The 72,089-nt window shown below is 31.8% G+C and overlaps 2 protein-coding genes and 1 pseudogene across 2 annotated transcripts; 1 reads left to right on the top strand and 2 right to left on the bottom strand.

Annotated features, from left to right (window-relative positions):
• Positions 1-1,942: 1,942 nt before the first annotated feature.
• LOC142235372 (uncharacterized) lies at positions 1,943-42,489 on the bottom strand. The gene is made up of 11 exons (XM_075306627.1): positions 42,483-42,489; positions 34,185-34,450; positions 33,620-34,124; positions 32,481-33,475; positions 29,880-31,259; positions 29,652-29,819; positions 29,413-29,586; positions 27,014-27,184; positions 26,413-26,922; positions 4,494-7,325; positions 1,943-2,116 (listed from the first exon to the last, which is right to left on the bottom strand). The coding sequence occupies exons 1-11, from the start codon at positions 42,487-42,489 to the stop codon at positions 1,943-1,945; spliced, it is 7,182 nt and encodes a 2,393-aa protein (XP_075162742.1).
• LOC142232952 (uncharacterized) lies at positions 21,811-26,086 on the bottom strand. The gene is made up of 2 exons (XM_075303679.1): positions 25,918-26,086; positions 21,811-22,600 (listed from the first exon to the last, which is right to left on the bottom strand). Exons 1-2 carry the CDS (start codon positions 26,080-26,082, stop codon positions 21,947-21,949), a joined length of 819 nt encoding a protein of 272 aa, XP_075159794.1. The 5' UTR covers positions 26,083-26,086; the 3' UTR covers positions 21,811-21,946.
• Positions 42,490-63,683: 21,194 nt separating the features above from the next.
• LOC142235373 (uncharacterized) lies at positions 63,684-66,829 on the top strand (annotated as a pseudogene).
• The last annotated feature ends 5,260 nt before the right edge of the window (positions 66,830-72,089 follow it).

The following is a 72,089-nucleotide window of genomic DNA, read 5'->3' on the forward strand; positions in this document are numbered from 1 at the left end:
TTCTATAGAAAATTTTGTCAAAATTTTATTTCTATAGAAATTTTTGTCAAAATTTTATTTCTATACAAAATGTTGTCAAAATTTTATTTCTATAGAAAATTTTGTCAAAAGTTTATTTTTATAGAAAGTTTTATTTCCATAGAAAATTTTGTCAAAATTTTATTTCTACAGAAAAATTTGTCAAAAATTTATTTCTAATTTTATCAAAATTTAGATTCTATAGAAAATTTTTGTCAAAATTTAATTTCTACAGAAAATTGTGTCGAAATTTTATTTCTATAGAAAATTTTGTCTAAATTTCTTACTATTAAAAATTTTGACAAAATTTTATTTCTATAGAAAATTTTGTCAAAATTTTATTTCTATAGAAAATTTTATTTCCATAGAAAATTTTGTCAAAATTTTATTTCTATAGAAAATTTTATTTCCATAGAAAATTTTGTCAAAATTTTATTTCTATAGAAATTTTTGTCAAAATTTTATTTCCATAGAAAATTTTGTCAAAATTTTATTTCTATAGAAAATTTTGTCAAAAGTTTATTTTTATAGAAATTTTTGTCAAAATTTTATTTCGTTGTTGTTTTTTTGATTTCAGCTTAAAACCATACATTGACTAAACTACAAGTGTAGCTTAACCAACAGAGGAAAAGAATGTTTGTCACATTTATTTGGGCAAAGCCCTATAGACTGCAAGATGGTTGGATGGACGCACGTTTCGGAAAAAACAACAACAATGATTAAAGAACAAAAATCAACAATAACAAAACAAAACGAATGAAAGAAGGAAGAGGAAGCACGCTCAAAATAAAACCCAGCCAACTTCATTCAAATCGATGATTTGATGGTGGCAAAGGAAAAGAGAGATGGTTGTACGAATTTATTTCGGCATATCATTATTTCGGCTATCAATGTAAAGCCTTTTTTCGGTGGGTTCAAGTGTGGTTTGTTGTTGGGTTTAATGAACTGCCTGAATTTATTCTGATAATTGGTTGATAGTTTTGCTGCAAGTAGAGGATGCTGAAGAGGAATGTGGTAATTCCGAAACGTGCGTCCATCCAACCATCTTGCAGTCTATAGGGCTTTGCCCAAATAAATTTGACAAACATTCTTTTCCTCTGTTGGTTAAGCTACACTTGTAGTTTAGTCAATGTATGGTTTTAAGCTGAAATCAAAAAAACAACAACAATGATTAAAGAACAAAAACCAACAATAACAAAACAAAAAATTTTATTTCTGTAGAAAATTTTGTCAAAAGTTTATTTTTATAGAAATTTTTGTCAAAATTTTATTTCTATAGAAATTTTTGTCAAAATTTTATTTCTATACAAAATGTTGTCAAAATTTTATTTCTATAGAAAATTTTGTCAAAATTTTATTTCTAATTTTATCAAAATTTAATTTTTATAGAAAATTTTGTCAAAATTTTATTTCTATAGAAAATTGTGTCAACATTTTATTTGTATAGAGAATTTTATCAAAATTGGGAATGCACGTGCAAACATTTCCACAATTTCCACAACCTACTTAACCTGGAAGTACGTCAGATTTGTATTCAACTATTGGGCCCATTTACCGCATTGTAGACATGTAGCACAAAACACCGATATGCTTTTAAGAGCCCAATATGTGTACGTCATATGTGAGTGATGAAAAAATCAGGTTCATATTCGTGTAATGGTACTTGTCTACCAGTCAATGTGCGTGTATTTTCAAAAATAGTTGTGTTAGAGTGGGTTTCTATTCTATATTTATCCTTTAAACTATTTATAACCGAAGAAAAAGGGTAATTATCTTTTAATCATAACATATATACATTAAATTAATTAAATTAAGCGTTTGATGTGTGCCTAGAAGGATATTGTTGTTGCTTTTCTCTCTGAATGGGCTATTTGTTTTGTTTTATCAAAACCTTTATTGTTAATTCAATTTCAATCGTATTTTCTTATATACAAATCACTTTATTTTGAGGCATACAATTATTTTGAAGTCGATCATAGGCCATGCCTTGGGGACAAATTTCATGGATGATATCTCCTTGTGAACGGCACATGTAATAGGAACGACATTTATTCTTCACATCCGGATAGAAATGATCCAATTCTTTGCCAATACACAACTATAATGGGAAGAGACGGGGTGAGAGACGGAGGGAGAAGTTCATGTAAATAATTTGATGCAGTTTATTTAATAAAACATAATATTATTAATAAGTATATACAACCGAATCTTACGAACCCTCCACCATGGATTGCGTATAAACTTCTACTAAAGACTGACATCTATAATCTAATTTCTTAAAACTTAAACATTAATATAAAAAATATTGTCTTGAGGCCAAAGATTCTTGTCATAGAAGAAGATTTCTCCGATATAATATTTTTCTATAGAAAATTTTGTCAAAATTTTATATCTATGGAAATGTTTCTCAACATTTTATTTCTATAGAAAATTTTCTTAAAAACTTTTTATTTCTATAAATATTTTGTCAAAATATTATTTCTAAAGAAAATTTTGTTAAAATTTTATTTCTATAGAAAATTTTGTCAAAATTTATTTCTATACAAAATTTTGTCAAAATTGTATTTCTGTAGAAACTTTCCTCATTTCTGATTTCTGTAGAAAATTTTCTCAAAATTTTATTGTTATAGAAAAATTTTCTCAAAATTTTATTTCTATAGCAAATTTTGTTAAAGTTTTATTTCAAAAGAAAAGTTGGTCCAAAATTTATTTCTACAGAATATTTTATCAAAATTTTATTTTTACAGCAATTCTTTCAAAATTTTATGTCTATAGAAAATTTTGTCAAAATTTTATGTCTATAGAAAATTTTATTTTTATAGATTTTTTTTCTGTAGAAAATTTTATCAAAATTTTATTTCTATACAAAATTTTGTCAAAATCTTAAAATCTTATTACTTTAGAGAATTTTATAAAAATTTAATTTCTATAGAAAATTTTCTCAAAGTTTTATTTCTATAGATAATTTTCGCAAAACTTTTATTTTTATAGAACATTTTCTCAAAACTTTTATTTCTATAGAAAATTTTCTCAAAATTTCTATTTCTAGAGAAATTTTTCTTCAAAATTTTATAAAAATTTAATTTCAATAGAAATTCTTTTCAAAATTTAATTCTATAGAAAATTTTTTCAGAAATTTTATTTCTATCGAAAATTTTCTCTAAAATTTTATTTCTATCGAACATTTTCTCAAAAGTTTATTTCTATATAAAATTTTTCTCAAAATTTTATTTCTATAGAAAATTTTATCAAAATTTTATTTTTATAGAAAATTTTCTCAAAAGCTTATTTCTATAGAAAAATTTTATTAAAATTGTATTTCTATAGATAATTTGATCAAAATTTTATTTTTATAGAAAATTTTCTCAGAAGTTTATGTCTATAGAAAATTTTATTTTTATAGAATTTTTTTTTCTATAGAAAATTTTATCAAAATTGTATTTCTATACAAAATTTTGTCAAAATTTTATGTCAATAGCACAATTTTCTTAAAATTATATTACTTTAGAGAATTTTATAAAAATTTAATTTCTATAGAAAATTTTCTCAAAATTTTATTTCTATAGAAAATTTTTTCAAAACTTTTATTTTTATAGAAAATTTTCTCAAAACTTTTATTTCTATAGAAAATTTCCTCAAAAATTCTATTTCTAGAGAAATGTTTCTTCAAAATTTTCTAAAAATTTAATTTCAATAGAAATTCTTTTCAAAATTTAATTCAATAGAAAATTTTCTCAGAAATTTTTCTCTAAAATTTTATTTCTATCGAAAATTTTCTCAAAAGTTTATTTCTTATAAAATTTTTCTCAAAATTTTATTTCTATAGAAAATTTTATCAAAATTTTATTTTTATAGAAAATTTTCTCAAAAGCTTATTTCTATAGAAAAATTTTGTTAAAATTGTATTTCTATAGATAATTTGATCAAAATTTTATTTTTATAGAAAATTTTCTCAGAAGTTTATTTTTTTAGACAATTTTGTCAAAATTTTACTGCTATAGAAAAAATTGTCACAATTTTATTTTTGTAGAAAATTTTCTTTATTTCTAAAAAAATTGTCCAAATTTTATTTTCATAGAACATTTTGACAAAATTTTATTGCTATAGAAAAATTTGTCGGAATTTTATTTCTATAGAAAATTTTGTCAAAATTTAGTTTTCTATAAAAAATTTTGTCAACATTTTATTTCTACAGAAAATTTTGTCAAAACTTTATTTCTATACGTATTTCTATAGAAAATTTTCTTAAATATATATATAAATTTTATCAAAATATTATTTCTATTGACAATTTTTTCAGAATTTTTTTCCTATAGAATATTTTATCGAAATTTTACTTATTTGTTTTGTTAAAATTTTATTCCTATAGAAACTTTTGTTAAAATTTTATTTCAATAGAAAATTTTCTTACTTCTATAGAAATTTGTCTCAAGATTTGATATCTATAGTAGAATTTGTGGCAGTGTTGCTCTTACCTCTTTATATGCTTGCATTTGAAAACTTTGAATCCTTGGGATATCTCGTTTAGGCATTACACATTCCTTGAGATCTTTAACGCATTTGATGGCAAGCGAATCGAAGTATAAATCATCGGCACATCGATTAATTTTAGCCAAGCCCTTGATACATTGAAAATAGGACCGACAATTATCATGGATATTGGGATAGAGGACGCCCTCACTTAGACCGTTACAACTTAGGGTAGATGGTCTCTCGTCGGGTTGTTCCTGGTCAGGATTGCATAGCTTCAATGTATCGTTGAGGCACATATTTGCAGATTTACTAAAATATTCATGTTCGGCACAAGTCTGTGAGATTTTCTGGCCATTTATACAGGTAAAGTAATGACGACAATGATTTGTATCTCGGGCAAATTGACCATGACGATCACTACATTCTCCCACACGTTTTCCATTTTCCAAGAGACAGGTGCCATCGTTTTGCCTACAAAATCCTAATATACTATCGTAGCTTTCACCATTCCGACATTTCTGCAAGAGGGGTTGATCCTCCTGCTGACAGGTGATATAGAAACGACAGTCTGCCTGCTCAGCTATAGTAGAGCCTTCATGGTATTCCGAACATATTTCCTCTATGGAAGTGCTATTAAGTAAACATATCTGCGATTTCGAATATTTCGGATTAATTTCCGTTTCCGGGGGCTGACTAACGGTTTCATTTTGTATGACCCTGGGTTGACACTGATTACTGGTGGTATTGAAGAAATACTGGGGATAACAACGATCATGCCTAAGTTTACTATTAAGACATACATAAAAATTATTGCAGTTCATGGGATCCGGCATGAGGAGGCCATGTTTTCCCTCACAAACAATGGGATCTGGTGGTACTGGATGTTGATTGGGTTCATCATCATCGACAAAGGGGCAGGATCCATCATCGGGTACACACAGTAATTGTTCGTTATCGAAATAGGAATTTGCAGCACATTTTTTGGGTTGGGCTTTACCTTCGGAGCATATGTAATAACGTGTACAATCTCTCCGATCGGGTAAATAGGACCCATCAGTCAGATTTCCACAACTATAGGTAGTCTGATTTGTATCCACCAATTGGCCATCTTGACATTCATTGTGGGTGTCATATAAACATTTGCCCAATAGGGCATTGAATTGATAATGTTCCGGACATTCCACGGGAATGGGTAAACGTTTCACGCAGGCATAGTAAATATTGCAATAACGTTCATGGGGCAAACGAGTACCATGCGAAGCATTCGTCGAACATTTATCCTTGGGACTTTGATCATCATTGGCATTGCCTCCCCTGCATTCTCCATGATCCATACGGCATTGCCGTGTAAAGTTATGATAGTATTGACCCTCTGGACAATATTTCAATTCGCTGCCCGTTAGAGTAGAGCATGAGTAATAGGCTTGACAATCGGTGGGATGAGCCACCACGGAGCCGTTGGTGGCATTTTCACATGGTCCTGTAAGTTGAACCTGGCATGAGCCATCGTTGGGACGACAATAACCCAGAGAGCTATCGAAGAAACTGCCCGTAGGACATTGTAACTCATAAGGCCTCGTTGGAGAAACACATATGAAGTACCGAGTACAATCATTGGGATGGGCCACGGATGCATTATCCATTTGTCCTTCACATACATCGGTTTCGTTTGCCGCTTGCAAATGGCTTTGCCTATGTATCTCTAGATCCTGCAAAGGTGTACACTTATCGGTCATACTGTGCGGAACACATTTTTGGCTTTGCACCAAATACATGTGACCCTTTAGGCAATTAACCACCGTCCAATTATCTTTGGAACAATAAAAGAATTGGCTACAATTCAAGGGCATCCATCTAGTTTCCCCGTCATTACATACACGCTTTAAACCCCGGGAAGAGCATATGCCATAGTCATTGGGAATGCAGCGCTGTAACAATTCATCGAAAAACTCCTCTCCCCAGCAATCTTTTCTTAGCCATTTACCATCATTGGAACATTCTTCATAGGCGGAACAATTCAAAGGGAAGGAACGTTTCTCATTCGGCACACAATCCATTTGTATTTGACCGCATATTCCCTCAATATCGGGGGAGCATTTGCTACGTTCAACATCGTAGAATTCTTGGAAGGCACATTGTTGCTGTTGCCATTTCCCTGCAATGCATATGTAATAACGATTACAGGCCAAAGCCGAAGGTCTCAAAATCCCCTCATTTGGACATGGTTCTTGTACGAAATGTTCTATTTGTACCAAATTTGGCTGGGACTTTATGGCCTTGGGACATTCATCTTCAACATCGGGTACACAATAGTTAAGCGAACGATTGAAAAACATTCCCACCGGACAATATTGATACCACCATTGATCTTCAAGACACATTAGATACATGGCACAATTCTCCTCATATGGTTTCATGGATAAATGTTGACATTGTTTTTTTGGGGTGTTCACACTCAGCATCTGATTCTCATTACGGGGACATTCAAATTTATCTCCCAAATCATGGCGGAGACAGGTATTCAATATTTCATCATAGTATTGAGTTTTACCACATGTCTTCAAACGCCATTTACCTTTTTGACAGCGATAGTATTGTTGGCACACACGACCGGGATACAACTGGTGTTCCTTTTCCTCTGTACATTGGGGTAGAAATGTGAGCCGAGCATATTCACATACAGAATCGTCACGAGGTTCCAAACAATTCTGTTCCTCGGGATTGTAATATGTGAAATTTTCACATGATTGTCTTTGCCATTTGTGGCTAATGCATTTCTCATATTGCGAACAGTTTGAGGGAACTGAACGCATTTCTCCATCTATGCAAAAGAACTGAAAAAAAATGGAAAATGATGTGAACGTAAATCCCGGGTTTTTGAAAATTCCACTCAAGATTTCAAATTTTCTTTGGGGATCCTGAAATAAAAATGAAGAACTCCATTTTCATACCCTCCATAACTTTGTCATTCCGTTTGTAAGATATCGAAATATTGGCCTAAGACCCCATAAAGTATATACAGTGCTGTTCAAAACATTTGCAACTAGCCCTACCATAAACTTAATCTTGGTATATCTCCCATAAATATTAATAACTTTATTGTTTCGCTTCCACTTAAAAAATAATCGTTATGGAGCGGTATTTCAAAATTCTAATTGGGAAAATGAATGGGCTGTTATTAAAAATTTATATTTACCGAAAGGTAAAGAATCGTATCATTTGACCTGTTCAAAACATTTGCAACTACCTAGCACTTCTTTAAGGACATTATTTTTATACCCTGCGCCACACTGTGGAACAGGGTATTATAAGTTAGTGCATATGTTTGCAACACCCAGAAGGGGACGAGATAGACACATATTGTCTTTGGCAATAATGCTCAGGGTGGGTCCCTGAGTCGATCTAGCGATGTCCGTCTGTCCTTCCGTCCGTCTGTATGTCTGTGAACACATTTTTGTAATCAAAGTCTAGGTCGCAGTTTAAGTCCAATCGCCTTCAAATTTGGCACAAGTTCCTGTTTTGGGTCAGAATAGAACCCTATTGATTTCGGAAGAAATCGGTTCAGATTTAGAAATATCTCCCACATATATATCTTTCGCCCGATATGCACTTATATGGACCCAGAAGCCAGAGTTTTACACAAATATAACACTTAGTCGTATAGTCAAGTGTGCAAAATTTGATTGAAATCGGTTCAGATTTAGATATAGCTCCCATATATATCTTTCGCCCGATATGGACTTATATGGCCGCAGAAGCCAGAGTTTTAGCCCAATTTGGTTGAAATTTTGCACTAGGAGTACAATTAGTAGTGTAGTCAAGTGTGCTACATTTTATTGATATCGGTTCAGATTTAGATATAACTTCCATATATATGGTTTTCCGATTTGGGCAAAAATTACCAAAATACCCACATTTTCCTTATAAAATTGCCACTGCTAAGTCGAAAACTTATAAAAGTGACTCAAATTTTCCTTTATTTCTAATACATATCTATTGACCGATAAATCATAAATACACTTTTGCGAAGTTGCCTCAAAATTGGTTTAGATTAAAATTTTTCCCATATTTTTTTTAAATTTTAAGTCTATAGATTATAAATTTTGTTCAGATGGAGTCAGATTTAAATGTATTTGGTACAAAAACCTTTATATATAGCACCCAACACATTTGACGGATTTGATTTAGTATCGAAAATGTGGATTTACAAAATGGTGTATAGTCAAGTGTGCAAAATTTGATTGAAATCGGTTCAGATTTAGATATAGCTCCCATATATATCTTTCGCCCGATATGGACTTATATGGCCCCAGAAGCCAGATTTTTGGACGAATTTGGTTGAAATTTTGCACTAGGAGTACAATTAGTAGTATAGTCAAGTGTGCAAAATTTGATTGAAATCGGTTCAGATTTAGATATAGCTCGCATATATATCTTTCTCCCGATATGGACTAATATGGTCCTAAAAGCCAGAGTTTTGGCCCAATTTGGTTGAAATTTTGCACAGGGAGTAGATTTAGCATTGTAAATATGCGTGCCAAATTTGGTTGAAATCGATTCAGATTTAGATATAGCTCCCATATATATCTTTCGCCTGATATGCACTTATATGGACCCAGAAGCCAGAGTTTTATCCCGAATAGCTTGAAGTTTTGCACAAGGAGTACAATTGGTAGTATGTTAGGTTATGTGGCAGCCCGATGTATCAGGCTCACTTAGACTATTCAGTCCATTGTGATACCACAGTGGTGAACTTCTCTCTTATCACTGAGTGCTGCTCGATTCCATGGTAAGCTCAATGACAAGGGACCTCCTTTTTATAGCCGAGTCCGAACGGCGTTCCACATTCCAGTGAAACCACTTAGAGAAGCTTTGAAACCCTCAGAAATGTCACCAGCATTACTGAGGTGGGATAATCCACCGCTGAAAAACTTTTTGGTGTTCGGTCGTAGCAGGAATCGAACCCACGACCTTGTGTATGCAAGGCGGGCATGCTAACCATTGCACCACGGTGGTAGTATAGTCATGTGTGCCAAATTTGATTGAAATCGGTTCAGATTTAGATATAGCTTCCATATATATTTTTCGCCCGATATGGACTTATATGGCCCTAGAAGCCAGAGTTTTGGCCCAATTTGGCCAAAATTTAGATCTATAAAGTGGTGCAGGGTATAATATAGTCGGCCCCGCCCGACTTTAGATTTTCCTTACTTGTTTTTTTTTTCCTGAAATAGTTATAAGAACCTATAAGAAGATGGAATATCGTTAAATTCATTGCCTAATTTGGTCATAATTTGGTCGTCATAGGCCTTTATGACCTATTTTTTTTTTTTGAATAATTCGACAAAATTACCGGCAATAAGCATAATCAACATAATAAAAAGCAAAATATCGATGATTTTAAAGTTGGGGTATCACAAAAACGAATTTCGGAAGAGTACAATATGCAAAAACCAACTGCGTCTCGAGTTATAACCAGTGGATGCACCAAAACTGTACACTGGGCTAGAAGAAAACCTAAAACTACGCCAAAAGAAGATCATATAATCAAAAGAACTATGCAACAATTCAATGAAATATCATCCAAAGAAGTCAAAAATTAAATTCAAATTGGGTATATTAACCATAACGATCGGATGTAGAGCATTAGAAGTCGTAGTGCAATTATACAAAAATCATTTATTTCAAAGAAAACTATGTTAGCGCGCCTTCAATTTTCACAAAAATACCTTGAATGGCCTCAGGAGCAGTGGATATGTGCTATATTTTCTTACGACTCAAAATTTAACTTGCATTGATCGGATGGTAGAAATTTAGTACGAACGAAAGCCTTAATCCAAGAAATAGAAAAAGTTACGTCAATCATGGTGGGGCCAATATTATGGTCTGGGGGTGTTTTTTCTGGACAAGTTATTGGCCCGATTTATAGAGTCGAGGGTATTATGCTGTCGGAAGTCTACAAAAACAGTTTGTCTAATGTGATATTGCCGTACGCATTCCGGGGAATGCCATCTGCATCGATTATTCATAACCTTTAGGACACGTGTAACGTGGTAAAACAATGGATTTCCGATGAAAAATTGCGGGTGCTTGACTAGCCTGTTCAGTCGCCTAAAGTAAAAGTCATAAAACAAGCTTTGGAAAGCTGTAAAATGAAAAATTGGTACGACAGTTTTGTAAAAGACTTACAAAATCTATTTGAACCTGAACCCTAGGATATCATTGACCGTTTAGTCCTAACCAATGGCAAAAAGTTGCGCAGAAGTAATCAAACGGCATGGCTATAGTATTAACAATAAACATTTATCTTTAAAAGTTACAAATACTTTAATTATTTTTAAATACGAGTATATGTGAAACTTTATATTAGTTGCAAATGTTTTGAACAGGCAAAAACTCTCATTTTTTAAAAAATTTATAAATTATCAAAAAACCTTTATCGTTAGTTCCGTTATTTCCTTGAATCTTTAAAATTGACATAATAAGCAACAACATTGCATTAAAATTTATGTTTTAATATTTTTATTTTCATTATAAAGGGTGATACGGTCAAAATTTGGTCAATATAAACTTGACGTATTTCTTTCAATTTTGCATTTAAAAAACCTGAACACCCCTCATTTTGAAGGTGTGTGTGTGTATAATGTTGCTCCTATTTTGATTTTGGAATTCACTCTTCAGTTGTCAAAATGCCGTCCAAGCAAGAAGAGCAGCGTATCAAAATTTTGCTCGCGTATCGCGAAAATCCGAGCTACTCGCACGCAAAGCTGGCAAAATCGCTAAAAGTTGCCTAATCAACCGTTACAAATGTAATTAAAGTGTTTGGGGGAACATTTGTCGACAGCCAGGAAGTCTGGATCGGGGGGAAATCGAAAACCGGAAGCCGCTGAGACGACAAAGAGAGTTGCCGGTAGTTTCAAGCGAACCTGTACCTGTGGCTTGAAAAGCAGCATTTTCATAGCTTCCGGGACTGTCAACCAAGAAATTTACGTGAAAGAGTGTTTGAATAAACGTCTGCTGCCTTTCCTGAAGAAACACGGTTGTTCCGTACTGTTTTGGCCGGATTTGGCATCTTGCCATTACGGTAAAAAGGCCATGGAGTGGTACGCCGCCAACAACGTGCAGGTGGTTCCCAAGGACAAGAACCCTCCCAACACGCCAGAGCTCCGCCCAATTGAGAAATACTGGGCTATTGTCAAGCGGAACCTAAAGAAGACCAAAAAAACTGCTAAGGACGAGCAGCAGTTCAAGGCAAACTGGCTTTCTGCGGCGAAGAAGGTGGACAAGGTGGCTGTACAAAATCTAATGGCAGGTGTCAAGCGTGAGGCCCGGCAATTCGGATTTGGAAAAGCGAAAGCCTAACTGAATATTTTTCCTGCATTTTATACTAATTGAACTTGAAAAAGAAATTTAATTTGATTTTTTAAATAATCGATTTCACCGATCTACGCGCGTTTTCCCTTGACCAAATTTTGACCGTATCACCCTTTAATTACGGTTTGTTTTCAACAGGGAATGTGGTTGCAAATGTTTTGAACAGCACTGTATTAAAAAGTCGATCTAGATATGTCCGTCCGTCTATTGAAATCACGCTAGCTTCCTAACGAAACAAGCTATAGACTTGGAACTTGGCCATGAATCTTTAAAATTGAAACAATAAGCAATTATTAACCGATTTTGATGAAATTTGGTACAGGGAGTTTTTTGGGCACAAGGACGAACGCTATTGAATTTGGAAGAAATCGGATCAAATTTAGATATAGATCCCATATATATGTATCGCCCGATTTCGACAAATGGGGTCACGTTGCGGATCGTCACCAAATTTGGCAAAAGGTAATCTTTTCCATCGCCCTTCAAGTCTGCAAAATTTCATCCAAATCGGTTCAGATTTAGCTATAGCTCCCATATATATGTACCGCCCGATTTTTCTAAATTTGGCCATAAACCCCTTATTTATCAACCGATCTTACTCAAAGTTGGCTAAATATAATCTTCTATAGCACTAACTATATGTGCAAAAAATCAACGAAATCGGTTCAGATTTAGCTATAGCTCCCATATATATGTACCGCCCGATTTTTCTAAATTTGGCCATAAAACCCTTATTTATCAACCGATCTTACCAAAAGTTGGCTAGATCCAGTCCTCTATAGTACTAACTATATGTGCAAAATTTCATCGAAATCGGTTCAGATGTAGATATAGCTCCCATATATGTATCACCCGATTTTGAAAAATTCGCCCATAATAACCTTATGTTTGACCATACAGGCATCATTTCTTAACTGATCTTACTCAAATCTTGCACAAGGTAACCTTTTGTGGTATTAATCAAATCCGCAAAAACCAATTTGCATAATATTGGTTCGGATTTAGATATAGCTTCCATATATATGCATCGCTCGATTTTCCCAAATTTGGCCATAGTACTCTTATTTATTAACCAATGTTACTCAAATTTCAAATTTTGATGTTCTAGCCGATCGTACTTATACGTACTTGTAGCTCTTACATAAGAATATTGCTCGATTTTTACAAATTTGTATTTATTACCCACACTAATTTAACGATTTTCTCTTTTTTAACCCTTTCACTACCGAAATAAACCTAATGCTAAAAACTTTAATTTTTCTTCTGTTTTTACTTGTACTAACAGCATGTAGAACAAAAATTGCCATTTTTAAAACCTACCTCAATTACTTCAAGAGCTATATGAGCTTGTTCTGAAAACTTGATTCTTGAATTGTGACCAAATGGCCTTACGAAAATAAACGCTATTTGGCCTATAATATCCTTCAAAGTGTGAGAAAAAATACAAAAAAGAATCCGAGAAAGTATCAGCTATAGTTTTTGTATAAATGTCAATTTACTAGAAACATACAGTAGAAAAATTATCTCAAATTTCCGTATTTTTCGTTTATTGCTAAAGAAGTGTATAAAAATGTATTTTAAACCTCAGCAATATGGAAAATATTTATAGCTTATTTAGATTAAAGCCTTTACGCATTGTTGTTGTTTTTTTTTTTTTGTTTTTTTATTTCAGCTTAAAACCATACATTGACTAAACTACAAGAGTAGCTTAACCAACAGAGGAAAAGAAGAAGAGAAAAAGAATGTTTGTCAAATTTATTTGGGCAAAGCCCTATAGACTGCAAGATGGTTGGATGGACGCACGTTTCGGAATTACCACATTCCTCATCAGCATCCTCTACTTGCAGCAAAACTATCAACCAATTATCAGAATAAATTCAGGCAGTTTATTAAACCCAACAAAAACCACACTTGAACCCTCCGAAAAAAGGTTTTACATTGATAGCCGGCTTATGCCGAAATAAACTCGAAACAAACATATCTCTTTTCCTATGCCACTGTCAAATCATCGATTTGAATTCACATGGCTGGGTTTATTTTGAGCGTGCCTCCTCTTCTTTTTCCTGCAAGTAGAGGATGCTGATGAGGAATGTGGTAATTCCGAAACGTGCGTCCATCCAACCATCTTGCAGTCTATAGGGCTTTGCCCAAATAAATTTGACAAACATTCTTTTCCTCTGTTGGTTAAGCTACTCTTGTAGTTTAGTCAATGTATGGTTTTAAGCTGAAATAAAAAAACAACAACAATGCTTAAAGAACAAAACCAACAATAACAAAGCCTTTACTTTAAAATAACATCGAGAAATAAATCGAAACTAAATGGGAAAATAGAATTTGGTGTCTTTTTCGATTGTCCTTCTAAGTGGACATCGGTAGTGAAAGGGTTAATAATGGGCTCAATATTAGTGGCATAATAACTCCGTAGGTGCTATATCAACACAGCCAGTGTTGCTAGAAGTAGGGGAAATTCCCTATATGTAGGGTTTTTCTAATATTTAGCGTCTTGTAGGGACGTAGGGCCACAATGTAGGACATTTTCACTCAACACAATTTGTAATAATTTTTACATTTTGGTGGCTCTAGAGGAGGAAATTAGAAGCCGGCAAGGCTTGATCTTTAACAATGTGTGGTAAACTTTATTCCTGTAGAAAATTTTGTCAACATTTTATTTCTATAGAACATTTTGTCAAAATTGTATTTCTATAGAATTTTTTTTTTCAAAATATTATTTCTATAAAAATTTTTCTCAAAATTTTATTTCTGTGGAATTTTTTCTCAAAATTTTATTTCTATAGAATTTATTGTCAAAATTTTATTTCTATAGAAAAATTTCTCACAAAAACTTGTTTATAGAAACTTTTTCCAAAATTTTATTTTTATAGAGATTTAACGAAAAATATAGTAGGGAAAATTGTTTGGGAATGTATAGGAAAGTAGGGAACTTTTTTTGTCCTTGTAGGGTAAACCGAACATTTTCCCTAGCAACATTGACTATGAGCTATAGTCAGATTGACACAAAGCACTCATAGACATGTACCCCTTAATTTTCATAAATATGCAACTGCGGTTTACCTCCCAGACCTATATGTTACCCCACAAATGCTTATTTACTACTATTACTAATTCTGTAATGGTGGTTTAGGGTATGATATAGTCGGCCCCGCCCGACTTTCTACTTTACTTACTTGTTTTATTTTCATTATAATTACGGTTTGTTTTCAACAGGGAATGTGGTTGCAAATGTTTTGAACAGCACTGTATATTCTGGGTTACGGTGAAATTCTAAGTCGATCTGGGTTTGTCCGTCCGTCCGTCTGTTGAAATCACGCTAACTTCCGAACGAAACAAGCTATAGACTTGGAACTTGGCCATAAGTAGTTTTTATTGATGTAGGTCGTATGGTATTGCAAATGGGCCATGTCATATAAACCGACCACCAGATTTGGCTTGCGGAACCTCTTAGAGAAACAAATTTCATCTGATCCGGTTGAAATTTGGTGCGTAGTGTTAATATATGGCATCTAACACCACACAAAAATTGGTCGATATCGGCCCATAATTATATATATGTAGTCCAAATATATCCCCAGATTTTACCTCTGGAGCATCTTGGAGGAGCAAATTTCATCCGATCAAGTTGAAATTGTGTACGTTATGTTAGTATATGGTATCTAACATCCATGCAAAAAATTGTCGACATTGTATATAGCCTCCATATAAACCGATCCCCAGATTTGGCTTTTGGAGCTCTTGGAGAAGAAAATTTCATCCGATTCAGTTGAAATGTTGTATATTGTGTTAGCATATGGACACTAACAACCGTTAAGAAAATAGTCCATATCGGTCCATAATTATATATAGCCGCTATAAAAACCGATTCCCAGATTTGACTCCGGAACCTCTTGAAAGAGCAAATTTCATTCGATTCGGCTATAAATAGCTCCCAGATAAACCGATCCCCGATCACACAAAAATTGGTCCATATCGGTAGCCTCCACACCGAAAGAATTCTCTTCGTTAATTTTAAGAAGATTTCTTCATTAACTATTCTTCGTGAATTCTTCATTAAAATAACGAAATTTTCATTCATTTTCGTAAATTTTACGATGAACATTTTACGAATATACGAAACTTCTACGAAATATTCTACATTAACTTTTCTTCGTAAAAAGTTCGTACTTTTAGCGAAACTTTCTTCAAATTTCATGAATTTTGTGAAGAAGTTTTTACGAATATTTTACGAAACATTCTGCGTTAAAATGTCTTCATAAAGAGTACGAAACATTTTCTTAGAAATAACGAAGAAGTTTCATTGAAGTTGTAAAATTTCCGTTCGCGGCATTAAATTGTCTTTTATAATGTGCTTGAGTGTATTCCTTTATTCTATTTTTTTATGCAAGTCTATGGTACTTCTCATTTGGGTGATAGCGCGCTATGAATAAAAGTGAAGCAATAAAACTAAAAATTATTCAAAAACTTAAAGATGTAAAGTAGTGATGTCATTTTTCACACTTGTAACTATAACCAAATGCACTTTCGACTATAATTTTTTTTTAAAAGTTCAAACATTTTTGAAAAAAAATTACGAAAATTTTTCATAAAAACTACGAAAATTTTTCATAAAAAGTACGAAACATTTTCATAAAAAGAACGAAATTGTTTCATAAAAAGTACGAAGATTTTTCATAAAAATTACGAAGATTCTTCATAAAAAGTACGAATTTTTTTCGTACAAACTACGAAAATTTTGGAAGAACTTTTTTCGTAAAAAGTACGAAATATTTCGTACTTTTAATGAAAACTTTCTTTGGTTGTAAAACAATGACAAATTTCGTACTTTTAACGAAATTTTTCGTTCTTTTTACGAAGAAAATTCTTTCGGTGCATATAAAGCGACCCCCATATTTCACTTCTGGGTTTCTAATTACCGCGCATAAGTTCATATCGTTTCGTAATTATTTATAGACTCCCCTATATATACCGGTTAAAAAGTGAATTATACACGCCCAGAAATGACATGTTTGAACATGGTTGCCGCATCCATTTGATGCTTATCTAGAGTAGGTAATTGTGGCGAAAACCATGTATTTTGTCTTTGTAAAAATAATTTTGTGGAGAAAGAAAGTGGATAAAAATATATGTTGGCAATAAGTATTTAAATGCTTCTTAAATGCCGTAAACATGTTCTGTTATAGATAGAATTTAAGACCATTACATGGTCGGGAAAATCATGTACGTGACCATTCATTTTTTTTACTTTTTTGCAGAGAAAAAAGTATTTTTATAGGTTACGTATAGATATGTCTAGAACCATTACATGGCCATAAAGACCATGTACATTGTTTTCGTGACCTTTTAATTTTTTTGCAGCGAAAAGAATTTTATAAAAACATTGAGCAGGTACACACGATTTTCATTTTGCGCGTCAGTCGTGTGTTCATTGTTTCTTGGAATGGACGGAGAATACGGAATTACTGTGTTTTCTGTTTATTTATTCAGAAGTGGCACGTGGTTTAATATGAACTCAAAAAAAGGAAAGTGTAATTGAAAAAAATGTACCTGTTTTTTGGTCTGCATTTTGATATATGGTATAATTTATTTTTATTTGCAGTTACATGATATATGCGTTTGTTCATTTGCACGACGCAAATATAGAATGATTACTTATTATTGAAATAGAGCCAAAATAGAGTGTACAAATAAATGTGATGTTTGTTTGCACAACATTATAAATGCAAAAAAAAAACAATGAATTAGTTTATAAATAAATAAAGTCAATTTTGTGTTTTCTTTTCTCAAGTGACGTCCTTTTTTCGACGACGACAAAAGTTTTTTCATAAAGATTAAAACATTTTAGGTTGTGAGCATGTTATTTTAACTGGGAGAAAAACATTTTTGACTAATACCATAACATTTTAGACCGTGACCATTGTCTTTTAATGGTAACAAAATTCTTTTTATCAATATTATAACATTTTAGATGAGGGCAATTTTATTTTTCTTAGAACCATGTTCACTGAGCCAACAGGTTGCAGGTGAAAATGTTACATGGTTGCCGCAAAAAAAGCTCCTATCATATTATTTTGCTCTTCGAATATGATTGTGACAATCATGTTTCTTCTCTGCGTGTATACGTATTCAATCTAAGAAGTTCAATTCTAAGAAGTATTACCACAACACAAGTAATTCGATTGTGTATGACAATCTTTAGTATAAGTTTCTACGCAATCCATGGTGGAGGGTGCATAAGATTCGGAACTGCCGAACCTACGTTCGGGAGGTTTGTCCTTTTTGCCCGCCTTACTTTCAAGAGTGCTTCTCTCATGAACTTTAAATTTACCAGTTATGTAGTCCAGTCTGGGGAGGGAGATGTCTTCTTGCTTATCACTTTTAAACTTCATTGATTCTTATATTTTCGGTCTTATCAGGTGGACCGCTTGAGATCTAGCGCTACAAAAGATAGCCTCTAGATCAAGCAGCATACAAGGCAAGTCTGAACGGGATTCATGAGGATACTGTAGCTGAAGCTGTGAGAAGCTGCAAAGTTAATCCTGTTCTCGGTGTCAGACCTCCGCCCATAGCACAGGAGGAAGGAGACCTCCCACGGAAGACTGTAGTAGTTTTGGTCCAACTAGTTAAAAATTTTCTATAGAAATAAAATTTTGACAAAATTTTCTTATACATACAATTTTAACAAAATTTTCTTATAAATAAAATTTTTACAAAATTTTCTATAGAATTAAAATTTTGAAAACATTTTCCATAGAAATAAAAATTTGACAAAATTTTCTATAGAAATAACATTTTGACAAAATTTACTATAGAAATATAATGTTGTTGTTGTTTTTGATTTGAGCTTAAAACCATACATTGACTAAACTACAAGTGTAGCTTAACCAACAGAGGAAAAGAATGTTTGTCAAATTTATTTGGGCAAAGCCCTATAGATTGCAAGATGGTTGGATGGAATTACCACATTCCTCATCAGCATCCTCTACTTGCAGCAAAACAAAAAAAAAAAAAATTATCAAAATTACACTTGAACCTTCCGAAAAAAGGTTTAGCCGGCTTATTCCGAAATAAATTCATACAAACATTTCTCTTTTCATTTGCCACCATCAAATCATCGATTTGAGTGCAGTTGGCTGAGCGTGCTTCCCCTTTTTATACCCTCTACCATAGGATGGGGGGTATATTAACTTTGTCATTCCGTTTGTAACACATCGAAATATTGCTCTAAGACCCCATAAAGTATATATATTCTGGGTCGTGGTGAAATTCTGAGTCGATCTGAGCATGTCCGTCCATCCGTCCGTCCGTCTGTTGAAATCACGCTAACTTCCGAACGAAACAAGCTATCGACTTGAAACTTGGCACAAATAGTTGTTATTGATGTAGGTCGGTATGGTATTGCAAATGGGCCATATCGGTCCACTTTTACGTATAGCCCCCATATAAACGGACCCCCAAATTTGGCTTGCGTGGCCTCTAAGAGAAGCAAATTTCATCCGATCCGGGTGAAATTTGGTGCATGGTGTTAGTATATGGTCTCTAACAACCATGCAAAAATTGGTCCACATCGGTCCATAATTATATATAGCCCCCATATAAACCGATCACCAGATTTGTCCTCCGGAGCCTCTTGGAAGACCAAAATTCATCTGATTCAGTTGAAATTTGGTACGTGGTGTTAATATATGGCCTCAAACTCCCATGCAAAAATTGGTCGGTATCGGCCCATAATGATATATAGGTCCCATATAAACCGATCCCCAGATTTGACCTCCAGAGCCCGTTGGAAGAGCAAAATTCTTCCCATTCGGTTGAAATTTGGTACGTGGTGTTAATATATGGCCTCAAACTCCCATGCAAAAATTGGTCGGTATCGGCCCATAATGATATATAGGTCCCATATAAACCGATCCCCAGATTTGACCTCCAGAGCCCGTTGGAAGAGCAAAATTCTTCCCATTCGGTTGAAATTTGGTACGTGATGTTAGTATAGGGTATCCAACAACCATGCAGGAATTGGTTCCTATCAGTCCATAATTATATATAGTTCCCATATAAACCGATCCCCAGATTTGACCTCCGGTGCCTTTTGGAGAAGCAAAATTCATCCGATCTTCTTGAAATTTGGTACGTGGTGATAGTATGTGATATATAACAACCATGCCAAAAGTGGTCCATATCAGTCCATAATCATATATAGCCCCATATAAACCGATCCCGAGATTTGGTTTTGGAGTCTCTTGGAGGAGCCAATGTACCAAGCCAAATCATCCGATTGAGTTGAAATTTGGTACATTGTGCTAATATATGGTCGTTAACAACCATGCCTAACTAGGTCCATATCGGTCTATAGTTATATATATGCCTCAGATAAATCGATTTCCAATCACACAAAAATTGGTCCATATCAAGTTCATAATTGTATATAGCCCCCATATAAGCGACCCCCATATTTCAATTCTGGCTCTCTACGTACCGTGCAAAAATCCATATCGATTCGTAATTATTTGTAGACTTAACTATACATAACTTTTTTGTCTAATATATACCACGTATGGACTAACTCACAATTTAGAAAACGATGTTAAGAAGTTTTAAGATACCACAACCCAAGTAATCCGATTGTGAATGACAGTCTTTCGTAGAAGTTTCTACGCAATACATGGTAGAGGGTACATAAGATTCGGCCTGGCCAAACTTACGGCCGTATATACTTGTTTTCATTCGTTTTGTTTTGTTATTGTTGGTTTCTTTCTTTAATCATTGTTGTTGTTTTTGATTTCAGCTTAAAACCATGCATTGACTAAACTACAAGTGTAGCTTAACCAACAGAGGAAAAGAATAAATAATGTTTGACAACATTTTCTATACAAATAAAATTTTGACAAAATTCTCTATAGAAATAAAATGTTGAGAACATTTTCTATAGAAATAAAATTTTAACAAAATTTTCTATAGAAATAAAATTTGGCAACATTTTCTAAAATAAGATTTTTTTGGTAGTCTGTTTGGTAAAATTTTCTCCAAATTTTGGTAGATTATTTTAAGCTAGAGTGGCAACCGTGGTCGGAACTCCTATTCTCATTTCTCGAGCATTTGGGCATGACAATTGTTTTTAAATTTTAAATTATTACTGATATTCTACTGCAGAACCTAATTCCTTATTTTTTTTTATAAAAACGTGTTAAATTTTTTTCGAGAATTTTTGTGAGGAATTTTAATTTAATTTAAGGATTTTTGGGAACGAAAGTGACCAATTTGGGGAATAATACTGGGAACCCTGCTCCGGACACATCTCATCTTAGTCAACTCTGCGACCTTGATCTGGGCGCAAGCTGGTGTATAAAAATTTATGAAATCAAAAAAAAAACTGTTACAACAATATGCTAAATAATTCTTTATCTAAAAACACCAATTTTCCACAAAGTATTATTCTTTTGTTTTGCAGCTATCAAAGCATTTCCAATATGACAACATTATTTTGCAACAAATTTTGTACAAACAAAAAAACGTTATTTCTGGCGAAATTCGTTAATTTTTTGTTTGCATGTTGTCATTCGTTCGTACAAACAATACAAAAAAATGCTTAGCTTCGAACCGAAATATTAGATAAAGAATGATACTAATTTGTCGTTAATGGTTTTCTTGAAGGAAGAATGAAATGTTCATATTTATTGTCTCTAAATTTCACCAACATTATTAGGTTTAGCTAAAATTTTGATTATGAGAAAAGAAATAATATTTTTGCATATATAGCCTTGTTTTTTTTTTTAATTTTAAAGAAAAAAGCGCCTAAAGAATTTCGCCAAAAAGTAAACGTTCTGTTGTTTTCTTTTCAAAATGTTTTGGTTTTATTTTTTGTTTGTTGTATAATAATAATTCATTCATACAATTCAAAATATAAGCACATATTGGAAATGTTCTTCTATTTCGCCACAATATTCAGGAGGACCTTTTTTGTATTAAATTTTGTTTGTGTATGTGTGAGCTAAGGGTGGAATGGAGTTGTCGCTCAGAAAACTTATTTTCAATTTCAATCGAATTCGCTAAATAATTCTCATCTTGTTTTTCACCAAAGATATTTTGTGAAGAAATCTGTAAATTTTTTAAATGTTCTTACTTCGTCAACCTCAGCCGAACGTTTGTGCACTGAATGTTGGAAATTATGATTATGATGATGATGATAGCTGGATACACGTGAAGCCTTCTGACATTGATTATTCAATTGATCGAAAATCCGACCCAATCCACAATCGCGTTCATGTAGCATATTATTCTCACAGACATAATACATTTGCTCATTATAGGGATGTGATATGCGTTCACCCTCGCTATAAGCTCCAATACAGGTCCTTGCCATATTTTTATTGCAACAGGTTCCATCATCTTCAATGCAACACATTACACTGGTGCTGAAATATTTACCACTTGGACAGGCAGTGTGATGCATAGTACCTCCATTACATTCATAATATTTGGTGCAATCGTTAGAGTCGGCAGTGCGATCACCATTTTGTAGGCCATTAGGACATGAGCATCCTTCTTCAACACTGCTAACACACTTCTGTTGTGTGTCGCTGTAATATTTTCCATTGGGACAACTGAGTAGCATTACATTGTTTGGACCCGAACAGAAACAGAAGTAAGAATTGTTACTCTTGGCTGGTGTGGTGTATGTATTATCCACGGTAGCATTAGCGCATAGGGATATATCGCACTGACTCTGAAAGTAGAAAGAATTTTGGAGAGAAAAAAAAACGATAACATTTATATGGGAGAATTTGCAAAAAAAGGAAATGTAAAATTATGTGTAATTGGTGTGGTTTGTACATTGTATTTATATTATTTCTTTAGAATATTTTGTCAAAATTTTATTTCTATAGAAAATTTTGTACAAAATTTTATTTCTATAAAGAATTTGTCAAAATTTTATTTCTATAGAAAATTTTGTACAAAATTTTATTACTAATGACAATTTTGTTAAAATTTTAAATTCTATATTTATTTCTACAGAAAATGTTATCAAAATTTTGTTTCTATAGAAAATTTTGTAAATTTTTTTTACAGAAATTGTTCTCAAAATTTTATTCTTATAGAAAATTTTGTACAACATTTTATTTCTATAGAAAATTTTTCAAAATTTTATTTCTGTAGAAAATTTTTCAAAATTTTATTTCTGTAGAAAATTTTATCAAAAGCTTATTTTATCGATTTTTTTTAAATTTTATTTTTCTATAGAAAATTTTGTTAAATTTTTTATAGAACATTTAGTTAAAATTTATTTCCTATAGAAAATTTTATTTCTATCGAAATTTTTGTCAAAATTTTATTTCTATAGAAAATTTTGTCAAAGTTATTTCTTTATATAAAAAATTTTGTCAAAATTTGATTTCTATAGAAAATGATGTTAAAATTCTATTTCTATAAAAATTTTGTCAAGAATTTTTATTCTCTAGAAATTTTGTCAAACTTTTTTCAATAGAAAATTTGTACAAAATTTTATTTCAATGGAAAATTAAGTCAATATTTTTTTTGTTAAAATTTTAAATTCTATAGAAAACTTGAAAAACAAAAATATTTCTATTACAAATTTTGTCAAAATTTTAAATTCTATAGAAAATGTTGCCAAAATTTTATTTCTATAGAAAATGTTGTCAAAATTTTATTTCTATAGAAAATTTTGTAATTTTTTTTAAAGAAAATGTTCTCAAAATTTTATTCTTATAGAAAATTTTGTACAACATTTTATTTCTATAGAAAATTTTTCAAAATTTTATTTCTATAGAAAATTTTTCAAAATTTTATTTCTGTAGAATATTTTATCAAAAGCTTATTTTATCGAATTTTTTTTTAATTTTATTTTTCTATAGAAAATTTTGTTAAATTTTTTTATAGAACATTTAGTTAAAATTTATTTCCTATAGAAAATTTTATTTCTATTGAAATTTTTGTCAAAATTTTATTTCTATAGAAAATTTTGTCAAAGTTATTTTTTTATATAAAAAATTTTGTCAAAATTTTATTTCTATAGAAAATGTTGTTAAAATTCTATTTCTATAAAAATTTTGTCAAGAATTTTTATTCTCTAGAAATTTTGTCAAAATTTTTTCAATAGAAAATTTGTACAAAATTTTATTTCAATGGAAAATTAAGTCAATATTTTTTTTGTTAAAATTTTAAATTCTATAGAAAACTTGAAAAACAAAAATATTTCTATTGCAAATTTTGTCAAAATTTTAAATTCTATAGAAAATGTTGTCAAAATTGTATTTCTACAGAAAATGTTATCAAATTTTTATTTCTATAGAAAATTTTGTCAAAATTTTATTTCTATAGACAATTTTGTCAAAATTTTATTTCTATAGAAAATTTTGTCAAAATTTTATTTCTATAGAAAAGTTTGTACATTTTTTTACAGAAAATGTTCTCAAAATTTTATTCTTATAGAAAATTTTGTACAACATTTTATTTCTATAGAAAATTTTATCAAAAGCTTATTTTATCGAATTTTTTTTTTTAATTTTATTTTCTATAGAAAATTTTGTTAAATTTTTTTATAGAACATTTAATTAAAAGTTTTTTCTATAGAAAATTTTGTCAAAAATTTATTTCTATCGAAATTTTTGTCAAAATTATATTTCTATAGAAAATTTTGTCAAAGTTATTTTTTTATATAAACAATTTTGTCAGAATTTTATTTCTATAGAAAATGTTGTTAAAATTTTATTTCTATAAAAAATTTTGTCAAGAGTTTTTATTCTCTAGAAATTTTGTCAAAATTTTTTCAATAGAAAATTTGTACAAAATTTTATTTCAATGGAAAATTAAGTCAATATTTTTTTTTTGTTAAAATTTTAAATTCTATAGAAAACTTGAAAAACAAAAATATTTCTATTGCAAATTTTGTCAAAATTTTAAATTCTATAGAAAATGTTGTCAAAATTGTATTTCTACAGAAAATGTTATCAAATTTTTATTTCTACAGAAAATTTTATCAAAATTTTATTTCTATAGAAAATTTTGTAATTTTTTTTTACAGAAAATGTTCTCAAAATTTTATTCTTATAGAAAATTTTGTACAACATTTTATTTCTATAGAAAATTTTTCAAAATTTTATTTCTGTAGAAAATTTTATCAAAAGCTTATTTTTATTGATTTTTTTTTTAATTTTATTTTTCTATAGAAAATTTTGTTAATTTTTTTTTTATAGAACATTTAGTTAAAATTTATTTTCTATAGAAAATTTTGTCAATATTTTATTTCTATCGAAATTTTTGCCAAAATTTTATTTCTATAGAAAATTTTGTCAAAGTTATTTTTTTATATAAAAAATTTTGTCAAAATTTTATTTCTATAGAAGATGTTGTTAAAATTTTATTTCTATAAAAAATTTTGTCAAGAGTTTTTATTCTCTACAAATGTTGTCAAAATTTTTTCAATAGAAACTTTGTACAAAAGTTTATTTCTATGGAAAATTAAGTCAATATTTTTTTCTATAGAAAATTTTGTCAAAGGTTAGATTAGATTAGGTGGCGGCCCGATGTATCAGGCTCACTTAGATTATTCAGTCCATTGCGATACCACATTGGTGAACTTCTCTCTTATCACTGAGTGCTACGCGATTCCATGTTAAGCTCAATGACAAGGGACCTCCTTTTTATAGCCGAGTCCGAACGGCGTTCCACATTGTAGTGAAACCACTTAGAGAAGCTTTGAAACCCTCAGAAATGTCACCAGCATTACTGAGGTGGGATAATCCACCGCTGAAAAACTTTTTGGTGTTCGGTCGAAGCAGGAATCGAACCCACGACCTTGTGTATGCAAGGCGGGCATGCTAACCATTGCACCACGGTGGCTCCCTCCCTCATGGTGGAGGGTATAAAAATGATCATTATTTGAAATTAAAAATAAGCTTTTCAAAAATATTAGTCAGATACCAACAGATTTTGCAGAATATAAATTTGTCAAATTTTGTCAAAATTTTATTTCTATAGAAAATTGAAATATATACGCCCGGATTTTCTAAAGAAATTACTTACTTCTGTTGAGGGGGCACATTCCCGTGATGTTATATCGAATATTTCACCCTCACTACAGTACGTAAAAGTGGTGCCATCTTTGGCACACATGCAATAACCATAGGCATTATTTTGGGAGGGGAATTTTTCATTCAAGTAAGCTTCAGCTTCCGAGCAATAATTCATATCACATAAATCCTAGGGAAAATAAAATTTAAATAAAAAATCATTACGTTTATGTACGCAGAGAACCAATATGATCACCTCAAACATGTCTCAATAACATAATGGGAATATTGTAAGGGAGACGTAGAACATTTTTGTCACAAAAATTTATTAGTGAATCATAAATATTGATTGCCGGAATCCTATACATAATTTCCCATAAAAATAATATGATTGTCATAAACATGCTACCGTTCCATGTGCAAAACTAACATTTTGCTCTTGAAACATTGAGATTTCAGATGATCATATTCCTTATATGGCTGTGAGCTTTAACACTATATCGCTTACCTCTACAGGTGTATTCGGTGGACTACAGGTCTGATCGTCCTCCACGAATACCCAATGATTGGGACAATCTTCATAGGTAGCCACATTATTATTGCACAAACAATAACCATTCATGGTACCCCATGCGGTTACTTTGATACCATTCAATTGGCCTGCGCAGCTTTCATTCTTACAGGGTACCATGGGAATTTTACATGTATTCGTTACATCACTGAAGACGCCTCCATCAGGACAATCACGATATTGCACATTACCATTGATACATAAACAAAAACCTGTGGTAGTTCCTTCGGCAGCAAAGGCAGTGCCATCTGCAGCACCAATGCATTGAACTGGATTACAGATTGGTGGCATGCATTCTCCAGAGGTTGCATTAAAATCGCCATTATCGTCACAATTATAATAAGTTGCCTCTCCATCGACACATTCGCAATAGCCTTGAGTTGTGGTAAGTGCTGGAATTTTTACATTATCCTCACCAGCTGGACATTTGGATGAATCACAATTAATCTAAAAGGAATATGCAAAATACCATTATAGAGCGGTTGCAAAACGAATATGGACTGAAATTGCCCCATTTCGTGGATCACATTGGACTTACATTGTTTAATTTGCAAATATTCATGTTGGGATTAAATACAGAGCCCTCAGGGCAGTTTTCGAATACTCCAACTTTAGATAGGCAACGACAGAAGCCATTCAATGTGTCATCATTGGAGGAATAGATGTAGTTGTCACTTTCACTGTGGCATACAAGTTGATCGCATTGTTTCTATTAACACGAAGAAAAAAGAAATTGAAAGAAATTTTATTAAATTCTACATATCTAAATCTGAAGCTATTTTAGTTAAATTTAGCACATTTGACATTGCCACTCTTGTCAAAAATAATCTCCCAAAATTTGAAAAAAAAATCTACCAAATTGAAGTTTTTGTGGTTATTATGAAAAAAACGTTGTTTTCTTCGACGAAATGTTTTATTATTTTATTTTATAAGTTTGCAATATTATATATTTCTATAGAAAAGTGTCTACAAAATTTTATTTCTAAAGAAATTTTTCTACAAAATTTTATTTTTATAGAAAATTTGGTAAAACTTTTTCTGTAGAAAAATGTTGTCAAAACTTTTGACAAAATTTTATTTCTATTGAAAAATTTCTACAAAATTTTATTTCTATAGAAAAATTTTCTAAAATTTTATTTCTACAGAAAACTTTTCAAAATTTTATTTTCATAGAATACTTCGTCGAAATTTTATTTCTACAGAACATTTTTTCAAAATTTTATTTCTATAGAAAATTTTGCTAAAATTTTATTTCTACAGAAAATTTTATTTCTACTAAAAATTTTGATAAAATTTTATTTCTATAAAAAATTTTGACAAAATTTTATTTCTATAGAAAATTTTGACAAAATTTTATTTCTATACAAAATTTTGACAAAAATTTTTATTTCTATAGAAAATTGTGACAAAATTTTATTTCTATAGACAATTTTGACAAAATTTTATTTCTATAGAAAATTGTGACAAAATTTTATTTCTATAGAAAATTTTGACAATTTTTTTTTTCTTTCGAAAAATTTGTTAAAATTTTTTTGTATGTTTTATATATTTAAGAAATTTGTCTAAATTTTATTTCTATAGACATTTTGTCAAAATCTATAAGAAAAATTAAGTAGGTCTTAATTGGACAGGAATATTTTGCAAAATCTACTAAAACATCAAGAATTCTACCTAGCAGTAAAAAATCGACCTTTTTGTGTGAGAATTGTACCAACTGTGGCAACCGTGCACATAAGTTCCTTCCGATATGGTTTTATTCAGACCCAAAATACATATCTGTGCCAAATTTGAATTCGATTCGACTAAAACTTCGACCTAGACTTTGATTCCAAAAATGTATTCACAGACAGACGGACATCGACAAATCAATTCAGGGGTTGACCCTGAACATTATTGCCAAAGGCACAATGTGGATATCTCGGCTCCTTCTGGGTGTGGCAAATATATGCACTAACTTTTCAGCAAAAAAAGCGTCGCCAAAAAAGTAGTGAAAATATTCTTTTTGAATTCGGAAGTGGTGCAAAATTGTCGCAGAAGCGATGAATTTAACATGAGCTTGTCATAGGGCAAAGTCAGTGTTTTGGATGTGAATTAAAAAAAAATGTGATATTTTGTTAAATAAATAATTATATAATTTTTTGTCCATTCTAACGCTTGTCTGAAACGTTTGACTTAAAAGAAATTATAAATTTCGCATTTCTATAGAAATAAAATATTGACAAAATGTTCTATAGAAATAAAATGTTGACAAAATGTTTTATAGAAATAAAATTTTGACAAAATTTTCTATAGAAATAAAATTTTGAAAAAAAAATTCTATCCAAATAAAATTTTGACAAAATTTTCTGTAGAAATAACATTTTGACAACATTTTCTATAAAAATATAATTTTGACAAAAGGCTGGCTGCATGGCAGTTTTAGCAAAACATGGGCCGATTCACATCATATTCGGAACACCTGTTTGAGGATCTAAAATAAAAATTTCGATGTCTAGATACTCAAGACCATGAAACGTGAGGTCGGTTTATAAGGGGGCTATATCAAAACCTAAATCGAAGATGGGCTATATACCGATATACCCAGACAACTGTCCACGTTTGGGAGGTATCCACTTTTCAGAGTGTCCAAGTTTTAGAGGTTTAACAGTACTTTGTATAGTCGAAAATCGATCGTTCGATGTGTTTCAAACTGAATGACAAATTTATTATATGCTCATATCCATTCTATGGTGGTGGGTATAATTAAACACAAAGTTAAAATTTTGAATGAAAAAAGTGTCATTTGAAATGAAAAAAGGTTTCATTTGAAATGAAAAAAGGTTTCATTTGAAATGAAAAAGTGTCATTTGAAATGAAAGAAGGTTTCATTTGAAATGAAAAGCATTTCATTGCAAAAAGTTTTATCTGTGGTTAAAATTGCAACATATTCCGACTTACCGAAATTTGAACATTCGTACAAGATGAAGTATATGGATTATAACTGCCACTGGGACATTCCACAACGACTGGTTCATCATTGAGACACAAACAGAAACTGTTGGTATCATGGTTATTAGCGAAGACAAAGAAATCGGGACTGGTCTTACAGATCATGGGATCACAGGCGGCATTCTGAAATGAAATGGAAAAAAATAAGAAATCGATATTTTCTCAAATTATAACCAATTTTCCCCTACCGAAGTACACATTCCGTAAGTTTCATTGAAATAATATTCCGGGGGACAATCGTATTTCGTAGCAAAACCATCAATGCACATACAGAAAGCATTTGTCTCCGAAGAATTCAGTGTGGGGAAGGCCTCATAATTATCGAGTGTTTCACACATTGTGGAATCACAATCGGCCTAAAATTAAAGAAAAAATTAGTGAACAGAATCTGAAGATCATAGGGGATCCGCACTTACATCCGATTTATGAGCACAGATAAAACCATTGAACGTTTTATTTTCGGGACATGTATGCTCTATGGGTACTCCATCAATACAAACGTAAAATTTAGTATCGTCATCATCATCCCCATAAGTGTAGTAATCTGGTTGATCATCACATAAATTGGTATCACATTTATAATTGGGATTACAGCTGCCAATTTCGGGATCAAAACCACCTGTGTTACAAGTACCCACCAATGTCTGATTGCAATTGCACCAATAGTATTTATTGCAACTTGGATGAGGTAAAACGGTAATCTTGTCCACATGGGCACAGGGATTGTAACATACAGCCTCCAGATCAGGTTGGCAAGCATGATCCTCTACATTGAAATATTCACCTTCGTCACACTCCAATAGTGTGGGCATACCTTTATCACAGGAATAGAATGCATTACATTGCAAAGGGCTTGGCAAAAGTGTTCCCGTTGTCTCATTTGCACACACATTAATCCAGCAGACGAATTTCGTATCTGGAACACAGGTTTGCTGTTCAGCGTCATAGTATTTGTCAATGCCACATTCTTGGGGTGTAAACTCTCCATCACTACACATTAGGTATTTATCACACTCCTCGCCAGGAATAGTTTCACCATCGGAACAGGGCCAACACATATAGTCAGTATCAATTTCACATTGTTGGGTTTCTTTGCTGAAGAAATAACCTTCACCACAGGATTCTTCTCTATATTGGCCACCACAACATACAAAGTAGGTGGAACAGTTGGCAGGATTTTGTAGGGTTGCATTGCCTACACAACTTATTCCCTCCATTACGCAAACGTTGTGAATATCTTCTTCACATTGCATGGTATCGGCATTGAAGTGCTCTCCGGGTGCACAAGATTTTTCTTTCAGTTCTCCCGTACAACAGATTAACCATCTAGAACAATCTCTGGGATGAGGTATAGTATCACCATTTTTATAACCACCAGGACAGGAATCATCTGTGGGCCCATTGATCATATCAAAGGCTACACTACGCTTGCGACGCGATGTAGATCCCTGATCATTGCCATAGGGTACGCAACTTTGCTTTTCTTTACTGAAATAGTTACCAGCTCCACATTTAGTTTCCACAAGTTCTCCATTAAAGCAAATATAGAATTTTTCACGATTTCTCAAATGGGGTATGAATTCGCCCTCAGCATAACCACCGCGGCAGGTGATTTCTTTCAAGGCTGCACTTTCAATCATACAGACTAAGAGATTGCTATCAAATGCAGAATTATCGGGACATTTACGATATTCGACTACACCATTGCTGCAGACACAATAACCGGCATTTGTTCCATTTGCAGGAAATGTGGAATTTCCGCTGGCATTTTCACATTTGGTTGGATCGCAAATGATCTGGAAAAAACATTAATATGGAAAATTAAAAAAATTCTGTCAAAATTTTTATATCTACAGAAAATATTGACAACAAATTTTTATTAAATGTCAAAACTTTTATAAAAATTTTGTTATTTCTATTGAAAATTTTGTCGAAAATTTTCTACCTATATAAAATTTTAACAAAATTTTATTTCTATAGCAAATTTTCTCAACATTTTGATATCTATAGAAAATGTTGTCAAAATTTTATTTCTATAGAAAATTGTGTCAAAATTTTATTTCTAAAGAAAATTTTGTCAAAATTTTTGCAAAATTGTTATGCCTATAGAAAATTCTAACAAAATTTTATTTTTACAGAAATATTTAACAAAATTTTGTTATTTCTATAGAAGATTTTGTAAAAATTTTATTTCTATGGAAAACTTTGACAAAATTTTTATATCTATCGAAAATTTTGTGAACATTTTTATATCTATCAAAAATTTTGTAAAAATTGTATTTGTATAGAAAATTTTATAAAATTTTTCTTTACTATAGAAAATTTTGTCAACATTTTTATATCTATAGAAAATGTTCAACATTTTTTTTCTACAGAAGATTTTGTCAAAATTTTATTTCTATAGAAAATTTTGTCAAAATTTTAATTCTATAGAAAATTTTTGCAAAATTTTATTTCTATAGAAAATTTTGCCAAAATTTTTTTTGTATAGAAACTTTTATCAAATTTTTATATCTATAGAAAATGTCAAAAGTTTTACATCTATAGAGATTTTTGTCAATTTTTTTTTTCTACAGAGAATTTTGTCAAAATTTTATTTGTATAGAAAATTTTCTCAAAATTTTATTTGTATAGAAAATTTTCTCAAAATTTTATTTCTATAGACGATTTTATCAAAATTTTTAAATCTATAGAAAATTTTTAAAAAATTTTTATATCTATACAAAATTTTGTCAAATTGTTTATATCTATAAAAAAAATTGTCAAAATTTTTATATCTATAGAAAATTTTCTCAATGTTTTATTTCTATAGAAAATTTTGCCAAAGTTTTATTTCTATAGAAAAATTTGTCTAAATTTTATTTCTATAGATAATTTTGTTAAAAAATTTATAGAAAATTTTGCTAAAATTTTTATTTCTATAGAAAATTGTTCAAAATTTTTATATCAATTGAAAATTTTGTCAAAATTTTATTTCTATAGAAAATTTTGTGCGAATTTTATTTTTGTCATTTTACCTTGGCAGTAGTAGGAGTACAAGGTGTGGTGGTAGTGCATGTTGTGGTAGTGGTGGTACATGTTGTTGTTGTTGTAGAGCATGGTGTTGTAGTTGGTGTGGTACATGATGATGTAGTTTCTTCGGTACATGTTGTTGTAATTTCTTCGGTTGTAGTTTCTTCGGTACATGTTGTTGTAATTTCTACGGTTGTAGTTTCATCTGGAGTTGTAGTTTCTTCGGTAGTTGTACATGATGTTGTAGTGGTAGTCGAACATGTTGTAGTAGTCGTGCATGGCGTTGTTGTTTCTTCAGTATCTGCTGTTGTAGTCTCCTCAGTTGTAGTTTCTTCGGTTGTAGTTGCTTCAGTTGTTGTGTCTTCGGTTGTGGTTTCTTCGGTTGTAGTTTCATCTATACAAGTAGTTGTAGTTTCTTCGGTTGTTGTACAAGGTGTTGTTGTGGTAGTCGAACATGTTGTAGTAGTCGTACATGTCGTTGTTGTTGTGGTACATGGGGTTGTTGTTTCTTCAGTATCTGCTGTTGTAGTCTCTTCGGTTGTAGTTGCTTCAGTTGTTGTTTCTTCGGTTGTGGTCTCTTCGGTTGTAGTTTCTACGGTTGTAGTTTCATCTGGAGTACAAGTAGTTGTAGTATCTTCGGTTGTTGTACAGGGCGTTGTGGTGATAGTCGAACATGTGGTAGTAGTCGTACATGTCGTTGTTGTTGTGGTGCATGGCGTTGTAGTTTCTTCGGTTGTAGTTTCTACGGTTGTAGTTTCATCTGGAGTACAAGTGGTTGTTGTCTCATCGGCAGTTGTACAAGGTGTTGTGGTGGTAGTCGAACATGTTGTAGTAGTCGTACATGTGGTTGTAGTTTCTTCTGTTGTAGTTTCTTCGGTACATGTGGTTGTAGTTTCTTCTGTTGTAGTTTCTTCGGTTGTAGTTTCTTCAGTTGTAGTTTCTTCGGTTGTAGTTTCTTCGGTTGTAGTTTCATCTGGAGTACAAGTGGTTGTTGTCTCATCTGTACAAGTAGTTGTAGTTTCCTCGATAGTTGTACAAGGTGTTGTAGTACTAGTTGTACATGTTGTTGATGTCGTGGTAGTAGTGCATGTCGTTGTTGTCGTACTACAAGTTGTTGTTGTAGTACAAGTTGTTGTTGTAGTACAAGTTGTTGTTGTAGTACAAGATGTTGTCGTTGTACAAGGAGTTGCCGAGCTTGTTGTAGGTGTTGCCATGGTCGTTGGACATTCTGTTGTTGTATCTGTGGGTTCATCCGTTTCCGAAGATACTGTTGTTGTGTCCGATGGTTTAACAGTTGTTGTCATATCTGAGGGACACACACCGGGAATACAATTCAAAGTTTCTTTATTGAAATAGCTCTCCTTGGGGCAATTTTGAGTTACAACTGTTTTATCGGAACACACATAGAAACTGTAGCAATCATTATCATTTGCCAAGAAAGCTCCATTTGCCTGGTCCATACAAAGATTTTCCCAACATGCGGTCTTCACATCGGGTACACATGCGCTAAGGGTTTCATTGTAAAAGCTTCCAGCATCGCATGTTTGGGGATAGGCTAAATCATTATTACAAATACTGAAACTGCGGCAGCTCTTGCTATCGGCCACAAATGTTCCCGAAATAGCACCGGCACAGGGATTATCCTCAGTCTAATTATGAAAGAAAACCTTGATAAAAAAAACCGAAATAAACTTAAGAAGATGCTTTACCTCAGCCAATGGGGCCTTTAAACTTAATTTACAAAAATTTCTGCCCTGGGGTCCACATCTGCCTGTTTTCGGGTTATACTCTTTGCCCTCGGAACATTTAAATTCACGTTTCACATTTTTATTTGTGCATCGATAGAAACTAGTGCATGATGTAGGATTTGGCCAATGCATGCGAAGACCCTGTAGTTTACGTTCTACGCATTCTTTATCAACTGCCATTGATGGGATGGCTATAGCAGCTAGAACTGCTAGTGCTAAAAGAGAACCTAAAATGTGGAAAAGTTTTCATATGAAAGATGGGAACAATACATAAAATTGGGTAAGTACACAAAATTTAATTCTAATCATATATTTTACTTACAGAGCCGAAAACCTAATAAAAATTACTGCAGCTAGATACTCTACTCTATTTACCTTACACTGATAGAAAAATATGCTTTTTATGAATTCCGTTTCTTTAATACAATTTGACGTCAGATCAATAGAATTTTCTTTAATGTAAAGATGAATCCTACGAGATATTTAAGCCAATTTAACAATATTTTAGTTCATGGGATTTATAATGTTTTAGTAAAAATTTCCCACGGTTCCCACTGGTGCCAATAATAATCTACCATAATTGGAAGAAACTTTTACAAAAAATTTACCAAATTAAAAAAAAAAAACAAAAACAATATATTAAAGTTTTTCATAAAACTTTTGTCAAAATTTTATTTCTATAGAAAATGTTGTCAAAATTTTTATATCTGTAGAAAATTTTAACAAAATTTTATTTATATAGAAAATTTTTCCAAAAGTTTATTTCTATAAAAAATTTTTACAAAATTTTTTTTCTATAGAATATTTTTGCAAAATTTGATTTCTATAGAAAATTTTGTAAAAATTTTATTTCTATAGAAAATTTTGTAAAAATTTTATTTCTATAGAAAATTTTTGCAAAATTTTATTTCATTGTTGTTGTTTTTGATTTCAGCCTAAAACCATGCATTGACTAAAGTACAAGTGTAGCTTAACCAACAGAGGAAAAGAATGTTTGTCAAATTTATTTGGGCAAATCCCTATAGACTGCCCAGATGGTTGGATGGACGCACGTTTCGGAATTACCACATTCCTCATCAGCATCCTCTACTTGCAGCAAAACTATCAACCAATTATCAGAATAAATTCAGGCAGTTCATTAAACCGAACAATGAACCACACTTGAACTTTCCGAAAACGAGTTTACATGATAGCCGGCTTATGCCGAAATAAATTCGTACAAACATATCTATTTTCCTTTGCCACCGTCAAATCATCGATTTGAGTGCAGTTGGCTGGGTTTTTAATAACATAGAACAAAACCAACATGCTAACCATTGCACCACGGGAGCCACCGTGGTGCAATGGTTAGCATGCCCGCCTTGCATACACAAGGTCGTGGGTTCGATTCCTGCTACGACCGAACACCAAAAAGTTTTTCAGCGGTGGATTATCCCACCTCAGTAATGCTGGTGACATTTCTGAGGGTTACAAAGCTTCTCTAAGTGGTTTCACTGGAATGTGCACCGCCGTTCGGACTCGGCTATAAAAAGGAGGTCCCTTGTCATTGAGCTTAACATGGAATCGGGCAGCACTCTGTGATAAGAGAGAAGTTCACCACTGTGGTATCACAATGGACTGAATAGTCCAAGTGAGCCTGATACATCGGGCTGCCACATAACCTAACCTAACCTAACCTAACCTAACAATAACAAAACAAAACGAATGAAAATTTTATTTCTATAGAAATTTTTTTGCAAAATTTTATTTCTATAGAAAATTTTGTCAAGATTTTATTTCTATAGAAAATTTTTGCAAATGTAATTTCTATAGAAAATTTTGACGAAATTTAATTTCTATAGAAAATTTTGTCAAAATTTTATTTCTATAGAAAATGTTGTCGAAGAAAACTATGCCAAAATTTAAATTTGTATGTTTTAGAACTAAGAAAATATCGCCAAACCAAAATTTTGTGATTTGCGATACTAGGTGGTGGTGAAATTCGTAGTCGATCTAGCGATATAGGCCCCATATAAACCGATCTCCAGATTTGGCTACCGGAGCCTCCTCTCCTCTCAAATTTCATCAGATCTGGTTGAAATTTGGTACGTGGTGTTAGTCTACGGCCTCTAACACCCATGCACAAATTGGTCCATATCGGACCATAATTATAAATGGCCCCCATATAAACCGATACCTTGATTTGTCTTGCTGAACCTCTTGTAGGTGCAAATTTCATTACATCCGATTGAGTCGGTGAGTGCACTGAAAAAAATATTGTCGTGAGGTCAAAGATTTCATGTCTTTAAAATACGAATGCAAATTTTGCTTAGCATAAAAACGCATTTCTTTAGTATAAAGTTTTTTTCCTTGACCAAAAGTCGATAAACTTTTCAATGAAGTCGTATTGTCCTTATAATTAAGTGATTTGATTTAAAAATGGATATCATAACATGAAAGAAAAAATGTTTGGGCTAAGGTCAACTTGACTTTAATAATTCAGAAAAAATCTTTAAATTTAATGAAATTGTCTTTAAATTTGTTGTCTTTTTGCATCTTGACTACAAAGCAAAAAATCGTTCAAATGTAGGACATGTTTTTCAACACTTTATTTTAAAGACGTTTTTTACTTGAAACACAGCATAATTTCTACTGGAAGTCGTGTCTTATTTTGGAAAATAAAGTTGTCGTTATTTCGTTTCTAAAGGACTTTGGTAGCATATGAAGAAAAAAAGTTGAAAAAACGAAGAATTAAAATGTTCTTCCTAGAAGCAAGTACACAAAACCCGAATTTAAAAGAGAATTGTGTCTTAAAAGTATCCTTACTTGTATTCTCCGCTTCTTTGGCTCGGAATCAATACCAAAATTTTTAAAGTAAAGACAAAATCTTTGGAACCGGATATGCTTTTTTTTCAGTGTGGTGTTAGTATATGGCCTCTGGCCTCTAAGAACCATGCAAAACTGGGTCCATATCAGTCAATAATTATAAACGATCGGTTTATTTGATATGCGGAACTTCCTGCATATACACGGACGAAAAAGACTGTTTTCCATATGTTTGGGTGTAAAAATTATATGTTTGGAACTCAAATTTTTAAACACAATATTTTTAAGTGCAAGCATATAATGCTCATAAACTAGTATAACATGTTTGGGACATATATGTTAATATGTTAGAACATATTATGTTTGGGACATAAAATGTTTGTAAATATAATATGTTTGGATGCAAACATATATTAGTTTAGAAATAGACTATAAACATATATGTGTTTAGAAACAGAGACATAAAGTGTATGCTGGATGTAAAATAATGAAAGTAACCAATTGGCGCCTTAAAAATATATATACACAAAGAAAATTTCATTAAAGATTGGAAAAATACTATGTGTAAATATAAACAAGTATAAATTTACAAATTTGGAGTAAAACATATATATGTTGTGATATAAGACTTCGCCAAAAATTGTATATGCTTCAGTAAAAATATTAAAATGAGTATTTAGAGAGAAAATTCATTCGGAACCAAGAGAAAAGACATTTGAAACAAGTAAGTAAAGTAGAAAGTAGGGCGGGGCCGACTATATCATACCCTAAACCTCCATTACAGAATTAGTAATCATAAGCATTTGTGGGGTAACATATAGGTCTGGGAGATAAACCGCAGTTGCATATTTAAGAAAATTAAGGGGTACATGTCTATGGGTGCTTTGTGTCAATCTGACTATAGCTCATAGTCAATGTTGCCAGGGAAAATGTTCGGTTTACCCTACAAGGACAAAAAAAAGTTCCCTACTTTCCTATACATTCCCAAACAATTTTCCCTACTATATTTTTCGTTAAATTTAAAAAATTTTACAAAACAAAAATGGTTCTAAGTACTTTATTATCTTAAAACATGAATATGCAACGTATATAACTTAGAATATAAATTTGTATTACGACCACGGTTGCCACAGTTGGTAGAATTCTACCCAAATTAGTAATCTTTTTTGTTAAATCTTTATAAAAATAAAATTTTGGAAAAAGTTTCTATAAACAAATTTTTGTGAAAAATTTTTCTATAGAAATAAAATTTTGACAATAAATTCTACAGAAATAAAATTTTGAGACAAAATTCCACAGAAATAAAATTTTGAGAAATTTTTTTTTAGAAATAATATTTTGAAAAATAAAAATTCTATAGAAATACAATTTTGACAAAATGTTCTATAGAAATAAAATGTTGACAAAATTTTCTTCAGGAATAAAGTTTACCACACATTGTTAAAGATCAAGCCTTGCCTTACCAATTGTGTTGAGTGAAAATGTCCTACATTGTGGCCCTACGTCCCTACAAGACGCTAAATATTAGAAAAACCCTACATATAGGGAATTTCCCCTACTTCTAGCAACACTGGCTGTGTTGATATTGCACCTACAGAGTTAGGTTAGGTTAGGTTAGGTTAGGTGGCAGCCCGATGTATCAGGCTCACTTAGACTATTCAGTCCATTGTGATACCACATTGGTGAACTTGGTATGCCACTAATATTGAGCCCATTATTAAAAAAGAGAAAATCGTTAAATGAATGTGGGTAATAAATACAAATTTGTAAAAATCGAGCAATATTCTTATGTAAGAGCTACAAGTACGTATAAGTACGATCGACTAGTACATCAAAATTTGCAATTTGAGTAACATTGGTTAATAAATAAGAGTACTATGGCCAAATTTGTGAAAATCGAGCGATGCATATATATGGAAGCTATATCTAAATCTGAACCAATTTGTATAATATTTTGCTGGTTTGATTAATACCACAAAAGGTTACCTTGTGCAAGATTTGAGTAAGATCAGTTAAGAAATGAGGCCTTTATGGTCAAACATAAGGTTATTAGGGGCGAATTTTTCAAAATCGGGTGATACATATATGGGAGCTATATCTACATCTGAACCGATTTCGATGAAATTTTGCACATATAGTTAGTACTATAGAGGACTGGATCTAGCCAACTTTTAGTAAGATCGGTTAATAAATAAGGGTTCTATGGCCAAATTTGGGAAAATCGGGCTTTACATATATATGGGAGCTACATCTAAATCTGAACCGATTTCGATGATTTTTTGCACATATAGTTAGTGCTATAGAAGACTACCTTTAGCCAAATTTGAGTAAGATCGGTTGATAGATAAGGGTTTTATGGACAAATTTAGAAAAATCGGGTGGTACATATATATGGGAGCTATAGCTAAATCGGAACCGATTTCGATGATTTTTTGCACATATAGTTAGTGCTATAGAAGATTAAATTTAGCCAAATTTGAGTAAGATCGGTTGATAGATAAGGGTTTTATGGACAAATTTAGAAAAATCGGGTGGTACATATATATGGGAGCTATATCTAAATCAGAACCGATTTGGATGAAATTTTGCAGACTTGAAGGGCGATGGAAAAGATAACCTTTTGCCAAATTTGGTGACGATCCGTTTGAAAAAAAGCGCAACGTGACCCCATTTGTCGAAATCGGGCGATACATATATATGGGAGGACGGACACCAAGCGCTAGATCGACTCAGGAGGTGATTCTGAGTCGATCGGTATATATTTTATGGGGTCTAAAATCAATATTTCTGGTAGGCACCTTTTTTGGCCGATCAAACTTATTATACCCTGACCACTATGTGGTTTAGGGTATAAAAATAGCATGAGTTTTGTTTATCATTTTCACATTACGGGCACAATTTTTTTTGTTTCGTCAAAACAAATCGGAACGTAGGACGAGTAAGTCAAAATATTCAAACAAAGGTAATTAAAGGGATCTTCATAAAAACTAACGAAAGGGCACTATACACTGAAAAAAAAAACCATGCCCGGTTCCAAAGATTGTGTCTCTATTTTAACAATTTTGGTATTGATTCCGAGCCAATGAAGCCGAGAATTCAAGTAAGGATACTTTTAAGACACAATTCTCCTTTAAATGTGGGTTTTGTGTATTTGACTCTATGAAGCAAATTTTAATTTTTCGCTTTTTCAGTTTTTTTCATATGTTATAAAAAGTCCGTTAAAAACAAGACGGTAGAAATTATGCTATGTTTCAAGTAAAAACGTCTTTGAAATAAAGTGTTGAAAAACATTTTCCTATTTTTTACCGATTTTTGCTTCGTTGTCACGATGCAAAAATGCAACTAATTTAAAGACAATTTCATTAAATTTAAAAAAATTTTATGAATTATTAAAGTAAAGTTGACCTTAGTCCAAAAATTTTTTCTTTCATGTTATAATACTCATTTTCAATTCAAATCACTTAATTATAAGGACAACACGACTTCATTGAAAAGTTCATCGACTTTTGAACATAGAAAAAAAAACTTTATATTAGAGAAATGCGTCTTCTAAGCTAAGCAAAATTTGTATTCTTATTTTAAGGACATGAAATCTTTGGTCTCACGACAATATTTTTTTCAGTGTACTCTTTTTAGAGTTGTGACAGTAAACATTGGGAAACAGTAAAAAATTAAACAGTAAGATCTATAAAAACAAAGTTTAGTTCCTCTTTATTATTAAGTAGTCCAAGAGGAGTTGACGGAACTTTCGAAAATAAAAGCGGACATTGAGTTCCGCGGTAAAACCAGAATAACATTATAACTTTTTTCGGCAAATTGTATTATAACTTGGTGGGGAATGATCCAAAGCAACAATTGAATAAGTTTATTTTCTTTAAAATAAATTATTAAAGAAAACTAACAATTGTTCGAACCTAAAAAAAATTTATGTGTTGGTTGTAAAATTATTGTTTGGAATTTAAATATAATATGCTTTTGAATGGTTATCGTTAACTTTAGGATTCGATGGAAAAATATTTCAAAAATTTTAAACTTTATACAAAAACCTTTTTTTGTTACAAAAATTTTATTTTTGCAATAAAAAAAAATAATATATGATTTGAACTCAGTCCATTTCGTTTATATCAAGCACTGTTCTTTTCTGACTTTAAGTCTTTTATAAGACACACTTTACAGTTTCGTAGTAAAAATTTAATGTAATAGTATGTAATGTTGAACACCTTTTCGGGATATTCCGAACGTATCTGGAATATATGTAAAAAAATAAAAAATAAAAAAAAAAATTGGTATCGGTCGAAGCAGGGATCGAACCCAGGACCCTTGGCATGCAAGACGGACGTGCCAACCACTGATCCACTTCGCCAACAAATGTATGTTTAACAATGTTATGTTGTTAAACAATGTTATGTTTGCATCGGCTCGTGGGCGCAGCAAGCTATGCTATATAAATATAACTTATAACGATAATTATCTCTTGATGACCATAACAGCTACGTAGCCCAGTGGTTAGTGTGCTGGCTTACAAACTGTGTGGTCCGCTGTTCGAATCCCCGTCCGGCAAAAGGTAAAATTTAAAAAAAATTATACAATTGAATAATTTCTTCTATAATGTTTGTATTACAGAAAAAGGTGCTAAGAACTAAAAAAACTCGGGGAAGTGAGAAAAATGTGAGGGAATATACAATTAGGCAGAAATTGAGCACAATCTTCTTTGGGAGAATATTCTTCTAAGCATATAATATTTTTGGGTTCAAAATGTTTCCAAACATATTATATGTTCACATAATAACATATAGTTTTTTGGAAGACAACATTATTGAATTTGGATGGACAAATACGTAATGTTTGTAACTTAGACTACCCAAACATATTATATTGTTTAGACCAATATGCTTTCAAACATATTATATATTGGAAGAAATCAAATATATAAATGTTTGGGCAATACCCAAAAATTTATATGCTTGAAGCAAAATGTGTTTGGGAGTATATGTTACAGAAGCGATTTTTTTGAGGGAGTGGTTTCAAAATTATTTATAGACTCGTCTATTATAAAAAATTGAATTATAGGAACTTTCTATTTAGTTAAATTAAAGAACATCTTTGGGAGAACATTTTTGGAAGTACTTTTAAAGTTGTGCCGTTAGGCCAACTTCGAAATATTTTTGCTAGGTAATTAAGTAATAATTTTAATTAATCGTTATTTTTTTCCAAAAACAAAAGATGTTTAATTGGAACATTCGTAATAAAAATATTTTCGGCAATTCCTGCATTTAAAACCAAAAAATCAAATATGTAATATCCTTGTATCTTTGAAATTCCTTAATTCAAAACAAAATATTCCACTTTAATCCTTATGTCCTCGTGCAGCAAATTTCATGTATCCTTTGTGTTTTCTTTCAGATCGATGACGTGTTACTCTTTCACAATTATCCTTAGGTTTGCTAAACTCACCTCTCATTCTGAAATATCTCTTATACTTTGCACTTTAAATTTCACTTTTATCACTTGACAATTATTATTAATTTCTATAAAAAAACCGCACACTTGTAGAGTTCTAAAGCAACTCTGTACCTATTGCCAAAACTTTATTACCCTTATATATGGAGATAGGAAAAAACAAAACAAAAATCTTAAATTGATAAGGATGCTTTTAACAGACTTTATCATAATACATAAAAAATATCATGTTTTTCCCAATTTTTTGTTTTTCGATACAATTAAATAATAAATATTTTCAAGAATTTTTGATAATATCGCTAATGGAAAATAATGTAGAAATACCAAAAATGAAATATTTTCTTAGAAGTAATGTTAGAGAATATAAAATTTGTTATCGCCCCACATTAAGACCAGTAGCTCTAACTATCGATTCCTAAATGATACGATCTACGACCAGGGACTGTAATTATTCTGATTAATCTGATTAAATCAAATTTTAAGGTTTCTTTTCTTCTCAAAAATTGCATTTTACAATTTTTAAAATATACTTTTGACACACATGACAGACATTCATGACATGACAGACATTCTAAAGAAATAAAATTTTGACAAAATTTTCTATAGAAATAAAATGTTGACAAAATTTTCTATAGAAATAAAATTTTCAAAAAATTTTCTATGGAAATAATATTTTGACATAATTTTATACAGAAATAACATTTTCACAAAATTTTCTATAGAAATAAAATTTTCACAAAATTTTCTATAGAAATAATATTTTGACATAATTTTATATAGAAATAAAATTTTGAAAAAATTTTCAATAGAAATAAAATTTTGACAAATTTTCAATAGAAATAAAATTTTGACAAAATTTCAATAGAAATAAAATTTTGACAATATTTCTATAGAAATGAAATTTTGACAAAATTTCTATAGAAATAAGATTTTTACAAAATTTTATATAGAAATAAAATTTTGACAAAATTTGTATAGACATAAAATTTTGACAAAATTTCTATAGAAATAAAATTTTGACAAAATTTTCTAAAGAAATAAAATTTTGACAAAATTTCTACAGAAATAAAATTTTGACAAAATTTTCTATAGAAATAACATTTTCACAAAATTTTCTATAGAAAAAAAAATTCACAAAATTTTCTATAGAAATAATATTTTGACATAATTTTATATAAAATAAAATTTTGAAAAAATTTTTTATAGAAATAAAATTTTGACAAAATTTTCTATAGAAATAAAATTTTGAAAAAATTTTCTATAGAAATAAAATTTTGACAAAATTTCTATAGAAATAAAATTTTTGCAAAATTTCTATAGAAATAACATTTTGAGAAAATTTTCTATAGAAATAACATTTTGAGAAATTTTTCTATAGAAATAACATTTTGAGAAAATTTTTTATAGAAATAAAATTTTGACAAAATTTTCTATAGAAATAAAATTTTGACAAAATTTCTATAAAATAAAATTTTGACAAAATTTCTATAGAAATAAAATTTTGACGAAATTTTCTATAGAAATAAAATTTTGACAAAATTTTCTAAAGAAATAAAATATTGACAAAATTTTCTATAGAAATAAAATTTTGACATAATTTTATATAGAAATAACATTTTCACTAAATTTTCTATAGAAAAAAAATTTTCACAAAATTTTCTATAGAAATAAAATTTTGACAAAATTTTCTAAAGAAATAAAATTTTGACAAAATTTTCTAAAGAAATAAAATTTTGACAAAATTTTCTATACAAATAAAATGTTGACAAAATGTTCTAGAGAAATACAATTTTGACAAAATTTGTATAGAAATAAAATTTAGACAAATTTTCTATAGAAAAAAAATTTGACAAAATTTTCTATAGAAATAAAATTTTGAAAAAATTTTCTATAGAAATAAAATTTTGACAAAATTTCTATAGAAATAAAATTTTTACAAAATTTCTATAGAAATAACATTTTGGGAAAATTTTCTATAGAAATAACATTTTGAGAAAATTTTTTATAGAAATAAAATTTTTACAAAATTTCTATAGAAATAACATTTTGAGAAAATTTTCTATAGAAATAACATTTTGAGAAAATTTTTTATAGAAATAAAATTTTGACAAAATTTTCTATAGAAAAAAAATTTTGACAAAATTTCTATAAAATAAAATTTTGACAAAATTTCTATAGAAATAAAATTTTGACAAAATTTTTTATAGAAATAAAATTTTGACAAAATTTTCTAAAGAAATAAAATTTTGACAAAATTTTCCAAAGAAATAAAATTTTGACATAATTTTATATAGAAATAACATTTTCACAAAATTTTCTATAGAAATAATATTTTGACATAATTTTATATAGAAATAAAATTTTGAAAAAAATTGTTATAGAAATAAAATTTTGACAAAATTTTCTATAGAAATAAAATTTTGACAAAATTTGTATAGAAATAAAATTTAGACAAAATTTCTATAGAAATAAAATTTTGACAAAATTTTCTATAGAAATAAAATCTCGACAAAATTTCTATAGAAATAAAATTTTTACAAAATTTCTATAGAAATAACATTTTGAGAAATTTTTCTATAGAAATAACATTTTGAGAAAATTTTTTATAGAAATAAAATTTTGACAAAATTTTCTATAGAAATAAAATTTTGACAAAATTTCTATAAAATAAAATTTTGACAAAATTTCTATAGAAATAAAATTTTGACAAAATTTTCTATAGAAATAAAATTTTGACAAAATTTTCTAAAGAAATAAAATTTTGACAAAATTTTCTAAAGAAATAAAATTTTTACAAAATTTTCTAAAGAAATAAAATTTTGACATAATTTTCTATAGAAATAACATTTTGAGAAAATTTTTTATAGAAATAAAATTTTGACAAAATTTTCTATCGAAATAAAATTTTGACAAAATTTTCTATAGAAATAAAATTTTGACAAAATTTCTATAGAAATAAAATTTTGACAAAATTTCTATAGAAATAAAATTTTTACAAAATTTCTATAGAAATAACATTTTGAGAAAATTTTCTATAGAAATAACATTTTGAGAAAATTTTTTATAGAAATAAAATTTTGACAAAATTTTCTATAGAAATAAAATTTTGACAAAATTTCTATAGAAATAAAATTTTGACAAAATTTTCTATAGAAATAAAATTTTGACAAAATTTTCTAAAGAAATAAAATATTGACAAAATTTTCTATATAAATAACATTTTGACATAATTTTATATAGAAATAACATTTTTACAAAATTTTCTATAGAAAAAAAAAATTTCACAAAATTTTCTATAGAAATACTATTTTGACATAATTTTATATAGAAATAAAATTTTGAAAAAATTTGTTATAGAAATAAAATTTTGACAAAATTTGTTATAGAAATAAAATTTTGACAAAATTTTCTAGAGAAATACAATTTTGACAAAATTTGTATAGAAATAAAATTTAGACAAATTTTCTATAGAAATAAAATTTTGACAAAATTTTCTATAGAAATAAAATTTTGAAAAAATTTTGTATAGAAATAAAATTTTGACAAAATTTCTATAGAAATAAAATTTTTACAAAATTTCTATAGAAATAACGTTTTGAGAAAATTTTCTATAGAAATAACATTTTGAGAAAATTTTTATAGAAATAAAATTTTGACAAAATTTTCTATAGAAATAAAATTTTGACAAAATTTCTATAAAATAAAATTAAATTTTGACAAAATTTCTATAAAATAAAATTTTGACAAAATTTCTATAGAAATAAAATTTTGACAAAATTTTCTATAGAAATAAAATTTTGACAAAATTTTCTAAAGACATAAAATGTTGACAAATTTTTCTAAAGAAATAAAATTTTGACATAATTTTCTATAGAAATAACATTTTGAGAAAATTTTTTATAGAAATAAAATTATGACAAAATTTTCTATCGAAATAAAATTTTGACAAAATTTTCTATCGAAATAAAATTTTGACAAAATTTTCTATATAAATAAAATTTTGACAAAATTTTCTATATAAATAAAATTTTGAAAAAATTTTCTATAGAAATAAAATTTTGACAAAATTTGTATAGACATAAAATTTTGACAAAATTTCTATAGAAATAAAATTTTGACAAAATTTTCTACAGAAATAAAATTTGAACAAAATTTCTATAGAAATAAAAGTTTTACAAATTTTTCTATAGAAATATAATTTACACAAAATTTTCTATAGAAATACAATTTTGATAAAATCTTCTATATAAATAAAATTTTGACAAAACTTTCTATATAAATAAAATTTTGACAAAATTTTCTATATATATATAAAATTTTCTATAGAAATAAAATTTTGACAAAATTTTCTATAGAAATAAAATTTTGACAAAATTTCTATAAAATAAAATTTTGACAAAATTTCTATAGAAATAAAATTTTGACAAAATTTTCTATAGAAATAAAATTTAGACAAAATTGTCTATAGGAAAAAATGACGAAATTTTCTGGAATTATCTATAGATTTTCTGCATTAGTTAAGTCTCGTTAGCAAACATCAGAGTATTATGATTAAAATTAAAATCCATGGAGCAGGGTATATGAATTTCGTTCCAGTTGATCTCCACACCGTTATTACTTGTTTTTGTGTAAATTTATATTTGATTTTAGAGTACACCGCCATTCCACTTCTTATCGGAGATGAACAATCAATGATCATGAACTTTCGATAAGAATGTGATATTTTTGTTTTTGGACTCTGTTTTTTTGTTGGTTATCAGCAAACAAGACGAAACCCTATTCTCCTTATAAATTTCATTTTAAGAGATATAATAGAAACATAGGTTTGGTGTAATTGATATGTTGGTATCTACCAACAATGAAGGTGATATCAATTGAATTGGGCTTAACTTTGACCTTGGGTAACCTCTGTAAATGTAGTCCTTCAAGGAACAATATCGATTTGTGTTACATATAAAACTAACAAACCTAACAATTTAAACATGAATTGATAACATCGCCGTCTCAGTTATAGGAATGGAAAATTCAATTATGGACTTTTGAATAACTGTATTTTAGTTTATTAAGTTAAAGTTCATTTTTATACCCTTCACCACTACTGTGGTACGGGGTATAATAAGTTTAGGCATTTGTATGTAACGCCAAGAAATAGTGGTCATAGACCCATCTTTTAGTATACCGATCGGCTTAGAATTAAATTCTGAGTCGATTTAGCGATGTCCGTCCGTCTGTCTGTCTGTCTGTCCGTCCGTCTGTCTGTATATGTAATTTTGTGCACAAAGTACAGCTCGCAATTTAAGTCCGATCGTCCTCAAATTTGGCATAGGGTCGTTTCTTGGGACAGAGACAATCGCTATTGGTTTTGGAAAAAATCGGTTCAGATTTAGATATAGCTGCCATATATATTTATCCCCGATGTGGTCATAGTTAGCGTGTTTATCAACCGATGTTCTTCAAATTCAGTATATCCAAATATTTTATGAGTCTCGAAAAACTTGCAAACTATCAACCAAATCGGTTCAGATTTAAATATAGCTCCCATATATATCTTTCGTCCGATTTAGACTCATATGACCACAGAGGCCAAAGATTACTACCGATCTTCGTGAAATTTTGCACAGAGGATAGTATTGACATTCTACCAATGCTTGGTGAATTTGATTGAAATCGGTTCAAATGTAGATATAGCTCCCATATATATCTTTCGTCCGATTTGAACTTATATGGCCACAAAAGCCAGAGTTTTGCCGTGATTTGCTTCAAAATTTGCACAAGGGGTACGTTTAATAGTATCCTTAAGTGTGTCAAATTTTTTTAAAATCGGTTCAGATTTAGATATAGCTCATATGTATATCTTTCGCCCGATTTGGACTTATATGGTCTCAAAAGCCAGAGTTTTGCCCTGACTTACTTCAAATTTTGCACAAGCGGTACTTTTAACGGTTCTATTGTATGTGCCAAATATGGTCAAAATCGATTCAGATTTAGATATAGCTCCCATATATATCTTTCGTCCGATTTGAACTTATATGGCCTCAAAATCCAGGGCTTTGCCGTGATTTGGTTCAAATTTCGCACAAGGAGTACGTTTAGTAGTATAGGCAATTGTGGCAAATTTGGTTGAAATCGGTTCAGATTTAGATATGGCTCCCATATAAATCTCCTGTCCGATTTGCACTCATATGACCAGGGGGGCCAAAGTTATACACCCATTTACGTGAAATTTCGCATAGATAGCAGAATTATTATACTAACTATGCATGTCAAATTTAGTCAAAATTGGTTCAGATTGTATATAGCTCCCATATATACGTACACCAGAGTTGGGGAAATATGGTAGACTGTTTCATATTTTAGACCCATTTTCAATGGGATTTTCCTCCAATTGACTGGATAGTTTCCTCAGAGAATACAAATATGGCCAAAATTCTCACACTTTACACAAAATTCTGTGATTATTTCCCCATATCTTAGCCATATCCTACACACTGCAATGCCAAAATTTCCACAGAACGGATGAGTTTTAAATAAGGCTCCAAGTCGCCCGACTAGACCAAATAATATATCACAACCCACACTTGACCAATATCTTGGCGAGATCTAACCAATATCCTTGTAAAATCGCTACTGCTGAGTAGCAAAAATTGTAAATATTACTCTAATTGTCCTATATCTCGAATACATATGTATCGCCTGAAAAATCATAAATCTCTTTTGTACAATTGCATTCAAATTTCTCTCGCTTCATATTTCCCACACGCAGAGAAGGAATATGATCACCTCAAACATGTTTCAAGAGCAAAATGTTATTTTTGTATGGTGAACATGTAACATGTTTGTCACTAAAATGTTATTTTCTCGTAAAATATAACCTGCTTGCCGAAATCAGATACATGATTTCCGAGAAAATAACATGGTTGCGAAAACCATGTTACATGGTCACCACCCAAAAATAACATTTTGCTCTTAAAACATGTTTGAGGTGATCATATTCCTTCTCTGGGTGCATATTTTTTACTAACATTGTGTTTCATCCCAGGGCTTTAGCCGATTTAAATTTTAATTCTAGAGTTTTTGTAGAAGTACAAAAAATTGTTTCCAAGTATTTGTATCTGAAAATGCAAACATTTATATAGCTCCCAGCAAATTTTAAGTAGTTGAGATGGTAACACAAATGTTTGTCTACATAGTGGTGAAGGGAATAATATAGTCGGCTCCGCCCGACTTTAGACTTTACATACTTGTTAATTTTGAATATTACACGGAAACAATATAATCACATAATATGAAAGGTTATGTAACCTAAAAATAAATAAAATTTTATAGCGTCATAGAATGAAAAGAAGGTTAATTTGTGATCACCTCTAAAAAAATTCAAGTATTTCAAAAATCAGATTTTTTTACTGACAAGCTCTAAAATAAAAACAAACCATTGACTGATACTTGAATTCAAATCGTTTTCAACGTTTTGATTCCCATAAACTAGCCTAAAAATATGTTAAAGTTTATACATGGTGAATAGTGGGAAGTCATAGATTAGCTTGTTTATATATATACTTAAAACAAATTTCATTTTTGTTTGTTTATCTTTGAAATTATTAAAATTATAAAATAAAATATAATAACATATAAAATATATTATATATTAAAATATATTAAACAGAAGTAAAAATAGGAAATAAATAAACACATAAAGGTGAAGTAGAACACACACACACAAAATCAGCGAACCCACCAAGGAAAGGAAAATTTTGGTAATTTTAGAAAATTTTAACTAAATTTTATAACAAACATATATGTCACGCTCATTTCACAAAAATGAGTAAATATTTTTCAACAAATTTAAGCAATTTTTAATATAATTATTTCATTTCACTTGTTAACGAAAATTTCGTAGTTTGAAAAAAAAACAAAATTGGAGATAAAAATTGCAAAATTGTCTTTAGTGCAATATGAAGTTCACAATTTTCTATAGAAATAAAATTTAGACAAAATTTTCTATAGAAATAAAATTTGGACAAAATTTTCTATAGAAATAAAATTTTGACAAAATTTTATTTCTATAGAATTTCTATTTTATTTCTATAGAAATTTTCTATAGAAATAAAATTTTGACAACATTTTCTATAGAAATAAAATTTAGACAAAATTTTCTACAAAAATAAAATTTGGACAAAATTTTCTATATAAATAAAATGGCACAACATTTTCTATAGAAATAAAATTTTGAGAAAATTTTTTATAGAAATAAAATGTTGACAAAATTTTCTTTAGAAATAAAATTTTGACAAAATTTACTATAGAAATAAAATGGCACAAAATTTTCTATAGAAATAAAAGTTTGAGAAAATTTTCTATAGAAATAAAATTTTGACAAAATTTTGTATAGGAGTAAAATGGCCCAACATTTTCTATAGAAATAAAATGTTGACCATATTTTCTATAGAAATAAAATTTTTACAAAATTTTTAATAAAAATAAAATTTTGACATTTTCAAAAATTTTCTATAGCAATAAAAATTTTCCTTAGAAATAAAATTTGGACAAAATTTTCTTTAGACAAAAAAATTTGACAAAAATTTTCTATAGAAATAAAATTTTGCCAACATTTTCTATAGAAATAAAATTTTGACAATATTTTCTTTAACAAGTATATACAGCACTAAGTTCGGCCGGGCCGAATCTTAAATACCCACCACCATGAACCAAATATTAGGGTTTCCTGTGAAAGTTCAGGAAGGCTTGACGACTTGAGGACACTTCCCGAAGATAAATTTAAAGATTTCACCTATGAGGACTATATCAGATTCTGGATTTATAAGAACCATTTTTGTTTGAGTTTTAGAGGAATCATTAACATCTCTTGTAAGTGTGCAAGAAAATTATAAAATAACGTCTTGATTTGAAATCTTAAATTTGTAGAAGTAAAATCTGGAAATTTTACATTGAGTTTCAAGCAATTTTCATGAATTGAAGTCGGTCTATATGGAGGCATTACCAAATGGACCGATAAAAACTTAATCCGATACACGTTTTTGTGAGCCTAAAGTAGCAGAATATTTACAATTTCAGGCAAATCAGATAAAAACTACGGTTTCTAGAAACCCAAGGAGTTAAATCGGGAGATCGTTCTTATGGGGGTTATACTAAAATATGGACCGATACTCACCGTTTTCGGCACACCTCTTTATGACCCTAAAATACCTCTAGATTTCCAATTTCAGGCAAATAGGATAAAAACTTCGGATTCTAGAAGCCCAAGAAGTAAAATCGGGAAATCGGTCTATATGGGGGTTATACCAAAATATGGACCAGTACTCACCATTTTCGGCACACCTCTTTATGGTCCTAAAATACCTATAGATTTCAAATTTCAGACAAATTGGATAAAAAATTCGGATTCTAGCAGTCCAAGAAGTAAAATCGGGAAATCGGTCTATATGGGGGCTATACCAAAATATGGACCGATACTCACCATTTTCGGCACACCTCTTTGTGGTCCTAAAATACCTCTAGATTTCCAATTTCAGACAAATTGGGTAAAAACTACGGTTTCTATAAGCCCAAGACCCCAAATCGGGAGGTCGTTTTATATGGGGACCATACCAAAACATGGACCTATACTCACAATTTTTGGCACACGTATTTGTGGTCGTACAATACCTCTAGATTTCCAATTTCAGGTAAATTGAATAAAAACTGCGGTTTCTATAAGCCCATGAATTAAAATCGGGAGATCGGTCTATATGGGGGCTATACCAAAATATGGACCGATACTCACAATTTTCGGCACACGTATTTGTGGTCCTACAATACCTCTAGATTTCCAATTTCAGGTAAATTGAATAAAAACTGCGGTTTCTATAAGCGCAAGAAGTAAAATCGGGAGATCGGTCTGTATGGGGCTATACCAAAACATGGACCGATACTAACTATTTTTGGCACACCTCTTAATGGTCATAAAATACCTCTAGATTTCAAATTTCAGACAAATCGGATAAAAACTACGATTTCTATAAGCCCAAGACCCCAAATCGGGAGGTCGGTTTATATGGGGACTATATCAAAACCTGGACCGATATAGCCCATCTTCGAACTTGACCTGCCTGCAGACAAAAGACGAGTTTGTGCAAAATTTCAGCACGATTGCTTCATTATTGAAGACTGTAGCGTGATTACAACAGACAGACAGACAGACAGACAGACAGACAGACAGACGGACAGACGGACATCATTATATCGCCTTAGAATTTCTCCCTGATCAAGAATATATATACTTTATATAGTCGGAAATCGATATTTCGATGTGTTACAAACGGAATGACAAACTTATTATACCCCCGTCACCATTCTATGGTGGTGGGTATAAAAATAAAATTTTGACAAAATTTTCTATAGAAATAAAATTTTGTCAAAATTCTATAGAAATAAAATTTGGACAAAATTTTCTATAAAATAAAATTTTGTCAAAGTATTTTTAATGAAGTGCACAATTTTTGTTAAAAAAAATTGAGTGTCCTTAATTATATGAACTGTGGAAAGTATTAATTCAATCAAAGGAACTTGTTTTTTTTTAGTTTATTCTAGGTTTTTGGTATATTTTAAAGTTCACTTCTTCCGTATGCAACAAAACCATACCAAGTCTTTTAAAAGTGTAAGAAAAAAACACACGCACTCCTATACATCGCAATGCATAGCTGGCTTTCTAGGTTATTATCTCTTTAATTATTTATTGTTATTGTTTTATAATGTATTTTTGTTTGCTTATATTATTGCCAAAAAAATTTACATTGACGTCACTCAAATCAAAACAAGATAAATGCAAAAATATTTTGGGTTTTTTGTCTGTTTTGAATTTATATACATTTTTTCTCGTATTTTGAGTTTATTTCTTAAATTTTGGAATTTTGTTTGTTTTTAACTTTAGCCAATTTGAATAAATTAAATACCAAACTATAATATTCAAAAAATACTTAATGCAAAAAAAAAAACATCCAAATAAAAGAGAAGGCTCTGTTAGTTAAAATTTACGAAAAAAAAACTAAAGCATAATAATTTACACTAGAAATATTATTTTGCCATTTTGGAATTTGACTTTGGATAAACAAATAAATTGTCTTAAATATCTGTTTTGTTTAATTCTGCGTGGTTTAATCTGGACGATTTCTTTTTTGTGAATAACAATGTCATTCAATTACCTTGTATTTTTAAGACAAACACCCACAAATACAATGATAAACGTATGATATTAAATTGATTTTTGCTATTGCATTTCTATACTAGGGAATTCTTAGGCACTATTATTTATTTATTTATAAATATGAGTTGTCCTAGCACAACAAAATTTTTAATCTTATAAGTTACAGTACTTAGTAAAAATTATGTTATTATAGTATCATAGTACGATAATTTAAATTGAAAAAAAAAAAAAATAATTGTAAAATATGATTGTTAAAAAGTTAAAAAAAATAAGAATAGAAAAGAGTAAATAAATTAAAAAAAAAAAAACAAGTATATACGGCCGTAAGTTCGGCCAGGCGCAGCACGTGGAGAGCCAGAATTGAAATATGGAGGCTACATAGAATTATGAACTTGATATGGACCAATTTTTGTGTGATTGGGGATCGATTTATCTGAGGGCTATATAACTATAGACCGATATGGACCTAGTTAGGCATGGTTGTTAACGGCAATATACTAGCATAATGTACCAAATTTCTGCGGACTCGGATGAAATTTGCTCCTCTAAAGGCTCCAAAACCAAATCTCGGGATCGGTTTATATGGGGGCTATATATAATTATGGACTGATATGAACCAATACCTGCATGGTGGTTGGAGACCATATACTAACACCACGTACTAAATTTCTATCAGATCAGATGAATTTTGCTTATCCGCCAGAGGTCAAATCTGGGGATGGGTTTATAGGGTGGCTATATGGACTGATATGAACCAATTCCTGCATGGTTGTTGGATACCACATACTAACATCACGTACCAAATTTCAACCGAATCGGATGAATTTTGCTCTTCCAAGTGGCTCCGGAGGTCAAATCTAGGGATCGGTTTATATGGGGCAATATATAATTATGGACCGATTTCGACCAATTTTTGCATGGGTGTTTGAGGCCATATATTAACACCACGTACCAAATTTCAACTGAATCAGACGAATTTTGGTCTTCCGGATCGGATGAAATTTGCGATCCCCCGAAAGCCAAATCGGGGGATCGGTTTATATGGTGGCTATATATAATTATTGACTGATGTGGACCAATTTTTGCATAGTGGTTAGAGACCATATACTAACACCATGTACCAAATTTCAGCCGGATCGGATGAAATTTTCTTCTCTTAGAGGCTCCGCAAGCCAAATCAGGGGATCGGTTTATATGGGGGCTATATATAATTATGGACCGATGTGGACCAATTTGTGCATGGTTGTTAAAGACCATATACTAACACCATGTACCAAATTTGAGCCGGATCGGATGAAATTTGCTTCTCTTAGAGGGTCCGAAAACCAAATCGGGGGATCGGTTTATATGGGGGCTATATATAATTATGGACCGATGTGGACCAATTTTTGCATGGTTGTTAAATACCATATACTAACACCATGTACCAAATTTCAGCCGGATCGGATGAAATTTGCTTCTCTTAGAGGGTCTGCAAGCCAAATTTGGGGGTCCGTTTATATGGGGGCTATACGTAAAAGTGGACCGATATGGCCCATTTGCAACACCATCCGACCTACATCAATAACAACTACTTGTGCCAAGTTTCAAGCCGATAGCTTGTTTCGTTCGGAAGTTAGCGTGATTTCAACAGACGGACGGACGGACATGCTCAGATCGACTCAGAATTTCACCACGACCCAGAATATATATACTTTATGGGGTCTTAGAGCAATATTTCGATGTGTTACAAACGGAATGACAAAGTTAATATACCCCCATCCTATGGTGGAGGGTATAAAAATTATCATTATTTTAAATTAAAAATAAGCTTTTCAAAAATATTAGTCAGATACCAACAGATTTTGCAGAATATACCTCTACAAATAAGAGGTGCATCAATTTTCTATAGAAATACAATTTTGACCAGGGATACGGAGCGGTCCATTTTTTTCGCTCCGCTCCGCTCCCGCTCCGGAGAAAAAAAAACCGCTCCGCTCCGAGAAAAAAAAAAATCGCTCCGCTCCGCTCCACGCTCCGCTCCTCTTCGAGAAAATTATAGTACAAACATTGTATTATTTGTTCAATTGAGTTTTATTTTATTTAGAAAAATCGGGCGGTACATATATGGGAGCTATAGCTAAATCTGAACCGATTTCGATGATTTTTTGCACATATAGTTAGTGCTATAGAAGATTACATTTCGCCAACTTTGAGTAAGATCGGTTGATAAATAAGGGTTTTATGACCTAATTTGACAAAATCGGGCGATACATATATATGGGACCTATATCTAAATCTGCACCGATTTCGATGAAATTTTCAGACCTAAAGGGTGATACAGAAGATTATTTTTTGCTAAATTTGACGACGATCGGTTAGTAAAAAAAGTGCAACGTGACCCCATTTGTCGAAATCGGGCAATACATATATATGGGAGCTATATCTAAATTTGATCCGATTTCTTCCAAATTCAGTAACGTTCGTCCTTGTGCCCAAAAAAACTCCCTGTACCAAATTTCATCAAAATCGGTTAATAATTGCGACCGAAATCCTGTGAACAACAAATACATGGACAGACGGACGGATGGACGGACGGACGCCAAGCGCTAGATCGACTCAGGAGGTGATTCTGAGTCGATCGGTATATATTTTATGGGGTCTAAAATCAATATTTCTTGTAGGCACATTTTTTGGCAGATCAAACTTGTTATACACTGAAAAAAAGCATACTCGGTTCCAAAGATTTTGTCTTTACTTTAAAAACTTTGGTATTGATTCCGAGCCAAAGAAGCGGAGAATACAAGTAAGGATACTTTTAAGACACAATTCTCTTTTATATTTAGGTTTTGTGTACTTGCTTCTAGGAAGCAAATTTTAATTTTTCGCTTTCTCAGCTTTTTTTCTTCATATGCTATCAAAGTCCTTTAAAAACGAGTTAACGGCAATTTTATTTTCCAAATTAGGACTCGACTTCCAGTAGAAATTATGCTATGTTTGAAGTAAAAAACTTCTTTAAAATAAAGTTTTGAAAAGCATGTCCTATATTTGAACGATTTTTTGCTTTGTAGTCAAGATGCAAAAAGACAACAAATTTAAAGACAATTTCATTAAATTTAAAGAATTTTTCTGAATTATTAAAGTCAAGTTGACCTTAGCCTATAAATTTTTTCTTTCATGTTAAGATACCTATTTTTAAGTCAAATCACTTAATTATAAGGACAATACGACTTCATTGAAAAGTTTATCGACTTTTGGACAAGGAAAATAACTTTATTTTAGAGCAATGCGTCTTCTATGCTAAGCAAAATTTGTATTCGTATTTTAAAGACATGAAATCTTTGACCTCACGACAATATTTTTTTCAGTGTACCCTAACCACTATGTGGTTTAGGGTATAATGACTTTAAAACAATGTGTTGAAATATTTTATTAATTTTGAAGATTTTTTCAGAAATATTAAATCCATTTTGTCTTCATTAAAGGAAGCATTCTAGGAAGCAAATGTTAATTTTTCATTTTTTTAGATTTTTTTCGTCAGTTGTTATCAAAATCCTTTAAAAACGAGTTAACGAGTTATTTTTTTCCATATTAAGACTCGACTTCCAGTAGAAATTATGCTATGTTTCAAGTAAAAAGCGTCTTTAAAATAAAGTGTTGAAAAACATGTCTTATTTTTTAACGATTTTTTGCTTTGTAGGCAAGATGCAAAAAGGAAACAAATTTAAAGACAATTTTATTAATTTTAAAGAATTTTTCTTTATTATTAAAGCCAAAAATTTTATCTTTCATGTTATGATACACATTTTTAAGTAAAATCACTTAATTATAAGGACATTACAACTTCATTCAAAAGTTTATTGTCTTTTGGACAAGAAAACAAGTATATACAGCACTAAGTTCGGCCGGGCCGAACCTTAAATACCCACCACCATGAACCAAATATTAGGGTTTCCTTTGAAATTTTAGGAGGGCTTGAGGACTTGAGGACACTTCCCGAAGATAAATTTAAAGATTTCACCTATGAGGACTATATCAGATTCTGGATTTATAAGAACCATTTTTGTTTGAGTTTTAGAGGAATCATTAACATCTCTTGTAAGTGTGCAAGAAAATTATAAAATAACGTCTTGATTTGAAATCTTAAATATGTAGAAGTAAAATCTGGAAATTTTACATTGAGCTTCAAGCAATTCAAGTGAAGTCGGTCTATATGGAGGCATTACCAAATGGACCGAGCCTAAAATATCAGAATATTTACAATTTCAGGCAAATCAGATAAAAATTACGGTTTCTAGAAACCCAAGGAGTTAAATCGGGAGATCGTTCTTATGGGGGCTATACTAAAACATGGACCGCTACTCACCGTTTTCGGCACACCTCTTTATGACCCGAAAATACCTCTAGATTTCCAATTTCAGGCAAATAGGATAAAAACTTCGGATTCTAGAAGCCCAAGAAGTAAAATCGGGAAATCGGTCTATATGGGGGCTATACCAAAATAAGGACCGATACTCACCATTTTCAGCACACCTCTTTATGGTCCGAAAATACCCCTAGATTTCCAATTTCAGACAAATTGGATAAAAAATACGCTTTCTATAAGCCCAAGACCCCAAATCGGGAGGTCGTTTTATATGGGGACCATACCAAAACATAGACCGATACTCACCATTTTTGGCACACGTATTTGTGGTCCTACAATACCTCTAGATTTCCAATTTCAGGTAAATTGAATAAAAACTGCGGTTTCTATAAGCCCAAGAAGTAAAATCGGGAGATCGGTCTATATGGGGGCTATACCAAAATATGGACCGATACTTACAATTTTTGGCACACGTATTTGTGGTCCTACAATACCTCTAGATTTCCAATTTCAGGTAAATTGAATAAAAACTGCGGTTTCTATAAGCCCAAGAAGTAAAATCGGGAGATCGGTCTATATGGGGGCTATACCAAAACATGGACCGATACTCACCATTTTTGGCACACCTCTTTACGGTCATAAAATACCTCCAGATTTCAAATTTCAGGCAAATTGGATAAAAAATACGATTTCTATAAGCCCAAGACCCCAAATCGGGAGGTCGGTTTATATGGGGACTATATCAAAACCTGGACCGATATAACCCATCTTCGAACTTGACCTGCCTGCAGACAAAAGACGAGGTTGTGCAAAGCACGATTGCTTCATTATTGAAGACTGTAGCGTGATTACAACAGACAGACAGACAGACAGACAGACAGACGGACATCGTTATATCGTCTTAGAATTTCTCCCTGATCAAGAATATATATACTTTATATAGTCGGAAATCGATATTTCGATGTGTTACAAACGGAATGACAAACTTATTATACCCCCGTCACCATTCTATGGTGATGGGTATAAAAAACTTTATTTTAGAGAAATGCGTCTTCCATGTTAAGCAAAATTTGCATTCTTATTCTAAGGACATGGAATCTTTGACTTCACGACAATATTTTTTTCAGTGTAGAAAACTAAAAAATTAAATATAAATAAGATCGTTTAATTGCATTTATTTGACGTTCATTACAAACATCTTTGTAGTAATACGGGATGAAATTGATCGAAAGTACTATTGTTACTTTTACAACACATACTAGATATATATTTTGACATTTGCCGTTTTTGAAAACAATTACTAAAAACACGTTGTGTTTTCCCCAATGTACGTACGTACAAAAATACATATCGTACATTTTAAACGTTTACTCACACTACGCTAAGTACTAGCTAAATTTGAAATTACCTACACAGTGTAATTTCAAAGTTACACATTTCATTCAAGTAATATTTTATTCGGAGCGGAGCGGTTTTTCATTTGGAAACCGCTCCGCTCCCGCTCCGCTCCGGATTTTAGAAATGCCGCTCCCGCTCCGCTCCCGCTCCGGCAAAAAAAGGGCTTGCTCCGCTCCGCTCCACGCTCCGCTCCGCTCCGGATCCCTGATTTTGACCAACTTTTCAATAAAACTAAAATTTTGACAAAATTTGCTATAGAAATAAAAATTTCTATAGAAATAAAACTTTGACAACATTTTCGACAGAAATAAAATTTTGACAAAATTTTCTAGAGAAATAAAAATTTGCCAAGATTTTATATAGAAATAAAATCTTGACAAAATTTTCTATGGAAATAAAATTTTAGCAAACATTTTTATGGAAATAAAATTGTGACAAAATTTTCTATAGAAATAAAATTTTGACAAAATATAGAAATTAACTTTTGACAAAATGTTCTATAGAAATAAAATTTTGACAAAATTTGCTATAGAAATAAAAATTTCATAAAATTTCTATAGAAATAAAATTTTGACAAAATTTTCTACACAAATAAAATTTTGACAAAATTTTCTACAGAAATAAAAATTTGCCAAGATTTTATATAGAAATAAAATGTTGACAAAATTTTCTATAGAAATAAAATTTCGACAAAATTTTCTATGGAAATAAAATTTTTGGAAAATTTTTTATAGAAATAAAATCTTGACAAAATTTTCCATGGAAATAAAATTTTGACAAAATTTTCTATAGAAATTAACTTTTGACAAAATATTCTATAGAAATAAAATTTTGACAAAATTTTCTATAGAAATAAAATTTTGACAAAATCTTTTATAGAAATAAAATTTTGACTAAATTTTTTATAGAATACAAATAGTGGGGTTTTCCTTCCTGACGCAATAACTCCAGAACGCACGAACCTATTGCCATGGTGAGGTTTATAGCGCTCCGTGAGGTTTATAGCAAAGAAAATTAAAGAAAAGTTTCAACGGAAAAGCGTGAAAATCTTTTTTATATACAGCGCCATCTTGGATGCATCTCCGGAACGCACGAAACGGTTTCCAAGGTTTTGCATAACCGACTTCCACGGTTTTGCATTCTTTGGGAAGGTCTCTGGGCTCTGTGAGGTTTATAAAGGGTGATTTGTTAAGAGCTTGATAACTTTTTAAAAAAAAAAAACGCATAAAATTTGCAAAATCTCATCGGTTCTTTATTTGAAACGTTAGATTGGTCCATGACATTTACTTTTTGAAGATAATTTCATTTAAATGTTGACCGCGGCTGCGTCTTAGGTGGTCCATTCGGAAAGTCCAATTTTGGGCAACTTTTTCGAGCATTTCGGCCGGAATAGCCCGAATTTCGTCGGAAATGTTGTCTTCCAAAGCTGGAATAGTTGCTGGCTTATTTCTGTAGACTTTAGACTTGACGTAGCCCCACAAAAAATAGTCTAAAGGCGTCAAATCGCATGATCTTGGTGGCCAACTTACCGGTCCATTTCTTGAGATGAATTGTTCTCCGAAGTTTTCCCTCAAAATGGCCATAGAATCGCGAGCTGTGTGGCATGTAGCGCCATCTTGTTGAAACCACATGTCAACCAAGTTCAGTTCTTCCATTTTTGGCAACAAAAAGTTTGTTAGCATCGAACGATAGCGATCGCCATTCACCGTAACGTTGCGTCCAACAGCATCTTTGAAAAAATACGGTCCAATGATTCCACCAGCGTACAAACCACACCAAACAGTGCATTTTTCGGGATGCATGGGCAGTTCTTGAACGGCTTCTGGTTGCTCTTCACTCCAAATGCGGCAATTTTGCTTATTTACGTAGCCATTCAACCAGAAATGAGCCTCATCGCTGAACAAAATTTGTCGATAAAAAAGCGGATTTTCTGCCAACTTTTCTAGGGCCCATTCACTGAAAATTCGACGTTGTGGCAGATCGTAAGTCTATTCATGATGAAATGTCAAAGCATACTGAGCATCTTTCTCTTTGACACCATGTCTGAAATCCCACGTGATCTGTCAAATACTAATGCATGAAAATCCTTACCTCAAAAGAATCACCCTTTAGAAGAGGTTTTTCAACATTTTATTTTAAAAACGTATACACAGAATAATTTCTACTTAAAGTCGAGACAGAATTTGGAAATTTAAGTTGTCGTTAGCACGTTTTTAAAGCACTGTGATTGCTCATGAAGAAAAAGCTGAAAAAAAACGAATAAATTCAAATTTGACTCTGAAACAATACTAAAATCATTAGTGTACAAAATCTTTGGAACCTAACATAGAAATAATTAAGGAAATAAAGTTTTGAATGTGGTATTATTTTTTTTAACATCAAAAAAATGCCATAAAAAATTCGTAGTGATAGGATCAAAACAAATCTGCTATTTATTAATGGAATGGATTTACATTTACGAAAATTGGACAATAGGTTTGTATGGGAAATTTTCGAATAAAAGTTATTCAGTATAAACTTGCAAGACAGTTAGAATGGGTTTTAAATATATGACATAGATTTTCTTACAGTCTCACAGAAATGGAAATAAAATGAATACAATTAAAATAATATGCATTTTAAGTGAAATAAAGCCTTTAAGTTTGTTAAATTTCAATCAAAAATGTGACTTTTGATACAAAAAAAATTTAGCTTTTTTTCTAGCTATTTTTTAACATTTTTTAGCTTTTTTTGGCTATTTTTTTGTACAAATCTAGCGGTTTTTGGTGAAACAATTCTGGCAACGCTGAATTGGAACAATCTGTCTCAAAGGGCGATTGCAATTTTTTCTAACTGGGTCCTTATGGGATCCATCATCAATTATTTCCTGCGGTCGTAATACAAACCTTAAACATTTTCATATTTATCCTGATATTTCATGCCACAATAAATTTGGCATATTCAAAGTACGGTTTACCAAATAAGTTGAATCGTAACTGTTCTCGTAATAAGAACTAATGAGCGAAGGCTGTTGATGCACAATATTAAATTTTCTTAATAACACATCTATGGTGATAACTACCCATAATATTTAAACTTTTGAAAAAGTGGCACGAATTATTGGAAAAGTGGCACAAAATCGTAAAAAGTATCACATTTAGTGGTGGTGGCACAAACAAAAAGTGGCGCAAAAGTGGCACCGCCCAAGAAAAGTGGCAAATTTGCCACTAAAGTGGCACAACGGTAACGCTGCTTTAAGGTAGTAAGTTGAACAGTGTAAATTATGTGGATCATGCATTTGAAGTTAACTTCACCACTCTGTCCATAGACCAAAATGCCTTTAGGGCGATGTGCGAACATCGGCTGCCGCACAAGACATACCAGCCAGCAACAAGTGTATTCACAGAATTTAAGGGAAGAAAGACAAAATATAATAAGAGAAAATGCCCGATTGAGACAACGCGTGAGCACACGAAGATCATACAATATGATCCCACTGCGAACTACAGTGATGATGAAAATTTAGATATTGGACCAATGACGACTACATGCCGATATTGCAATGCATTGAAGTTCAAAAGAGAAACGGCTGGATTGTGCTGCGCAAGTGGAAAAGTCAAACTGGATCCATTACTTACACCACCACAGCCACTGAAATCATTGTTCAATGGAAGTGATCCCGATCCAAGCCATTTTCTTCAACACATCCTTGAATACAATATCTGCTTTCGCATGACTTCCTTTGGAGCTAATATCATTCGAGAAGGCGGCTTCATGCCGACTTGCAAGGTAAAAGATACAACACACATAACCAATCTCTCACACCAACACAATGAACTGACAACTACGTATACACCACACGATCAGAATTCTGAGTTACACCCTATTTCTTCAATAAATGACTGTTTGCAAATACAGATATACGGACAAATATATCATTTGCACGGTTCAATGGTGCCAACATTATATGAACCGCATCAATTTCTGCAAATTTATTTCATTTCATCGATTGATCAGCTAAATGTGTGGTGCAATATACAGGGAACACAACAGGTAAAGAGACGAATTATTGAACAATTGCAAGCGTTTTTCCACGCTAATAATGCTGTCGTTAATATGTTTAGAACAGCAGGAACGAATGCCATCGGATACGCACAAATTTGTCATAAGAGCGGATTGTACTCCAACAGGTGAAGATGTACGAAGTTTCAATGCACACACAGTTAATAATCCAGTCACTGATCCCCATCTACACGACATTATGACAACACAGATGGTGCATGGACCGTGCGGTGCATTAAATCTATTATGGCCTTGCATGGCTGATGGAAAGTGCACAAAACGATATCCGCAACCGTTAGTTTCTGAAACAGGTACGGGGAACGATTGATATCCAGTTTATCGTCGGCGTTCAAAAAAAGATAATGGTCGAACTATCAAAGTCAAAACTCAAGATATTGAGATGGGAAATGAATTCATTGTACAATATTGCCCGCTTCTATCAAGAATTTTCGAAACACATACAAACGTTGAGAGTTGTCATTCGGTCAAATAAATCAAATATTTGTGCAGGTATGTCACAAAAGGCAGTGACATGGTTGTGTTTGGTTTTGCGTCGGAAAATACAAATGACGAAATCAGTAACTTCCAAATGAACAGATACGTCAGTACTAATGAAGCATTGTGGCGATTATTATCATTTCAAATTCATGAAAGATATCCCACAGTTGTACACTAAGCAGTGCATTTGGAAAATGGCCAAAGAGTTTACTTCACTGAGGCTAATGCGGCACAACGAGCTGAGAGACCACTCCCCAAGGAGGAGTTCTATCACCTCTTCTTTGGAATGTTGCTTTAAATAGCCTTCTGGTTACTCTAGAAAAAGAAAGGATAAAAGTGGTGGCATACGCAGATGATGTAGCTCTGGCAGTCAGGGGAAAATTCCCATCCACAATCAGAGATATTATTCAGAGGGCCCTCCGGATGACTGAACAATGGGCGAAAGACAATGGTCTTGGGGTAAATCCTGCAAAGACAGAATTAGTCATGTACTGCAAAGATCGCAAAACTCCCACGGTTAGGCCTATTTCCTTAGGGGGTATTGAAATTCCCTTTGGTGATTGTGCAAAATACCTTGGCGTTATTTTGGACAGGAAGCTGAACTTTAAGCTTAATATTGAAGAAAGGGCGAGGAAGGCAACTGTAGCTTTGTACTCGTGCAAAAAGGCAATAGGAAAAAAGTGGGGACTAAAACCAAAAATTGTGCATTGGCTATACACGGCAGTGGTTAGACCTATAATGCTATATGGTGTTGTAGTCTGGTGGCCGGCACTTCAGAAACCGACTGGTTTAGATAAAGTTCAGCGTATGGCGTGTTTGTGTATTTCAGGCGCATTCAGCAAGACAGGAACAAATTCCCTTAATGTCATGCTGCATCTATTGCCTTTAGACATTTTGGCCAAACAGTCAGCTGCAACAACGGCTGTGCGGTTGCGCGAACTATCGCTGTGGTCGGAAAAAGGTTACGGTCACAGTTCTGTCCTCAAAATAATGTCAGATGTGCCTAACGTAGTGGATTACACTTTGGCGAGTCCACTTTTCGACAAAAAGTTTGAGACTCTAATCCCCAACAGTGAGGCGTGGTGCACACAGACCCCGGGGAATAAAGAATATATAGATTTCTACACTGATGGCTCCAAATTGGATGGACAAGTGGGTTTTCGGAGTAAATTCTAATGATCTGGAACTTCAAATAGCGAAAAGATTACCTAATCACTGTAGTGTTTTTCAGGCTGATATATTAGCAATAAGAGAGGTGGCGAATTGGCTGAGAAGTAATGTTCCAAAAAATGTGGGCATTAATATATACTCAGACAGTCAACCTGCAATAAAATCCTTGGACTCTGTGTTCCTCAACTCGAAAACGGCCATCGATTGCCGCAAATCTCTCAATGAGATGGCTGAGCAGTACAATATTCACCTAATATGGGTGCCTGGCCATAGGAACATACCGGGGAACTGCGAAGCGGATGAGTTGGCAAGGCTAGGGACTACCTTACATATTCCAGGGGAACTAGAATTTGTTGGTATGCCCCTAGCTACCTGCAAGCTCATGCTGCGTGAGAAGGCTGTTATGATGGCAAATGTTCGATGGGAGAATTGCAAGGGTTGTAACGACACCAAGCAAATATGGCCCCATTTCAACTTAAACCGCACACTAGATACGCTAATGTTCTCGAGACGTCAGATATCACTCCTGATATCTGCTATAACGGGTCGCTGCCTGATAGAAGATTTTGCAAAAACTATTGGCGCGAAGTATAATGACTATTGTATGAGCTGTCATGATGCGGAGGAAAAAGAATCAATTAAACACCTCTTGTGTGAGTGTCCTGCATTTTGTGTAAAGCGCAAGCAACTTTTAGGAGCATATAGCTTCAGATTACTGGCGGATCTGGAAAACGTTAACTTAAGCAGTCTGCTAATATTTTTGGAACAATGTGGTTGGTTCAACAAAGAAAAATAATCAAGAAGGTTCAGCGGTTAAAACTAGAAGTGCCCATATGTAATAGGTACTTTTAGTTAATGTGGTATCACAATGGACTGAATAGTCTAAGTGAGCCTGAATCTTAATCGGGCTGTCACTTTAACCTAACCTAACCTAACCTATCGACAACATTGACTAGCTTCTTCGCAATGTGTGAAGCTGATCCATTCGCAGCGACGCTGATGTACGTTGAAATGCCCAAGTATTACACTTGGAATCAATCAACAAAGAAATTCCAACGACGCAAACAAGGAACCCCAGTTCCAGATTGGCCACAGGTGTTTTCCACTGATGAACTAGGTCGCATGTATACTGTTCATCCTAGAAATGATGAATGTTTTTATTTTCGACTGCTGTTGGTAAATGTTCGTGGAGCAAAATCCTTCGCGCATTTGAAGACTGTGAATGGGCACCAATGTCAAACATATCGAGAAGCATGTCACCTAATGGGTTTGCTGGAGAACGATTCTCATTGGGATTTAACATTTGCGGATTCAGTTATTTCATCAACAGCGTACCAAATACGAACGCTTTTCGCAATTATCATCACCCCATGTTTTCCTTCACAACCAATTCAGTTATAGAACAAATACAAAGACGACATATGTGAAGATATTTTGTATCGCTTGCGCATTCAAACGAATAATCCTGATATCCAAATAACCGATGAAATCTACAATGAAGGATTGATTCTGATTGAGTATCAATGATTGACTATTGCAAACACGCTACTGATTGAAGTAGGAATGATTGCGCCAAATCGATCGATGCACGATGCATTCAATCAAGAATTAAATCGAGAGCTGCAATACAATGTTGATACATTGCAGGAATTCGTTCGAAATAATGTGCCGTTGCTGAATGAACAGTAAAACCAAGTATACGAAACAATAATACAAACGGTAGACAATAATACTGGTGGTCTATTCTTCCTGGACGCACCTGGAGGAACAGGGAAAACATTTGCCATTTCATTGATTTTGGTCACAATTCGATCAAGATGTGACATAGCTTTGGCGTTAGCATCATCTGGAATTGCGGCGACTCTTGTAGATGACCGTCGTACTGCACATTCTGCGCTTAAGTTGCAACTCAATTTAAACACAACTCCAACATGCAATATTTCCCGATCCAGTGCAATGGGAAAATTTTTGATGATCACTTGAAGCACTTAACTTCACACTGAAGGATCTTCGGCGAAGTAACAACATCTTTGGCGGTTTGATGATATTGTTGGCAGGCGATTTCAGGCAGACGTTGCCAGTAAATAATTCCCCGTGGAACGCCTGCAGATGAATTGAATGCTTGGCTGAAGGCATCACCTTTACGAAATGTCGTAAAAACATTATCGCTAACCACTAATATGAGAGTTCAACTTCAGAATGATCAAAGTGCTGCAAATTTTTCCAAACAATTGTTAGCTGTTGGAAATGGAAAAGTGCCAGTTGATGCGACAACTGGTTTAATTACTCTTACCAACAACTTTTGCCAATTTGTAGAATCTCAATTAGCTCTTATTGAAAATGTTTTCCCAAATATTAGCGAGAATTATCAGAATTGTGCTTGGGCAAAAAAAAAAAATGATGTACACGCACTGAATTTCGCCATTCAATCAAACATTTGGTAACATACAAATCCGTTGATTCCGTAACAAATCCAGATGATGTTGCAAATTATCCAACGGAGTTTTTGAACTCTCTGAATTTACCAGGATTTCCACCCCATAACTTGCAACTCAAAGTTGGTACGGTTATTATGATATTGCGTAATTTGAATCCACGGCGACTTTGCAACAGAACTAGACTTTCGGACTTATGCCGAATTTGATTGACCATTATTAACGGAAAGTACGCAGGTGAAAATGTATGTATTCCTCGAATACCAATGATTCCGACCGATCTTCCGTTTGACTTCGAACGATTGCAATTTCCAGTTCGCCTTGTTCGCAATGACCATTAACAAGTCGTGAGGCCAATCGCTTAGTGTTTGCGGGATAAATTTAGAAAATCATTGTTTTTCACATGGTCAGTTATACTTTGCGTGTTCAAGAGTTGGGAAACCATCCGCTTTGTTTGTGTTAACGTCAGACCAAAAAACAAAAAATGTGGTTTACCAAAGAATGAAACGAATAATTTGCGGACACGTATAACACTTCGATTCAGTAATTACTTTGGATTCGCTCTCATTTAGACAAGTTCAACACTATATTTTTGTAATCAAAATAAATTCATTACTGCTGTGAAATGAAATAAAATTTTTCTTTTTCAAATATAAAATAAAATTAAAAATTTTTCTTCATTTTTTAATCACCAAAGGAAATGTTATATCAGACGAAGCTAAAGGCGAACGGAGTTCGCCGAGTTTGCTAGTTTTCTATAGAAATAAAATGTTAACCAATTTTCTGTATAAATAAAATTTTGACAAAATTTTCTATAGAAATAAAATTTTGACAAAATTTTCTATAGAAATAAAATGTTGTCAAAATTTTCTATAAAAATAAAATTTTGACAAAATTTTCTATAGAAATAAAATTTTGACACAATTTTTTATAGAATTAAAATTTTGACACAATTTTCTATAGAAACAAAATTTTGACAAAATTTTCTATAGAAATAAAATTTTGAGAAAATTTACTATAGAAATAAAATTTTGACAAAATTTTCTATAGAAATAAAATTTTGACAAAATTTTCTATAGAAATAAAATTTTGATAAAATTTTCTATAGAAATAAAATCTTGCCAAAATTTCCTATAGAAATAAAATTTTGACAAAATTTTCTATAGAAATAAAATTTTGACAAAATTTTCTACAGAAATAAAATTTTGACAAAATTTTCTATAGAAATAAAACTTTGACTGATTTTTCTATAGAAATAAAATTGTGACAAAATTTTCCATGGACTAAATTTCATTCTGAAAAGCTTGAAGCTTCGTTTCCATCTATGGCACTGACCACAATTCATGCAATTGTTAGCTAATTTACTTTCAGGCGTGGAGGGTACACTGAAAAAAAATCTGTAGTTAAACTAACGCTAAATTTTTTGTGTATAATTTTTTGAGTTTTAGTTAAAAAGTAAATTACAATGAAAAAAAAACTGTGAACCCACCTGGAAGAAAACTATGCCTAATTTTCGAAAATTTAAATTATGTTTAGAAATTTTTAACTAAACACTCCGCCCGGTCACTTTAACATGGGTTTGTCATTGACGGGGTAAATTTAGACATTAGGACGGGTCTTGGACTCATTCCAAAGGACATGTGCTGGGACAATTTAGCAGGAGTACTCCATAGACAGGTTCTCAGGACCCACACTCGGACAAACTCTTAGAGAACTGTTTCAGTTTGGGCATCCGAATCGCATTCGAACATTTAAAATATATCGAACAATAGGTTATTCTGATAATTTTGTTTCACCAAATGTGTAGATCCAAAAAGATTTTAATATCAAGCGAGTACGGAAATCAATAAATTACGACTATTTAAAAATTGCAACTAACTGGAGCACCGGTACCAGTTCTGTGATGGGTCCGTCAGTGGTAATTTGCACCAATTTCCCGTAGGGCTATTACAAAAGCTGAATTCACGCCGATATTACAAAATTAAGTAAATATTTTTCGATAAATTCAATAAAATTTATTAGACATAGACATTTTTTAGTTTGAGTGAAAAAATGGAGATCAAAATTGCAGGAATGTCTTCAGGTCCATACGAAGTTCAAGATGCGCATTTGTTGTAAAAATTACAAATTTAATAAAATTGGCTTTAGTGTATATAAGTATAAGTTTCACTTGTTTTGTGTGTAGTTGGGGTCAAATTTGACGTTTTGGATCTCAGATGGGCTAACCAACCAAAGTGTTCTATATTGGTCTACAGACTAAGCTAACAGGTTGGCTGATAAGACCCCGGTCAGACACATAGATGGCGTCGCTAGTATTAAATGCATATTATTTTTATATAGTACCAACCTTTAAATGATTCGTGTCAAAATTTTACGTCTGTAAGTCAATTAGCTTGTGAGATAGAGCGTCTTTTGTGAAACAACTTTTGTTATTGTGAAAAAAATGGAAAAAAAAAGGAAAAGTTTTGATAAAATGCTGTTTTCTGAAGGGAAAAAATTGGCTTGATAATGAGTTTCCGGACTCTGCCCCAGGGAAATCAACAATAATTGATTGGTATGCAAAATTCAAGCGTGGTGAAATGAGCACGGAGGACGGTGAACGCAGAAAGAGGTGGTTACCGACGAAAACAACAAAAAAATCCACAAAATGATTTTGAATGACCGTAAAATGAAGTTGATCGAGATAGCAGAGGCCTTTAAGATAGCAAAGGAACGTGTTGGTCATATCATTCATCAATATTTGGATATGCGGAAGCTCTGTGCAAAATGGGTGCCACGCGAGCTCACATTTGACCAAAAACAACAACGTGTTGATGATTCTGAGCGGTGTTTGCTGCTGTTAACTCGTAATACATCCGAGTTTTCCGTCGATATGTGACAATGGATGAAACATGGCTCCATCACTACACTCCTGAGTCCAATCGACAGTGGGCTGATTGGACAGCGACCGGTGAACCGACTCCGAAGCGTGGAAAGACTCAAAAGTCCGCTGGCATTGTAATGGCCTCTCTTTTTTGGGATGCGCATGGAATAATTTTTATCGATTATCTTGAGAAGGGTAAAACCATCAACAGTGACTATAATATGGCGTTATTGGAGTCGAAATTGCGGCAAAACGGCCCCATATGAAGAAGAAACAAGTACACGCAAAGAAAAAAAACGTTGGGGAAAGACACATTTTACAGTTCAAAATTTAATATACTACTATGTAATATTGAACATTTTTTTCGGAATACTCCGAACATATCTGGAATATATGTAAAAAAAAAACAAAAAAAAAACTTTGGTCGGATCGAACCCACGACCCTTGGCATGCAAGTCGGACGTAGCAACCACTGCTCCACGGTGCCAAACTAAACGTTTGTTTCTGTTAAATAAACTTTGTTTATTCGGTTCGTGGGCGCCGCAAACTATGCCATATAAATATAACTTAAATGGATATTTATCTATTGATGACCATAACAGGTACATAGCTCAGTGGTTAGTGTGTTGGCTTACAAAGTGCATGGTCCGCGGTTCGATTCTCCATCCAGGCGAAAGGTAAAAAAATTTTAAAAATTTATAAAATCGTATAATTTCTTCTACATTTTTGGTATTACAGGAAAAGGTATTAGATTAGGTTAGGTTAAAGTGGCAGCCCGATTAAGATTCAGGCTCACTTAGACTACTCAGTCCATTGTGATACCACATTACTAAAAGTGTCTATTACATATGGGCACTTCTAGTTTTAACCGTTGAACCTTCTCGATTATTTTCTTCTGTTGAACCAACCAGATTGTTCCAAAAACATTAGCAGACTGCTTAAGTTAACGTTTCCCAGGTCCGCCAGTAATCTGAAGCTATATGCCCCTAAAATTTGCTTACGCCTTACACAAAATGCAGGACACTCACACAAGAGGTGTTTTATTGATTCCTTTTCCTCTGCATCATGACAGCTCATACAATAGTCATTATACTTCGCACCAATAGTTTTTGCAAAATCGCCTATCAGGCAGCGACCCGTTATAGCAGATATCAGGAGTGATATCTGGCGTCTCGAGAACACTAGCATATCTAGTGTGCGGTTTAAGTTTAAATGGGGCCATATTTGCTTGGTGGCGTTACAACCCTTACAATTCTCCCATCGAACATTTGCCATCATGACAGCCTTCTCACGCAGTAAGAGCTTGCAGGTAGCCAGAGGCACACCAACAGATTCTAGTTCCCCTGGAATATGTAAGGTAGTTCCTAGCCTTGCTAGCTCATCTGCTTCGCAGTTCCCCGGTATGTTCCTGTGGCCAGGCACCCATATTAGGTGAATATTGTGCTGCTCAGCCATCTCATTGAGAGATTTGCGGCAGTCGATGGCCGTTTTCGAGTTGAGGAACACAGAGTCCAAGGATTTTATTGCAGGTTGACTGTCTGAGTATATATTAATGCCAATATTGCTTGGAGCATTACTTCTCAGCCAATTCACCACTTCTCTTATTGCTAATATTTCAGCCTGAAAAACACTACAGTGATAAGGTAATCTT

Source organism: Haematobia irritans, chromosome 4 (assembly GCF_050003625.1).
Source record: "Haematobia irritans isolate KBUSLIRL chromosome 4, ASM5000362v1, whole genome shotgun sequence".
Lineage (NCBI taxonomy): Eukaryota > Metazoa > Arthropoda > Insecta > Diptera > Muscidae > Haematobia > Haematobia irritans.

Bases quoted from the DNA above. Each gene is read 5' to 3' on its own strand.
- LOC142232952 (XM_075303679.1), bottom strand. From the start codon at position 26,082: ATGAATTATTGCTCGGAAGCTGAAGCTTACTTGAATGAAAAATTCCCC. The intron at 22,601-25,917 runs GTAAGTAATTTC...TTCTACTTTCAG, and splicing joins AATGTGCCCCCTCAACAGAA to AGTCAGTGCGATATATCCCT.
- LOC142235372 (XM_075306627.1), bottom strand. The intron at 34,125-34,184 runs GTAAAGCATCTT...TTTCATAATTAG, and splicing joins TAAAGGCCCCATTGGCTGAG to ACTGAGGATAATCCCTGTGC. The intron at 29,820-29,879 runs GTAAGTGCGGAT...CTTTAATTTTAG, and splicing joins TCTGTGCTCATAAATCGGAT to GCCGATTGTGATTCCACAAT.